Source organism: Saimiri boliviensis, chromosome 8 (genome assembly GCF_048565385.1).
Source record: "Saimiri boliviensis isolate mSaiBol1 chromosome 8, mSaiBol1.pri, whole genome shotgun sequence".
In the NCBI taxonomy this organism is placed as follows: domain Eukaryota; kingdom Metazoa; phylum Chordata; class Mammalia; order Primates; family Cebidae; genus Saimiri; species Saimiri boliviensis.
In genome coordinates this window covers 41,366,813-41,437,831 of record NC_133456.1, presented here as the reverse complement: position 1 = coordinate 41,437,831, position 71,019 = coordinate 41,366,813, and the positions used below count along the sequence as shown (strand labels likewise).

At 45.0% G+C, this 71,019-nt stretch overlaps 2 protein-coding genes across 4 annotated transcripts; both read right to left on the bottom strand.

The window, feature by feature from the left end:
- Positions 1-12,779: 12,779 nt before the first annotated feature.
- On the bottom strand, positions 12,780-44,686 carry DPPA2 (developmental pluripotency associated 2). 3 transcript variants are annotated; one of them, XM_074404405.1, is made up of 9 exons: positions 44,413-44,686; positions 44,191-44,236; positions 42,217-42,361; positions 37,199-37,359; positions 37,055-37,108; positions 35,297-35,558; positions 30,282-30,477; positions 23,974-24,038; positions 12,780-12,995 (listed from the first exon to the last, which is right to left on the bottom strand). In XM_074404405.1, the coding sequence occupies exons 1-8, from the start codon at positions 44,424-44,426 to the stop codon at positions 23,996-23,998; spliced, it is 921 nt and encodes a 306-aa protein (XP_074260506.1). In that variant the 5' UTR covers positions 44,427-44,686; the 3' UTR covers positions 12,780-12,995; positions 23,974-23,995. The 3 variants fall into 3 exon arrangements, with proteins under 3 accessions (XP_074260506.1, XP_039333430.2, XP_074260505.1); XM_039477496.2 differs by having other exon boundaries at positions 44,325-44,685; XM_074404404.1 differs by lacking the exon at positions 44,413-44,686 and having other exon boundaries at positions 44,191-44,316.
- A 9,321-nt stretch (positions 44,687-54,007) lies between these two features.
- On the bottom strand, positions 54,008-66,633 carry DPPA4 (developmental pluripotency associated 4). Its single transcript, XM_039477419.2, has 7 exons — positions 66,556-66,633; positions 62,704-62,830; positions 61,256-61,413; positions 61,118-61,168; positions 58,673-58,961; positions 55,858-56,056; positions 54,008-55,004 (listed from the first exon to the last, which is right to left on the bottom strand). Exons 1-7 carry the CDS (start codon positions 66,577-66,579, stop codon positions 54,968-54,970), a joined length of 885 nt encoding a protein of 294 aa, XP_039333353.1. The 5' UTR covers positions 66,580-66,633; the 3' UTR covers positions 54,008-54,967.
- Between the last annotated feature and the right edge of the window lie 4,386 nt (positions 66,634-71,019).

The window sequence follows — 71,019 nt, the reverse complement described above, 5'->3', positions numbered from 1 at the left end:
GTAATCCCAGCTCGGGAGGCTGAGGCAGGAGAATTGCTTGAACCCAGGAGGTGGAGGTTGCGGTGAGCCGAGATCACGCCATTGCACTCCAGCCTGGGTAACAAGAGTGAAACTCCGTCTCAGAAAAAAAAAAAAAAAAAAAATTAATAAACACGAAGTGTTTAGAGCATCCCCTAACTCAAAGCATAGGCCATACAAGGGTCTGCAGTTAGAAACAATAGTATTGGAGATGGAGGTGTTAGCAGCAGCAAGGTAGTAGTAACAGTAGTAGCAATCGCACCGGTAGTTAGTTGTCTACATCTATCTTAATCTTTTTAAATGGCTGCATGGTATTATCACGGTGTAATAGAATTTTTTTAACATTCCCCTACAGAAGGGACAATGAATAACAAAAAGCTCCTATAGTTACCATAGTCTCCTAAACTAATATAAAAGACAAATACGTAAATTAGATGTGTCAAAAACAAATTATCTATACAGCTCTGCATGCCCTAAATTAGAGCACTAAAGGGAGAAGTGGGAAGACTTGTGCTAATTTGATGTGGAGTGTGGAGGAGACGTGGGAGTCATATCATTATTCAGCCTCATCTAGTTAAGGGTAAGTACTAGAAACTTACACCTAACACAGTGTAGGATGGCATTTCAACTGGCATATCCGAATGTGTTTATTGGCAGAGATTTCACTGAGAGGGCCATCAACCAAACAGATTTCTAATTAAATCAGTTCCACAGATAACTACTGAAAGTCTCTCCTCAAAAGATGGGGCCGTGCCCATAGCCTCAATGTTACCTTTGTATAGCACACAGGAGGTTGCAGAGGTATCTGAATTTCAGCCACTTATCTCACACACAGATCTTCTCACTTTATAGCAGCATAGCGTTTAACAGAAATAACTCTGGGTCCACGTTGCCTGGGTGTTTGAATTGTGGGTCTGCCGTTTATAGCTGGGTGACCTGGGGTAAATTACTTAACTTTTTTGAGCTGAGTTTCCTCTTCCTTATCAGTAAGATAGAGGTTATAATAATACCTATATCATAGAGTTGTTGTGACTATCAAATGAGTTAACATATGTGAAGGACTGTATGTTTGTTACTATTAGCAATGGTGTATCTTTTTCATTACGTGTATCTCATTTTCAAACTTAACCTAGTTTTGGCACTGAACATTTTAATGCTCAGTTGTGATTTAAATAATTTCATTTGAAAGAAAACCATATCCAGATATTAAGTCTCTAGTGATTTATGAAACCGCGAGACAATCTAAAACCCAGTCATTCCATCAACAAGGAAATTTTTTAGCCTTGGCATATCTGACAACAGAGCTGAAGAATATGGCCCTAGGAAAGGCTTTTGTAGTACACCAGATAGGAGAAACCCTTGAAAGCAGTGCACAGCATTTCCCAGAGGAAATCAGACCACTGGTTCTTTAGAAATGATTAACAATGTTAATGAGCATTTAGCATTCTTGGAAGCATAGCTTAATTGACTACACGGTCCTAGAGGACTAAGAGAATGAAGCATAAGAATGGAATCTCGGCTTTTCTTGAGCCCATTTTTGAAGCCAAGAAAATTAAACAAGGATAGGAATCCATGTGTCTGAACAATTCTACTTAAAAAGTCATCAAGAGACATCAGGTCATAGTAGGATTAGCAGGGGAAAAAAACACAATTAATTTACACTGGGGTTGTACCATTGCTTTAAGTATCCTGTCTTTGCTTGTAGATGGAAATTTGGAACAGAAAAATTATGCTATCCCTAAATTTCAGGTAGCTTACATAACCTGAATGCTACTTGCCCTACTTTCAGAGGGTGTTCCTGAAATGGAATTATTTATGGTGGAGAAAATTGTACTTTAAGGTAGAAATAGCTGAGGGAACCACAGACCCGTGTGGTTTTTCGAAAAGAAAGCCCTAATTCCTTAGATGCATTATTAAAATTATCAGTGAAGGGGTAATTGGACCCACAGACTCCTTTTGTAGAATTCACTAAGGAACATGAATTAAAGATATTAGCATCTTGGTTGGATGCCAAGAAATATAACAGTATAAATACAGCCTTGAGGAAACACTTTTTTTTTTTTTTTTTTTTTTTTGAGACAGAGTCTCAGTCTTGTTCAGGCTGGAATGCAATGGCATGATCTCGGCTCACGGCAACCTCCACCTCCCGAGTTCAAGCAATTCTCCTGCCTCAGCCTCCCCAGTAGCTGGGATTACAGGCACCCACCACCAGGCCCAGCTAATTTTTGTATTTTTAGTACAGACAGGGTTTCACCATGTTGGCCAGGATGGTCTCGAACTCCTGACTTCAGGTGATCTGCCTGCCTCAGCCTCCCAAAGCGCTGGAATTACAGGCTGAGCCACCGCGCTTGTACATTCTTATTGAAATACTCTTATTGAAAAGACAAATCATACTTCTCATGTAAAATTAAATTACGACAAAAGGCAAATATACAATAATTCAGAAAACCAGAAGGGTAGCTCTCAACTCTTCTGTGGGAGGGCTTTGCTATTTGATCCTTTTATAAGATGTGGAGCAGGGAAAGGTGAGTGAGAGGACAGGGCAAGGTGAGAACAGCTGAACGTAAAGCCTAGATGTGAGTGAGAAAAGGTCACCAGTGTCAATAGGAGCAGAGATTTTGCACTGGGAAAGCTGAAAAAAAAAAGAATAGCATCACATTAAGAACAGACATGAACTTCCTATTGAGACATTGTCAGAAAGAGGTAAAGAGGTTTCAAGCAGGACAGTTAAACAAGATAAATACTCAAGATTATTTATTTGACAGTCAGGACATTTTGGAGGAAATTAGTAGCGGGGAGATGAGACAAAGTCTCAGTTCCTGCCCTCAGCCCTTCATAACCTTCTCCTGCCTTACACTGGTGCAGCTTGTCTTTCCTCTTCTACACATTCTACTGAGAACTACTGAGAATCACAGTAATAGCTACCATTTATTAAGGATCTGTTTTCTGCAAATTTTATAGACATTCTCTCACAAAACAGCAGCCCAATCTGATAAGAAACACCACTGTTCTTTAAGTGATGAGGAAACAGGGTGTGGGAGGGTGAGGAGTGCCCCTACTTTCTCATAGCTGGTAAGTGATAAAGCCAGGATCTGAGGATGGTTCTGTTTAACTGCAACATCAGTATTCTTTTCACTATGCCTTTACAATAAGCGAGGCTGAAGAAAAAGAGGAATAAGAGTATTTTCTTTCTGAAATTTAGTAACCAGTGGGAATTCTGTGATCCACTACATTTCATTGCTCAACTTCATCATGCCTCCTTCTTTCACTGTCAGTCATATCTGTGGGGGGAAAAAGAAGACTGAGAAATCTTGCCCCTCTTAAACACCACTTACGCTTTTTATGTGTAAGCTGTTTATACATTCATTGAAGAAATGTTGGTTGAATATCTACTATCTGCTAAGCATGCTTGATTTTTTTTTTTTTTTTTTTGAGACGGAGTTTCGCTCTTGTTACCCAGGCTGGAGTGCAATGGCGCGATTTCGGCTCACCACAACCTCCGCCTCCTGGGCTCAGGCAATTCTCCTGCCTCAGCCTCCTAAGTAGCTGGGATTACAGGCACACGCCACCATGCCCAGCTAATTTTTTGCACCTTTAGTAGAGACGGGGTTTCACCATGTTGACCAGGATGGTCTCGATCTCTCGACCTCGTGATCCACCCGCCTCGGCCTCCCAAAGTGCTGGGATTACAGGCTTGAGCCACCGCGCCCGGCCAGCATGCTTGATTTTAATCCAGTAGCAAAGCTGGAAAAGGCTCCTGAGAGGTCCTAATAAAACACATTTAAGCGCAGTGATAAAAATGAATAAAGAGATAAATGCAGCAAGTAGACAACTGTATGTTTCATGACCTCATATACCATTGTTCACTTGAAAGACAAGTCCAACTTTAAAATAGAGGAATAAACCTTAACTTAATGGAATAGTGGTTATAGTTAGAGATTCAGAAAATACGTTTTACTAACATAAAAGCATCTGGGGACTTTTAGAAAGCCTCCTCTAAAAAAAAAAATCTAAAGTCACTTTCAAAAAACGTTATACAATTTATGTCCAGGTGTGGTGGCCTGTAATCCCAGCACTTTGGGAGGCTGAGATGGGAGGATCACTTGAGGCCAAGAGTTTGAGACTAGCATGGTCAACATAGCAAGACCCCATCTCTAAAAAAAAAAAGAAAAAGAAAAGAAGGAAAGAAATGTTATACAATTTATAGTATTGGCCATATAGTCACTAATCTGCCTCCACACAATAGACAATTAATAGCAGAAGGTCACTATATTTCCAAGCTGTTAATCTCCTTCAATCTCCTCTGACTATGGCACGATTAGTTTTTTGTTTGTTTATTTGTGTGTGTGTTTTTTTTGTTTGTTTGTTTGTTTTTTGAGACAGTGTCTCGCTCTGACACCAGGCTGGAGCACAGTGGCGCAATCTTTGCTCGCTGCAACCTCTGCTTCTGGATTCAGGTGATTCTTCCGCCTCAACCTCCCGAGTAGCTGGGACTACCAGGGCGCACCACCACGCCCGGCTAATTTCTGTATTTTTTAGTAGAGACGGGATTTCACCATGTCGGTCAGGAGGGTCTCGATCTCTTGACCTCGTGATCTGCCTTCCTGGGCCTCCCAAAGTGCTGGGATTACAGGCATGAGCCACCGCGCCTAGGCTTTTTTTTTTTTTTTTTTTTTTTTTTTGAGCTGGAGTCTCGCTCTGTTGCCCAGGCTAGAGTGCAGTGGCACAATCTTGGCATGTTGGCTCACTGCAACCTCTGCCTCCCAGGTTCAAGCAATTCTCCTGCCTGCCTCAGCCTTCTGAGTAGCTGGGATTACAGGCACCCGCCACCACATACGGCTAATTTTTTGTATTTTTAGTAGAGACAGAGCTTTGTCATGTTGGCCAGGCTGCTCTCAAACTCCTGATCTCATGATCCACCCATGGGAGCCTCCCAAAGTGCTGGGATTACAGGCGTGAGCCACTCTAGCACCAGGCTGTCCAATTAGATCTTTCGTGGACTCATAGAATGAGAATTCACTCATTACTGCAAGAACGGCAACAAGCCCTTCATGAAGGATACGCCCCCGTGACCCAAACACCTCCTGCTAGGACCACCTCCAACCTTGGAATTCACATTCCAACATGAGATCTGGAGGGGAAAAAATCCAAACCATATCAAACAGGATTTGACTTCGGATAACAGTAGCTTGAACGTTCCTTTGTCTAGACTCAACAGTCTCTTTTTTTTTTTTTTTTTTTTTTTTTTTGAGACGGAGTTTCGCTCTTGTTACCCAGGCTGGAGTGCAGTGGCGCCACCTCAGCTCACCGCAACCTCCGCCTCCTGGGTTCAGGCAATTCTCCTGCCTCAGCCTCCTGAGTAGCTGGGATTACAGGCATGATGTGCCACCATGCCCAGCTAATTTTTTGTATTTTTAGTAGAGACGGGTTTTCACCATGTTGACCAGGATGGTCTCGATCTCTTGACCTCGTGATCCACCCGCCTCGGCCTCCCAAAGTGCTGGGATTACAGGCTTGAGCCACTGCGCCCGGCTAACAGTCTCATTTTGATTACACAAAATAATTGTAGCTTATGTAAGTCAATAAACATCCAGAGTTTAACCAATGAAAACAAAGACATGGACATTTTCAGCATTGTACTGGACATTAATGCACATGTGGTAGATTACAAAGATAAAGTCAATTTGTTCACACCTCTGTTAACTCCCTCCCTTGGGTAGCCACCTCCCTTTGTGACTCTGCTTGGCTGTGTGACTAGCCTTGGTCAGCTGGACAATACAAATTGTGACTTAAGTAGAGGGTTGAAAAGTGCATGTGCATTGAGACTTGCCTTCTGTTGCTGCAGGGAACTCTGACCACTGAGAGAAAGAGCTTGGGCTAGTCTGCTGGGTCAGGAAACTCATGTGGCCATTTGCCTAGCTGACATGGACCCAACCTTTGTACTTATAAATGAGGTTACCCCTTGACCACCTAGGCTATCATCTCCAGCATATGAGTGAGGCCATCCTGGATCACCCACCCCCATTCTAAACAGCCAACACTAAGAGAACTATTCAGTTCTCTGTTTTAAATAGCTCTGTTTTTGGGGTGGTTTATTAGGCAGCAAAGGCAAACTAATAAAGTCTGCAATGTGCGTAAAGGTTCATTTAGGATATACAGCTAAGTAAATCTTACAGATATTTTAGAAGTTTCTCTTTCATTCAATATATGCCAGATAGCTTTCATATCTGTAGAGTTATCTCAGTTTTTTGGTTTTTTTTTTTTTTTTTTTTTTGAGACGGAGTTTCGCTCTTGTTACCCAGGCTGGAGTGCAATGGCGCGATCTCGGCTCACTGCAACCTCCGCCTCCTGGGTTCAGGCAATTCTCCTGCCTCAGCCTCCTGAGTAGCTGGGATTATAGGCACGCACCACCATGCCCAGCTAATTTTTTGTATTTTTAGTAGACACGGGGTTTCACCATGTTGACCTGGTTGGTCTCGATCTCTCGACCTCGTGATCCACCCGCCTCGGCCTCCCAAAGTGCTGGGATTACAGGCTTGAGCCACCGCGCCCGGCCTATCTCAGTTTTTTAAATGGTCTCATTATATTCTGTGGTAACATGATTTAACATTCACTACTTGATGTATATTGGTTTTATAATTTCAGAGGAATTATACTGCATTAAATTTCCCTTAAACCACAAGCATCCTATATTAAGTTCCTTTCCAGGATAATAAGGAGCGTTAACAATGATTAGCTCACTGCCAGTTCCCCAGTAGGCTCAGCTATGTCTGAATTTCTGGATCACATTTGCAAGTAAGTAACAAATTCTCTATACTTCACCAAACCCCTATCTCTTAAGTTGACTTTTAAAGTTTATTTCCTCTTAGATCCTTATATTATGTGGGGCCTTTTTCACTCCAAAATTGCTCCCATAGTTTCCAAAATAGACATATATTCAAGATTCAACTTCAATCTTGAGGATTCAATCAAATAGCCACGTTTTGAGCACTGAGCCTTATGATAGCTATAGAACCTAAGAAAGCTATATCCACATAAAACATCCACCCACACCAACAGTGTCAATTTATTTCCTTGTTTGTTAAACAATAAAAAACAAGGCCGGGCTCGGTGGCTCAAGCCTGTAATCCCAGCACTTTGGGGGGCCGAGGCGGGTGGATCACGAGGTCGAGAGATCGAGACCATCCTGGTCAATATGGTGAAACCCCGTCTCTACTAAAAATACAAAAAATTAGCTGGGCATGGTGGCGCGTGCCTGTAATCCCAGCCACTCAGGAGGCTGAGGCAGGAGAATTGCCTGAGCCCAGGAGGCGGAGGTTGCGGTGAGCCAAGATCGCGCCATTGCACTCCAGCCTGGGTAGCAAGAGTGAAACTCCGTCTCAAAAAAAAAAAAAAAAAAAAAAAAAAGAACAGGTGATTCATCTACATGTCATTATTTCTTCAACTGAGGATGTATAGTTTATCACTTCTGAAAAGAATTTATAGGTTAAAGGAAAAAGAAATTTTCCTTTTTTTTTTTTTTTTTTTTTTTTTGAGACGGAGTTTCGCTCTTGTTACCCAGGCTGGAGTGCAATGGCGCGATCTCGGCTCACTGCAACCTCCGCCTCCTGGGCTCAGGCAATTCTCCTGTCTCAGCCTCCTGAGTAGCTGGGATTACAGGCACACGCCACCATGCCCAGCTAATTTTTTGTATTTTTCGTAGAGACGGGGTTTCACCATGTTGACCAGGATGGTCTCGATCTCTCGACCTCGTGATCCACCCACCTCGGCCTCCCAAAGTGCTGGGATTACAGGCTTGAGCCACCGTGTCCGGCCCGAGAAATTTTCCTTAATTCCAATCTTGCCTTATGTTAGAGACATATACCCTGTTTATTTGTAAGACAGTTAAACATTATGTCTTTTTTTAAATTAAATATTTCTTTCTTTCTTTTTTTTTTTTAAAGGCAGGGTTTCACCATGTTGGCCAAGCTGGTCTTGAACTCCGGACCTTAGGTGATCTGCCTGCCTCGGCCTCCCAAAGTGCTGAGATTACAGGCGTGAGACACCACGGCCGGCCCTTTTTTTGTTTTATGAGACAGTGTCTGGCTGTGTCGCTCAGGCTGGAATGTGATGGCACGATCTCAGCTCACTGCAACCTCCACCTCCCAGGGTCAAGCGATTCTCCTACCTCAGTCTCCTGAGTAGCTGGGATTACAGGCACATACCACCAGGCCTGGCTAATTTTTGCATTTTTAGTAAAGATGGAGTTTCACCATGTTGGCAGGCTGGTCGAACTTCTGACCTCATGATCTGCCTGTCTCGACCTCCCAAAGTGCTGGGATTACAGGTGTGAGCCACCACGCCCAGCCACATTATGTCTTATATCTTACATAAAACTAAATAAAGTGTAGCTGCCCAACTTAAAAGGGCCTGTTTCTTGGCCACTGAGAAATAGCTTAAACTTTACTCGATCAGATGGTGCCAGAAAATGAGTAAACGTAAATTTTTAGATTTTTTTTTCTCTTGTAACATGTTCCTTACTTCTAGAAATTCAGCTTTATTGTCATGAGGCCCTGTGTCACTTTGGAGGAGACAGCTCCTAAGTTCATCTCTCTTCTAAGAATAAAGGAAATGAAGCAGCACAGAAGGAAACTTCTGTTTGCCCCCTCATCTAACACTATGCGCAAGAAAATTTAATTTGAGGGACTGCTGATTTATTTTTGCTTCAGAGCCAAAAAGCACAGAGTTACATCTTTTTTTAATGGCATGTGGAAAAAAATCAAGCATTCTGAATCATTTTCTCTTCTGGAGACTTTAAACCAACCCTCAAAGTAGCAACACTTTCTGTTGGATCCTGAAGTTCAGAATCCTACAGAGATCACTGCTTTTCTCCTCTGGTCTCTGCACAGTGGAAGATTGTGAAGAGGAGTATGTGAGGACAAAGACATAGCCTTCACTGGAACCAACTGTGGTCAAACAGACCAGAGTTTATTTAATTGAAGGTTTACCAATCAGGGAATGCTCATGGCTGTTTATACCAATTCTGTTTCTTGCTTATCTGCTTGGAGGTTTTTCATCAACCTCAGGGGCCTATGAGACAATTTTGCTAAAAATTTTGCTAAAGAAGAGTAGAGTTGGCTAGGTGCGTTGGCTCACGCCTCTAATCCCAGCACTTTGGGAGGCTGAGTGGGGAGGGGTGGGGGTGGGGTGAATCACGAGGTCAGGAGTTCAAGACCAGCCTGACCAAGATAGTGAAATCCCGTCTCTACTAAAAATACAAAAATTAGCCAGGCATGATGGTGAGAGCCTGTAATCCCAGCTATTCAGAAGGCTGAGGCAGAGAAGTGCTTGAACCTGGGAGGCAGAGGTTGCAGTGAGTCGGGATCTTACCACTGCACTCCAGCCTGGGTGACAGAGTGAGACTCCATCTCAAAAAAAGAGTAGAATTAAAGAGGTTATTTCACGAAGGCCTTTTTCTTGAAAGTGGCAGGTAAATAAAGAAACCCTCTTGAGAGCTCTGAGCAGTGTAGCTTCACCTGAGAGTGGAGGAGGGGGAAGGAAGGGGTCAGTGTAACAAGGAAAGGAATCTCTCTGTTAGTCTTCACTCAGGCAGCTCATTCCACACTACCCTATAAATGATGCCCTTTTCTACATCTTCAACAACCTATATGGCCTGAAAGTTTGTGTCCCTCCAAAGTTCGTATGCTGAAAGCTAATCCCCAATGTGATGGAAGCCCTCCAGATCTAATCCTCAATCTGGAGGTGGGGCCTTGGGGGATAATTGGGTCATGAGGGTGAATGAAGCCCTCATGATTGGGATTAGCACTAGTTCACTCTGCTTCCACTATGTGAAAATAAAAGAAGTTTGCTGTCTGCAACCTAGAAAAGTGGCCTGACCCCATCCTAGGGCCTTGACCTCCAAATTCCAGCCTCTGGAACTATGAGAAATAAATTTCTCTTGTTTATAAGCCACCAAGATTACAGTACTTTGTTGTAGTTACTTGAGTAGATTAAGGCAAACCTGTTTTTTTTTTTTTTTTTTCTTTTTTTGAGACGGAGTTTCGCTCTTGTTACCCAGGCTGGAGGGCAGTGGTTCGATCTCGGCTCACCGCAACCTCCGCCTCCTGGGTTCAGGCAATTCTCCTGCCTCAGCCTCCCGAGTAGCTGGGATTACAGGCACGCGCCACCACGCCCAGCTAATTTTTTGTATTTTTAGTAGAGACGGGGTTTCACCATGTTGGCCAGGATGGTCTCGATCTCTTGACCTTGTGATCCACCCGCCTCGGCCTCCCAAAGTGCTGGGATTACAGGCATGAGCCACCGCGCCCGGCCGGCAAACCTATTTTCAATGGACCATAATTCCAACTTCTTATTTCTAAGTGATAATTTTCAGTCTCCTATGCTCACCTGCTTCTAAAATACAAGGATTTTTTTTTTTTTTTCTTTTTTAGTCTCACTCTGTTGTTCCCCAGGCTGGAGTACAGTGGCACAATCTCGGCTCACTGCAACCTCCGCCTCCTAGGTTCAAATGATTCTCCTTCCTCAGCCTCCCAAGTACTTGGGATTGCAGGCGTGCGCCACCATGCCCAGCTAATTTTTGTATTTTTAGTAGAGACAGGATTTGACAATGTTGGCCAGGCTGGTCTCCAACTCCTGACCTTGTGTACTGCCCACCTCAGCCTCCCAAAGTGCTAGGATTACAGGCATGAGCCACTGTGCCCAGCTAATATACAAGGACCTTTAAGACTTTTGTCTTCAAATAAAATCTTTTCTCTGTATGTTCCCTCTAAGCAAACTCATCCATTACAAAGGTGTTAGCCACCAGTACTTGCTGGGGTCTTGCAGAAGGTTCTCTATCAGAATTTTTCTCAAGTCCCAGACCAAATTACATCAAGTAGATCTGATCTTAAACCACTGATTTTCTCACCAAATCTGACTTTCTGCCTCTATTTCCTATCTCCTGAGTAGTAACGCCAACTACCTACATCACTTAAGCCAGAGAAGCCTAGAATAAGGCCATATTCACCTTCAACTACATAACCATATTTCAGAAGTCCAATGAATTTTTTAATCTTCTCAAGTTCTCGTTTATCGTATTTTTTTTTTTTTTTTTTTTTTTTTTTTTGAGACGGAGTTTCGCTCTTGTTACCCAGGCTGGAGTGCAATGGCGCGATATCGGCTCACCGCAACCTCCGCCTCCTGGGTTCAGGCAATTCTCCTGCCTCAGCCTCCTGAGTAGCTGGGATTACAGGCACGTGCCACCATGTCCAGCTAATTTTTTGTATTTTTAGTAGAGACGGGGTTTCACCATGTTGACCAGGATGGTCTCGATCTCTTGACCTTGTGATCCACCCACCTCGGCCTCCCAAAGTGCTGGGATTACAGGCTTGAGCCACCGCGCCCGGCCTTTTTTTTTTTTTTTGAGACGGAGTTTCGCTCTTGTTACCCAGGCTGGAGTGCAATGGCGCGATCTCGGCTCACCGCAACCTCCGCCTCCTGGGTTCAGGCAATTCTCCTGCCTCAGCCTCCTGAGTAGCTGGGATTACAGGCACGCGCCACCATGCCCAGCTAATTTTTTTTTTGTATTTTTAGTAGAGACGGGGTTTCACCATGTTGACCAGGTTGGTCTTGATCTCTCGACCTTGTGATCCACCCGCCTCGGCCTCCCAAAGTGCTGGGATTACAGGCTTGAGCCACCGCGCCCGGCCGTTTATCGTATTTTTATCTCCTCTACTACTGTCTTAGTTTAGTCCCTAAATTATTCCTCACTTGGATTTCTGACATAACCTCCTAAGCGATTTTTTAAAAATCTTCCACTAGTCTATCTATTGGATATAAGTCAAGTAAGTTCACTCCTTGTAATCACTGAACCCTGCAGTATTTGTGGCCAAATTTCATCATCATGCATACATGGCAGTTCTTTAAAAGCTCTATGGACCCCTGAAATTTTATTCAAGAGTATGTATTTGCATTTTTTTGGCAAGAGGATAAAGTTCATCAGATTTTCAAAATGGTTTAGGTCTCAGAAATAATTTAAAAATCAGCACACACATAAAAATTATGATATTTCTAACTCTTCCACTACCACTATATATCAGGTTCTAGTCTTTTAGAGTTGCTGAAATGAACTTAAATGAACACATTCATTTCTCTCTTTTTTTTTTTTTTTTTTTGCTCTGTTGCCCAGGCTGGAGTGCATGGTGCAATCTTCACTCACTGCAACCTCCACCTCCCAGGTTCAAGTGATTCTCCTGCCTCAGCCTCCTGAGTAGCTGGGATTACAGGCACGCACCACCATGCCCAGCTGATTTTTTGTATTTTTAGTAGAGACGGGGTTTCACCATGTTGACCAGGATGGTCTCGATCTCTTGACCTCGTGATCCACCTGCCTCCGCCTCCCAAAGTGCTGGGATTACAGCCTTGAGCCACCGCGCCCGGCCCAGTACCAGTCTTCTTTACCATACTTTACATTATATAAGGGCAGGGGACAGGTCTATTTTTTTTTTTTCCAGCAGAGTCCAACCAACTTCTAACTCAGCCCCTGGCACATAGAAACCATGAACAGATGTAGACCATTTTTGTTCTCACCCTGGCCTCTAGGGTTAAGTCCAGATGGACCCATTTATTCTTGTGCCTTCCTTGCTTGAGTCAGGCACCTCTCCCTTATCTGTCCTCTCCGCAGTGCTTCTCATTTGTCTGTGGCCCCAACCACAGTCAGTTTGTAACACCAGAGACAGTCTGATTTCTTGATGGATCCTTAACACACACTGAATGAACAAATATAAGGCCAACTGCAGTGACTTTATTTTAATGGGTTTTCAAGCATACAGAAAGGGGCTCTCTAGATGGGGCTGTGTCACCAGTCAACCATCTTCACTGGGGAGTCCTAGTCACTATGACTGTTTTGTAGATCAGGACGATTCATTCAAATTGTCTCCTCTTCCATTCCTTCATAATAGGGTACATGGTCTGAAAGTACATCCCACCTTCTCTAGTACCTAGAAGCAAATTTGAAATGGTGTATTTAAGAGCAGCTTTGAGCTATACACACTGAGTTTGTGGTCAAGAGAGTTAGGGTGTTTTGTGGCACTACAATAGGAAAAGAAATGGAATAAATGTACCTTTTTTTTAAGAGATGGGGTTTCACCATGTTGGCCAGGCTGGTCTCAAACCCCTGACCTCAAGCAATCTACCCACCTTGGCCTCCCAAAGTGAGTGCAGGGATTACAGGCATGGGCCACCACGCCCGGCCCCAAACTTAACTTTTAATGAAGAAAGAATGGCAGGCAGAAATACTAGACAATAAATACAGTATAGCCAGAATTGGTTTTCACTGGGTTACTAAATTAGACCATTATTTATTTCAAAGACTAATGATATCATGTTTTTCAATCCTGTGTTGGTCTTCAAGCCGGTCTTTAGGCAAGACATGTTTATACTAGAAGACCATTGATTACTGATACTTTCAGAAGACAAATGTTATACTACTTTGCTCTAACTCGATTCTGTCCTGAGAGCCCAACTAAGCACTCCACTGGCATAGCTTCCATGTGACATACGATGTGGAAATTCCTATTCTATTGTCCCTGTAAGTTTGGGCTCACTCTAAACAGTCTGCCTATTGGACAACTGTGCCATTAGCCATCAATAGGCTGAATTCAAGACTGCCTTGTTTTAATTCCACAGAATATACTGCAGGTCACAAGCACACATATTCTCAAGCTTGCAGAGTTCTAAATGTGAGCAGTGAAGTGTAACGGATGAGCCTAAGTGCTTACTTGGACCGTAACACCTTCCTTATCTGCCCTTCTTTCCTTTCTGCACAGAGCTGAGAACTACGAGGATAACTTATAGGCAGCTGGGTTTAAAAACAACATAGGTATGAAACAGAAATCTTCGGAAAGAGTACAAAAACTGAAGCTATTTATTTTGTGGGAGGATTAGACATACTTTTTTTTTTTTTTTTTTTTTTGAGACGGAGTTTCGCTCTTGTTACCCAGGCTGGAGTGCAATGGCGTGATCTCAGCTCACCGCAACCTCCGCCTCCTGGGGTCAGGCAATTCTCCTGCCTCAGCCTCCTGAGTAGCTGGGATTACAGGCACGTGCCACCATGCCCAGCTAATTTTTTGCAGTTTTAGTAGAGACGGGGTTTCACCATGTTGACCAGGATGGTCTCGATCTCTCGACCTCGTGATCCACCCGCCTCGGCCTCCCAAAGTGCTGGGATTACAGGCTTGAGCCACCGCACCCGGCTGGATTAGACATACTTTAACAGAAAAGAAGAGCAAAGTGGTTTAGAGACCATCATTCAGACAGAGGAATGACAGTCTATACTGTCTTTTTTTCACCTTTGGGTGATCCTGGAGCTGGTGGGAATCCTGCTGGCTTGCTGAGGAGCAGAGTTACTGTGTTTTGTGGTAGCCTAAGTTTATTTTGGGCATTTACCTGTTTTGTCTGACAGAAGAGAGGGAAGAACCTAGGAACTCCTTGTTCAGGACTCCTCCTATCTGGCAGATGCCTTGCTATTTCCAATCTGCCAAACCCAAACCCAAGATAAAATTATGAAAGAAATGCAAGAGCTGGCCGAGTGCGGTGCTTCTTATGAAGAAACTTCTGTTAAAGTAGTTCTTACGAAGAAACTTCTAGCTTTAAAAATATTGATCAAGGCCGGGCGCGGTGGCTCAAGCCTGTAATCCCAGCACTTTGGGAGGCCAAGGCGGGTGGATCACAAGGTCAAGAGATCGAGACCATCCTGGTCAACATGGTGAAACCCCGTCTCTACTAAAAATACAAAAAATAATTAGCTGGGCATGGTGGCGTGTGCCTGTAATCCCAGCTACTCAGGAGGCTGAAGCAGGAGAATTGCCTGAACCCAGGAGGCGGAGGTTGAGGTGAGCCGAGATTGCGCCATTGCACTCCAGCCTGGGTAACAAGAGCGAAACTCCGTCTCAAAAAAAAAAAAAAAAGCCGGGCGCGGTGGCTCAAGCCTGCAATCCCAGCACTTTGGGAGGCTGAGGCGGGCGGATCACGAGGTCAAGAGATCGAGACCATCCTGGTCAACATGGTGAAACCCCGTCTCTACTAAAAATACAAAAAATTAGCTGGGCATGGTGGTGCGTGCCTGTAATCCCAGCTACTCAGGAGGCTGAGGCAGGAGAATTGCCTGAACCCAGGAGGCGGAGGTTGCGGTAAGCCGAGATCGCGCCATTGCACTCCAGCCTGGGTAACGAGAGCGAAACTCCGAAAAAAAAAAAAAAAAAAATATTGATCAGAGAATATGAAAAACTAATCTAACAGGCCAAAACACTAGGAAAAGAACAACTGAATAAATTCAATGAACCAAAGAGGAAGGAAAACAATGACAGAAATGAAGGAGATAGAAGACAAAAGAGCAAGGCAAAGAATGATCAAAACCAGAAACTGGTCTTCATGGACTTGGACCCAAGTGTCGTCAGGAGATAGCTTCCAGCTATGGGCCCCTGAGACATCCCCGCATTTACAAGAGCGCCCTTGCCCAAGGTCATGGCCTTTTCTACAACCAGTGACTGACCAGGCTAGGGTATACGGCATGGCCATTTGCCCAGAGATGAGTCAACTCTTATGTTATAGACCCAGAACTTTCCTAGTAGCTGGCCAAGGCTTTGATTTCGGCTTGCATTGCAAACTGACTTCTCCCTCTCCCTAACCTTGTCTTCTTCCCTCCAAGTGTCAATCCCAAAGGCACTCCCTAACCACCTGTACTCCACAGCAGCGGTTCCCAACCTTTTTGGTACCAGGAACCAGTGCTGGTTTCATGCAAGGTGATTTTTCCATAGATGGTGGGGCTGGTTTCTAGATAATTCAAGTGCATTACACTTATTGTGCATTTTATTTCCATTATTATTACATTGTATGAAATAATTTTACAACTCACCATAACGAAGAATCAGTGGGAGCCCTGAGCATGTTTTCCTACAACCAGACAGTCCCATTGGGGGTAATGGGAGACAATGACTGATCACCAAGCATTAGATTCTCATAATCATGAGTGCGCACCAAGATCCCTGGTGTGTGCAATTTATAATACAGTTCGAGCTCCTATGAGAATCCAATGCCACCACTGATCTGACAGGAGATGGAGTTCAGGTGGTAGCGTAAGCGATGGAGAGTGGTTGTAAATACAGATGAAGCTTTGCTCGCTTGCCCGCTGCCCACTTTCTGTTGTATGCCCACTTCCTAACAGGGCTGCACAGCAGGAAGCGAGCAGCCAGTCAGCCAGCAAAGCGGACTTCGGGACCCATATCGTTGCCTGTGGTTTGGGGACTCTGCTCCATACTCTGTCTTAAAGCCAGCTTCCTGAAGAACCCTTCCTGGACATTGTACTTTGGAAAGATTAATAAGATGAATAAATCTCTAATAAGACTGAGCAGGTAAACAAGAGGAAAGTCAAATAAATAAAATATGGAATCTAAAAAGGGAAAATATGGAATCTAAAAAGGGAAAATACTGACACAGCAGAGGAAAAATATGGTGATAACTTTGAAAACTTGGAAGGAATACACAAAATTCTGGAAAAATGTAAAATGAAACAAGTAGCATAAAAAGAAATAGAAAACTTGAATAAAATAATAAGAAACAAAATAACAGTCACATACTTCCTCCTCTCAATATAAATCCATGCCTAAATGTCTTTACATGTAAATGTCAGACCTTTCTAGCACTGAATCATCTTCTTATACAACTTGTTCCAGAAAATAGAAACAAGATAACATTTCCAAACTCTCTTAATGAGACCAGTATAGTCTTTATACAATCAGATAAAGCAATATGTGAAATATAAGCTAATTATTCATGTAACAATTTTAAATAAAGCATGAACTAACTGAACCCAATAGTATTTTAAATGCATAATAACTGGTCATAGCCATAGATAAAAGGTAAATTTAAAAACAGGCCAAACGTCATGGTTCAGGCGGGTAATCCCACCACTTTGGGAAGCCAAGGCAGGAGGATGGCTTGAATCTGGAGTTGAAGATCAGCCTGGGCAAAATGGCAACCCATCTCTACAAAAAATACAAAAAAAAAAAAAAAAATTAACCAAGCATGGTGGTGAATGCCTGTAGTCCCAGCAACTCAGGAAGCTGAGGTGGGAGGATCACCTGAGCCCAGGAGGCAAAGGGTGCACTGAACCAAGATCACGCCACTGCACTCCAGCCTAGGCAACACAGTAAGACTCTGTAAAAAAACAAAACCAAATCAAAAAACTTAAATTTAAAAGCAATTTTTCCAGCCCAGCCAACACGGTGAAACCCCATCTCTACCAAAAAGTATAAAACTTAGTTGGGTGTCGTGGTGCACACTTGCAGTCCCAGCTACTAGGGAGGCTGACGTAGGAGGCAGAGGACGCAGTAAGCCAAGGTCACACCACCCTAAACTCCAGCCTGGGAAACAGAGTGAGACCCTGTCTCAAGAGAAAAAAATTAAAATTAAAACAATTTTTTAAATTAAAAGATAAATTAACTTTACAATATTTTTAATTTATGAGGCCACAATGATACTCAAAGGAAAAAGGAAAGTTGTGTTTTTTTTTTAATTGTGGAGTAATAGCTAATGAATAAGAACTTATAATATTTTGGGGTGAGGTGTGGTAGCTCACAACTGTAATCCCAACACTTTGGGAGGCTGAGGCAGATGGATCACCTAAGGTCAGGAGTTCAAGACCAACATGGCCAACATGGTAAAACCCCATCTCTACTAAAAATACAAAAATTAGCTGGATGTAGTGGCACATGACGGTAATCCTGGCTACTTGGGAGGCTGAGGCAGGAGAATGACTTGAACCCAGGAGTTGGAGGTTGCAGTGAGCCGAGATTCCACCACTGCACTCCAGACTGGGCAACAGAGTGAAACTTTGTCTCTTTTAAAAAAAATTTTTTTTTTTACAAAATTTTGGGTAATATTTTGATAATAATAGATTCAAACATAGATAACCATTGGATGCTAAAATCTTCCAATGAGGAGTGGTCAGGAAGGAGCAAGATAGTCACATGGTATCAAAGTATCACTCAACAAAAAAAAAAAAAAAAAAAAAAAAAGTATCACACTACAGAGTACTTACAAGTTCCAACCTGAGACCTGAGACCTGAGCCCTAAGACCTACACCTACAAACCATTAAGAAATCTGGTGTTTCGCTGCTCGTGGTGGCTCATGCCTATAATCCCAGCACTTTGGGAGGCCAAGGAAGGTGGATCACAAGATCAAGAGATCAAGCCCAACCTGGCCAACACGGTGAAGCCCCATCTCCACTAAAAAATAAAAAAATTAACTGGGGTTGGTGGTGAGTGCCTGTAGTCCTAGCTACTTGGGGGGCTGAGGCAGGAGCATTGCTTGAACTTAGGCATTTATATATAACTCACTAAATTAGCTTTAATTGAGATAGTTCTGTAAAATACTGTTTATTGGCCAGGTGCGGTGGATCACACCTATAATGTTAGCACTTTGGGAGGCCGAAGTGGGTAGATTGCGAGGTCAGGAGTTTGAGAGCAGCCTGGGCAATATGGTGAAACCCCATCTCTACTAAAAATACAAAAGCCGGGCATGGCGGCATATGTCTGTAATCCCAAATACTCCGGAGTCTGAGGCAGGAGAATCACTTGAACCCAGGAGACAGAGAATGCAGTGAGCTGAGATCGTGCCACTGCACTCCAGCCTGGGTGACAGAGAGAGACTTCTCAAAAAAAAAAAAAAAAAAAAAAAAAAAAAATGTTTCCATTTGGTATTTGCATAAGCTTCGTTTTGGAATAAGAACAAATTATTATTTCTCATCTAGCAATAAAACAGCTGACCAAACTGGGAAAGAACTCTTTTTAAATCCAACAGAGAACTGAGGTCACAGGACAAACTGCTGTTCCAATGTTGGAGAGATAAACAGGCAGATATTAATCACAACTTAATGTAGTAGAAGCCCAAAAGAAGAAACCTCCACAAAACAAGATCCTGGTTTCCTTTTATTTACTTATTTTTATCATTTGTTTGAGACAGAGTCTTGCTTTGTCGCCTAGGCTGAAGTTCAGTGGCAGGATCTCAGCTCACTGCAACCTCTACCTCCTGGGTTCAAGCAATTCTCCTATCTCAGCCTCTAGAGTAGCTGGAACTACAGTTGCTCGCAACACCACGCCCTGCTAATTTTTGCATTTTTAGTAGATGTGGGTTTCACCATGTTGGCCAGGCTGGTCTCGAACTCCTGACCTCAAACAATCCACCCACCTCAGCCTCTCAGAGTGCTGAGATTACAGGTGTGAGCCACCGCACCTGCTCATGGCTTTCTTTCTTTCTTTTTTTTTTTTTTTTTGAGACGGAGTTTCGCTCTTGTTACCAGGCTGGAGTGCGATGGCGCGATCTCGGCTCACCGCAACCTCCGCCTCCTGGGTTCAGGCAATTCTCCTGCCTCAGCCTCCTGAGTGGCTGGGATTACAGGCACACGCCACCATGCCCAGCTAATTTTTAGTATTTTTAGTAGAGACGGGGTTTCACCATGTTGACCAGGATGGTCTCGATCTCTTGACCTCGTGATCCGCCCGCCTCGGCTTCCCAAAGTGCTGGGATTACAGGCTTGAGCCACCGCGCCCGGCCTCTTTCTTTTTTTTTTTTAAAGGTGGGGTTTCACCATGATGGCCAGGCTGGTCTTGAACTCTTAACTCCTGACCTCAGGTGATCCACCCACCTCGGCCTTCATGGCTTTCTTTTATACAAGTTTGGTTTATAAATACACAGACACACACACACACACATATATATACACACACATAAATTTTTGTCTTTCGGCCGGGCGCGGTGGCTCAAGCCTGTAATCCCAGCACTTTGGGAGGCCGAGGCGGGTGGATTGCAAGGTCAAGAGATCGAGACCATCCTGGTCAACTTGGTGAAACCCCGTCTCTACTAAAATACAAAAAATTAGGTGGGCATGGTAGCACGTGCCTGTAATCCCAGCTACTCAGGAGGCTGAGGCAGGAGAATTGCCTGAACCCAGGAGGCGGAGGTTGCGGTGAGCCGAGATCGTGCCATTGCACTCCAGCCTGGGTAACAAGAGCGAAACTCCGTCTCAAAAAAAAAAAAAAAAAAAAAAAAAAAATTTTGTCTTTCCTCTGCCACCTCTCTCTCACTCTCTCTATATATATATGTTTATATTTATAAAAATAAATATTTATTTTTATAAATATAAACATATAGTTATATATATATGTATATATATATGGAGAGAGAGAGAGGTGGGAGGAGAGACAAAATATATATTTATTTTTATAAATATAAATGAGGCGGGTGGATCATTTGAAGACCCAGCAAGCATCAGATCCAGACTAAAATATGGCAGAGACGTTGGAATTATCAGACCAGGAATTTACAACGGTGTTGATTAATACGCTAAGGGCTCTAACAGGAAAAGTGGACAAGATACAAAACAAATGAGTAATGCAAGTGGGAAGACAGAAACTGTAAGAATCAAAATAAAGTGACAGAAATTAGAAGAAAATACTAACAGAAATGAAAAGTGCTGGCCGGGCGTGGTGGCTCACACCTGTAATCCCAGCACTTTGTGAGGCCAAGGCAGGTGGATCAGAAGGTTAGGAGTTCAAGACCAGCCTGGGCAAGATGGTGAAACCCCATCTCTACTAAAAATACAAAAATTAGCTGGGCATGATGGCAGGTGCCTGTAATCCCAGCCACGCAGGAGGCTGAGGCAGAGAACTGCTTGAACCCAGGAGGTGGAGGTTGCAGTGAGCCGAGATCGAGCCACTGCACTCCAGCCTGGGTGACAGAGGGATACTCCAGCTCAAAAAAAAAAAAAAAAGACAGAACTAAATATCCAAGAATTGTGAGGGAATTACAAAAAAGTTTCATATATGTAATGAAAATACCAGAAAAGAGAAAGGAGTAGAAATATGTGAAGACATGACTGAAAATATCCCAAAATTAATGGCATATACAAAACCACAGATCCAAGAAGCTCAGAGACAGGAAGCAGGATAAAAACCAAAAATTCAACACCTAGGCATGTCATACTCAAACTGCAGAAAAACAAAGACAAATAGAAGATCTCGAAGTAAGAGAAAAAAACACCCTAACTATAAAGGAACAAAGATAAGAATTACGTTGGGCTTCTCTTTGGAAACCTTACAAACAAGAATAAAGTGACATTTAAAAAGAAGGAAAGAAAAATGAGAAAATTATCTGCAAAAGATATATCTGATAGATATGTTATTCAAAATATACAAAGAGCTCTTAAAACTCAGAAGGATTAAAAATAAAATAAAATAAAATAAAATAAAATAAAAAAACTCAGAAGGAAGACAACCCAATTAAAAAACGTGCACAAAGGCCAGTCAACGTTCTAGCATTTTGGGAGGCTAAAGCTGGTGGATCATTTGAGCCCAGGAGTCTGAGATCAATCAGCCTGGACAACACAGCAAAACCTCGTCTCTACCAAAAAAAAAAAAGAAAGAAAGAAAGAAAAATTAGCCAGGGATGGTAATGTGTGCCTGTGGTCCTAACTACTCAGGAGACTGAGGTGGGAGGAGCCAGGTCGAGGCTGCAGTGAGCCATGATCACGTCGCAGCACTCCAGCCTGAGTTAAAGAGCAAGACCTTCTCTCAATAAAAAAGAAAGAATAAGTTAAAAAATAAAAATTGTGCAAAAGACCTGACTAGACAGCGCACCAAAGGAGATATAGAGATGGCAAATAAACATATAAAAAGATGCTCTACTTCATATCATTAGGGAATTTTAAATTAAAACAATGAGATGCTGACTGTGCACAGTGGCTCACACCTGTAATCCCAGCCCTTTGTGAGGCAGAGGCAGGCAAATCACCTGAGGTCAAGAGTTTGAGACCAGCCCGGCCAACATGGTGAGATCCCGTCTCTATTAAAAATACAAAAATTAGCCAGGCATGGTAGCACGTGCCTGTGGTCCCAGAAAATCTGGAGGCTTAGGCACGAGAATCACTTGAACCTAGGAGGCAAAGGTTGCAGTGAGCCGAGATCACACCACTGCACTCCAGCCTGGGTGATGGGGTGAGACTCTGTCTCAAAAAAAAAAAAAAAAAAAATTAGATACTTAGCACTTGTCGGCCTTTTGGCTAAGATCAAGTGTGGAAAAACAATGAGATAATATGACACACCTATTAGAATGGCTAAAATCCAAAACAATACCAAATACTAACAAGGATATGGTGCCACAAGAAGTCTCATTCATTACTGATGGGAATACACAATGCTACAGCCACTTTTAAAAACACTTTGGCAGCAATGAGCTACCAGGCCATGACAACACATGGAGGAATCTTCACTACATATTGCTACATGAAAGCCAATATGTAAAGGCTGCACACTGTTACAGGTCCACTGTACAATACCAAGTATATACAACATTCCGGAAATGGCAAAGCTATGATGGGCCAGGCACGCTGGCTCATGCCTGTAATCCCAGCACTCAGGGAGCCTGAGGTGGGAGGATGGCTTGCGTCCAGAAGTTTGACCAGCCTGGGAAACATGGTGAGATCGCATCTCTATAAAAAAATAAAAAAATAAGGCCAGGTGCAGTGGCTCGCACCTGTAATCCCAACACTCTGGGAGGCCAAGGCAGGTGATCACTTGAAGTTAGGAGTTCAAGACCAGCCTGACCCACGTGGAAGAACTCCATCTGTACTCAAAATACAAAATTAGCTGAGTATGGTGGTGCATGCCTGTAATCCCAGCTACCCGGAAGGGTGAGGCAGGAGAATCACTTTAACCCGGGCACAGAGGTTGAATTGAGCCAAGATTGTGCTATTACACTAAAGCATGGGCAGCAAGAGCAAAACTCCATCTCAAAAATAATAATAATAATAAAATAGCCAGGCACTGTGGCTCACACCTACAATCCCTGCACTTTGGAAGGCTGAGGTGGGTGGACTGTTTGAGCTCAGGAGTTCAATCGTTTTGAACCAGGCTGGTCGCCTGAGCAACATGGTGAAACCCTGTCTCCACTGAAATTTTTTTTTAAATTAGCCAGGCGCGGAGGTGTGTGCCTGTAGTCCCAGCCACTTAGGAGGCTGAGATGAGAGGATGGTTTGAACCCGGGAGGCAGAGATTGCAGTGAGCTGAGGTCATGCCACTGTACTCCAGCCTGAGTGACAGAGCCAGACCCTGTCTCTAATATAAACTAATTTTTAAAAAAGAAAAAGAGGCCAGACACAGTGGCTCACACCTGTAATCCCAGTGCTTTGGGAGGCCAAGGCGGGTGAACAACCTGAGGTCAGGAGTTCAAGACCAATCTGGCCAACATAGGAAAACCCCATCTTTATCTAAAAAAAAATGAAAAAAAAAAAAAAAAGAGAGAGAGAATCACTTGAACATGGGAGGTGGAGGTTGCAGTGAGCCGAAATCCTGCTGTTGCACTCCAGCCTGGGTGACAAGAGCGAGACTTCATCTCAAAAAATAATAATAACGTATCAATATTGACTCATATTTTTTTTTAAGAGACTATGCTGCGCAGGCTGGAAAGCAGTGGCAATTTACAGGTGTGATCATACAGCACTACAACCTGGAACTCCTCCTGGGCGCAAGTGATCCTCCTGACTTAGCCTCCAAGGTAGCTGGGGCTGCAGGTGAACACCACCACACCCAACTCTGCCTCATCGATTGTAAAAAATGTAGCATGCTGATGCAAGTTAATAACAGAGGAAACTGGAGGGGGAGTACAGCACTGTGTACATGGGAATACACGGAAACTCTACACTTTTCACTTAAGTTTTCAGTTTCAAAAAAGAGTCTATTAATTAAAACAAAACCAAACTGTATTCTGTACAGCTAAATATTTAGTAAGTCAGTACTCAAGGCATCAGGAGACGGTGGACGCTGCATGGCAATGATTGGGATGCAAGTCATCTACAGGCTCGCCACCATTTGTCCTTCCTGATAGAGAACAGACAAGAGACTTTTATAAATCCGGTCTCTTACATTGTATGCAAGCAGGTCGTTGCTACTTCTCTACTGTCATTAATCTTCTCATCATCTTCTTATTCCTGTAAGGCAAGCAGAAAAGAACTGTGAAAAATTGCTACCATATGATAAACCATTCCATACCACTCCCTTTAAAATGACCAATAAAGAGAGATCCAAGATGGCTGATCACTAGCATCTCGGGATTGTAGCTCCCAGTGAAAGTGCAAAGAACGAGAGGACGCCACACCTTCACATGAATTCTTGTTGCTCACGCACCAGGAGATTCCCAGCAGAGGAGCCCCACAGGTCGCCAGTGCAACTCTTGTGACCGGCGAGGCGGTTTTGCCGGCGCCTCGGAGCGTCGGTTCTTGGTGCAGAGTCAGAAAAGCACCATCAATCTTAACGCCGCTGATTTAGTCGGCACAGTGGGTTGCTCAGATTTCGGCGCTGAGAATCAGTAAGTTGGATGTCCACTCAGAAACCCAATTACAAAGACGGTAAATACAAAGACCACAGATGGATAAAATTATAACGAAGGGAAGAAAACAGCCAAAAAAGGCTGAGAATACCCAAGATCAGAACGCCTCTCCCTCAGCAGGGGATCCCAGTTCCTCATCAGCAACGGAACAAGGCTTGATGGAGAACGAGTGTGTTCCAATTACAGAAGCAGGCTTCAAAACGTGGATAATGAGAAACTTCTGTGAATTAAAAGAACTTGTTTTGGGCCGGGCGCGGTGGCTCACGCCTGTAATCCCAGCACTTTGGGAGGCCGAGGCGGGTGGATCACGAGGTCGAGAGATCGAGACCATCCTGGTCAACATGGTGAAACCCCGTCTCTTCTAAAAATACAAAAAATTAGCTGGGCATGGTGGCGCGTGCCTGTAATCCCAGCTACTCAGGAGGCTGAGGCAGGAGAATTGCCTGAACCCAGGAGGCGGAGGTTGCGGTGAGCCGAGATCGCGCCATTGCACTCCAGCCTGGGTAACAAGAGCGAAACTCGGTCTCAAAAAAAACAAACAAACAAAAGAACTTGTTTTAACCCAATCCAAAGAAACTAAGAACTTTGAAAAAAGATTTGACGAAATGTTAACAAGAATACACAATTTAGAGAGGAATATAAGTGAATTGATGGAGCTGAAAAACACAATACGAGAACTTCGTGAAATATGCACAAGTTTTAACAGCCAAATTGATCAAGCAGAAGAAAGGATATTAGAGGTCGAAGACCAACTCAGTGAAATAAAACAAGAAGATAAGATTAGAGAAAAAAGGATAAAAAGGAACGAGCAAAGTCTCCAAGAAATATGGGACTATGTGAAAAGACCTAATCTATGCTTGGTAGGTGTACCTGAATGTGACGAAGAGAATGAATCCAAGCTGGAAAATACGCTTCAGGATATTATTCAGGAAAATTTTCCGAACCTAGTAAGGCAGGGTAATATTCAACTCCAGGTAATACAGAGACCACCACAGAGATATTCCTCAAGAAGAGCAACTCCAAGGCACATAATCATCAGATTCACCAGGGTTAAAATGAAAGAGAAAATACTAAGGGCAGCCAGAGAGAAAGGTCGGGTTACCCACAAAGGGAAGCCTATCAGACTTACAGCAGATCTCTCAGCAGAAACCCTACAAGCCAGAAGAGAGCGGGGACCAATATTCAACATCTTAAAGAAAAGAACTTTCAACCCAGAATTTCACATCCAGCCAAACTAAGCTTCACAAGTGAAGGAAAAATAAAGTTTTTTTGTGAATAAGCAAGCACTCAGATTTCATCACTACCAGGCCTGCTTTACCAGAGCTTCTGAAAGAACCACTACACATAGAAAGGAACAGTATCAGCCTTTCTAAAAAAATACCAAAAAGAGCATCAATATAATGAAGAATTTACATCAACTAATGGGCAAAATAGCCAGCTAATATTAAATGGCAGTATTAAACTCACATATATTATTATTAATTCTAAATTTAAATTGACTAAATCCCCCAATCCAAAGACAGACAGGCAATGTGAATAAAAAACTAAAACCCATCAGTATGCTGCATCCAGACCCATCTCACTATTCAAGGATACACAAAGACTCAAAACAAGGGATGGAGAAGGATTTACCAACCAAACAGAGAGCTAAAATAAATAAATAAAAAGCAGAAGTTACAATTAAGCAACAAACATCAAAAGAAGCAAAGAAGGACATTATATAATGATAAAAGGATCAATGCAACAACAAGAAGAGCTAAAGAGCCTAAATATATACGCACCCAATACAGGAATACGCAGACATACAAGATTTATAAAATGAGACTTAGACTCCCACATAATAATAGTGGGAGACTTCAACATTAATATTAGACAGATCAATGAGACAGAAAATTAACAACGATATGCAGGACTTGAACTCAGATCTGGAACAAGTAAATGTAATTAACATTTATAGAACTCTCCACTTTAAATATACAAAATATACACTCTTATCAGTACCACATCCTATCAACTTAGAAGTTTAAACGAAATGTTGGTTGGCTCCTTGTTTGTTATTCTCTTCCCTCATTTTCTTTTATATCTCCATTATTAAGGACAATTATAGGCATACCCATATTTAGATTGCATTCTAGCCCGGGCAATAAAGCAATACCCCCATCCTCTCTCCCTCTTCCTCTTTCTCTTTCTTCATCTTCTTTATTCTTTTTCTTAAAATAAATAAATAATACAAAAATGACCAATAAAATAAAGAATGCACTTCTGGAGTTCCTGAGTTGTTTGCCCTAAAACCTAGGAATGGTGCAAAAAAAGACTTTATGTAGTAAAGAAAGGAAAAGCGTTGTTCACTTATTCTCAGAACTCACATTCCACATACTGCAATGGATCTCACTTCCTTTTTTTTTTTTTTTTTTTTTTTGAGACAGGTTCTCATTCTGCCATCCAGGCTGGAGTGCAGTGGCATGACTTCCCGGGCTCAGGCGATCCTCCCACCTCAGCCTCAGCCTCCCTAGTAGCTAAGACCACAGGTGCCTGAAACCACACCCAGATTTTTTTCTTTTTTTTTTCTAGAGACACAGTTTCACCATGTTTCCCAGACTAGTCCCAAATTCCTGAGCTCAAGTAATCCACCTGCCTTGGCCCAGCTAAGTACCGGGATTGCAGGCGTAAGCCACCATGCCCAGCTTCCTTCATCTTTATACTGTCCGTTCGCATCTTCATGCAGCTCCTTCCCACTCACATACACTTACCGATTTTCATTTTTAAAAAATTTTAAAAGAAGGCTGGGCACGGTGGCTCAAGCCTGTAATCCCAGCACTTTGGGAGGCCGAGGCGGATGGATCACAAGGTCAAGAGATCAAGACCATCCTGGTCAACATGGTGAAACCCCGTCTCTACTAAAAATACAAAAATTAGCTGCGCATGGTGGCGCGTGCCTGTAATCCCAGCTACTCAGGAGGCTGAGGCAGGAGAATTGCCTGAACCCAGGAGGCGGAGGTTGCGGTGAGCCGAGATCGTGCCATTGCACTCCAGCCTGGGTAACGAGAGCGAAACTCCGTCTCAAAAAAAAACAAAAAAAAAAAAAAAGGAAGAGAGAAAGTAGAAAGAAAAAAGGGAAGGAGGGAAGATGAGTAGAGTTAATGATGGGGGAAAAGAGAGAAAGCACAGAAAGGAACCTCCCTTGAGCTCACTGCCTTAACTAACTGTTCTCTCTTCCTACCAAGCTCACTAATGAAGACGATCAGTATGTCCTGCTTCTAGTTCTGAACATGTTCTACTCCAAGTTACCCATCCTCTCAATCTGCTCTCAAAAACGCCATCATCGGTCTCTTTCTTTTTTTTGAGACGGAGTTTCGCACATTACCCAGGCTGGAGTGCAATGGCGCGATCTCGGCTCACCGCAATCTCTGCCTCCTGGGTTCAGGCAATTCTCCTGCCTCAGCCTCCTGAGTAGCTCGGATTACAGGCACGCGCCACCATGCCCAGCTAACTTTTTGTATTTTTAGTAGAGACGGGGTTTCACCATGTTGACCAGGATGGTCTCGATCTCTTGACCACGTGATCCGCCTGCCTCGGCCTCCCAAAGTGCTGGGATTACAGGCTTGAGCCACCGCGCCCGGCCTTCATACACACTCTTATCCACAATGTTATGTGCTGATGACTGCCAAAGATGTTTAGCTCTAATGCATACTTCTCTCAGAACTCTAGAACATGTCCCAAGTACCATAGATTCTTCTCCACTGAATTGGAATTCTGTTTCCTCCACTTCTAAAATAGCGTCTTAGAGCATCTTATTCTCTTTACTCCTACATCTTACATTTGTCTTATTCCTCATTAAATGCTTTGTCAGTGTAATGAATTATCTCTTTCCTGAGTTACTAATCTCTTATTTATGCTCCCATCTAGTCTGCTACAAGATTTAACCCACGTTCTAAAAAAAGCCCTTAATTTCTCTCCGCACCTCTCTCATATCACTTCTGACTAATTTTATCACCAAAAACTGAAATTTTTATATTCATGGCTGGACATCAGGAATTCTAGTCAAAAGCCGTGTTTATGTGTATATATATTTTCCTGAGAGTATGTAGTTATTGTTATATTCTCACACAAATCTGTGTCCCAAATATTACTGAGAGATAATTATCTACAGGATAATGTAGATATAAAAAACTCATTTGCCGGCCGGGCGCGGTGGCTCAAGCCTGTAATCCCAGCACTTTGGGAGGCCGAGGCGGGTGGATCACGAGGTCAAGAGATCGAGACCATCCTGGTTAACATAGTGAAACCCCGTCTCTACTAAAAATACAAAAAATTAGCTGGGCATGGTGGCGCGTGCCTGTAATCCCAGCTACTCAGGAGGCCGAGACAGGAGAATTGCCTGAGCCCAGGAGGCGGAGGTTGCGGTGAGCCGAGATCGCGCCATTGCACTCCAGCCTGGGTAACAAGAGCGAAACTCCGTCTCAAAAAAATAAATAAATAAATAAATAAAGAATTAGCTAGGCATGGTGGTGCGTGCCTGTAATCCCAGCTACTCAGGAGGCTGAGGCAGGAGAATTGCCTGAACCCAGGCGGCGGAGGCTGCGGTGAGCCAAGATCGTGCCATTGCACTCCAGCCTGGGTAACAAGAGCGAAACTCCGTCTCAAAAAAAAGAAAAAACAAAAACTCATTTGTCAATATAAGCTTCAATTACACTGACTTATTGACAGTTTCTAAGTATGCCATATTCTTTTTTTTTTTTTTTGAGATGGAGTTTCGCTCTTGTTACCCAGGCTGGAGTGCAATGGCACGATCTCGGCTCACCGCAACCTCCGCCTCCTGAGTTCACTCAATTGTCCTACCTCAGCCTCCCGAGTACCTGGGACTACAGGCGCGTGCCACCATGCCTAGCTAATTTTCGTATTTTTAGTAGAGACGGGATTTCACCTTGTTGACCAGGATGGTCTCAATCTCTTGACCTCGTGATCCACCCGCCTTGGCCTCCCAAAGTGCTGGGATTACAGACGTGAGCCACCGCGCCCGGCCAGTATGTCATATTCTTTTATTTATTTTATTTTTTCATTTTCGGTAGAGACGGTGTTTCACCATGTTGGCCAGGCTGGTCTCAAACTCCTGACCTCAGATGATCTGCCTGCCTTGGCTTCCCAAAGTGCTGGGATTGCAGGTGTGAGCCACCGCGCCCGGCCCCGTTACTCATTTTTAGTTGAGAATGCTAAATGGATTTTGGTTTTGCCTTCCAAGGTGAGTATCAGACATGTAGTAAGAACTCTAATGTTTGTTTTTTTCCTTTAGAACAAGTCTCTAAAACTGAGGCAGAAATCAGGTACTGACTTGTCAGATGCTTTGTTAAGGCCACCAGCCAGATTGAGGCGGGGTGCGGTGGCTCACATCTGTAATCCTAGCACTTTTGGAGGCTAAGGCAGGCAGATCACCTGAGGTCAGAAGTTCAAGACCAGCCTGGCCAATATGGTGAAACCCCCCACTCTATTAAAAATACAAAAATTAGCCAGGTGTGATGGCTGGCACCTGTAATCCCAGCTACTCGGGAGCCTGAGGCAGGAGAATCATTTGAACCTAGGAGGCAGAGTTGCAGTGAACAGAGATCACGCATTGCACTCCAGCCTGGATGACAAGAGCAAAACCCCATTCAAAAAAAAAAAAAAAGCCACATTTATTGAGTTGTAATCCACTAGTGAGTTCTTTTTGCGTCTTATTTTTGCCTGATATATGCGGCAAATTAAGAAAACAGCATGTTTGCCCTCTGCTTTCTACTGCTAAATTATTTAGAAATCCATCTATACATCTACTTTTCTGTGTGCCATGCTTAACAAGATACTTAAGGATTACCTCTTAGCACAGTCAGGGCATAACATATTATCTTCTATGCCTGGGGATGGGAAAATGCAGGCAGGTAACAAGAAGAGAGAAATCATCCTCCTGCGAGTGGAAGGCACCCAGGCCTGACCTGCATGAAACTGCAGGCGTACCCAACCCTTTGTGTCTGCCGAGAGAAGCTGACCATGGACCACACACCACCTGACACCTGGAAAGGAAAAACAAATATAGACAGCAAAAATCAAGATAGCACCCTACCACAACCTCTCAGCAAGTCACACTTGATTTTCTTCTTACATTCTGCTCACAAATCAATTGAATGAAATGCACAAAAACATAGACTACAAGACACTATGATCTAATTTTACAAATTATAACACAACGAATGAGGATGGTTGCCATTTTGAAATGCATGATTTGTGTCCAAGATTTTGCTAGGTGGTTTACATATATTAATACATTTACTCTTAAGTGCACTATTAATGTTTACCTTCCATTTGCTTTTCTTATTCACAGGCGAGATAACTGAAGCTTATGGGGTTAAATATCGTAACTTACCCACAGCCAAGTCATGGACCCAGGTATTCTGACTGACTTACAGCCCATTTACCTAACCACCACATTGTACTGCCTCGGCTATAGGAAACAGACAAGCGTCTGTTTAAAAGTGTAAGGAACAATTTAGTTAGGGAGCTGGTATATTTGCAGTAAAACAAGTTGTACATTTATGGAGCGTCTAACATTGAGAGAAAGGAGCAGTCACAGTGGACTTACATATCTGTAAATAAGCAGTGTATGTGGTGTGATCGCTCCAATTGGACTGTAAAACGAGAATATGTGTGTGTTTAGCACAGTATACACAGCAGCTAGACATATCTCGGGATCACAGCAGATGCTTAATAAGTACAGAATGAAGAGAAATATAAACTGATAAGTCACTGTGAGATGATATTAGCCCATACGGCATATTAGCAAAAATTAGAAAGAGGTGTCATCTTTAGGGAGGCAGTACCCCCAGGCACACAACTTTATGGCTGGACAATCCCTTTGCACAAATTATTAAAAGGTACCCACTGTCCCTACAGAAAGAAATAAATGTAGCTTGAGGGCCAGGTACAGTGGCTCATACTTGTAATCCCAGCACTTTGAGAGGCTGCGGCGGGTGGATCGCAAGGTCAGGAGATCAAGACCATCCTGGCTAGCATGGTGAACTCTGGTCTCTACTAAAAATACAAAAAATTAGCCAGGCATGGTGGCACATGCCTTTAGTCCCAGCTATTTGGGAGGCTGAGGCAGGAGACTTGCTTGAACCCAGGAGGCGGAGGTTGCAGTGAGCCGAGATTGCACCACTGCACTCAAGCCTGGGCTACAAAGCAAGACTGTCTCAAAAAAAAAAAAAAAAGGCCGGGTGCGGTGGCTCAAGCCTGTAATCCCAGCACTTTGGGAGGCCGAGGCGGGTGGATCATGAGGTCAAGAGATCGAGACCATCCTGGTCAACATGGTGAAACCCTGTCTCTACTAAAACTACTAAAAATTAGGCCGGGCGCGGTGGCTCAAGCCTGTGATCCCAGCACTTTGGGAGGCCGAGGCGGGTGGATCAGGAGGTCGAAAGATCGAGACCATCCTGGTCAACCTGGTGAAACCCCATCTCTACTAAAAATACAATAAAACTAGTTGGGCATGGTGGCGCGTGCCTGTAATCCCAGCTATTTAGGAGGCTGAGGCAGGAGAATTGCCTGAGACCAGGAGGCGGAGGTTGCAGTGAGCCGAGATTGTGCCATTGCACTCCAGCCTGGGTAACAAGAGCAAAACTCCGTCTCAAAAAAAAAAAAAAAATACTAAAAATTAGCCGGGCATGGTGGTGCGTGCCTGTAATCCCAGCTACTCAGGAGGCTGAGGCAGGAGAATTGCCTGAACCCGGGAGGCGGAGGTTGCGGTGAGCCGAGATGGCGCCATTGCACTCCAGCCTGGGCAACAAGAGCGAAACTCCGTCTCAAAAAAAAAAAAAAAATGTAGCTTGAAGAGCAGAGGATATGCCAATTTCAGTTTCAGGTCTACCTTCTGGCTGGTTTCCCTGTATGATGAATGATGCGCCCTACCATACCAGTTAGCCGGAATAAAATAGGATCTAGAGCCGGGCGCGGTGGCTCAAGCCTGTAATCCCAGCACTTTGGGAGGCCGAGGCGGGTGGATCACAAGGTCAAGAGATCGAGACCATCCTGGTCAACAGGGTGACACCCCGTCTCTACTAAAAATACAAAAAAGTAGCTGGGCATGGTGGCATATGCCTGTAATCCAAGCTACTCAGGCGGCTGAGGCAGGAGAATTGCCTGAACCCAGGAGGCGGAGGTTGCGGTGAGCCGAGATCGCGCCATTGCACTCCAGCCTGGGTAACAAGAGCGAAACTCCGTCTCAAAAAAAAAAAAAAAAAAAAAAAATAGGATCTAGAATACTTCTGGAAATGGGAAGATGGGGGAGGAAGAAAAGAATTCAAGCCAAAAAGGAAGGTGACTTGTGATAGCAGACACTGGAGATAAAAGCAAAAACAGCAAGCTAAGAAGAGCAGGAGTTGGAGAAAAGCGGAATTAAGTTATCCTCAAGATTTTTTAGAGGGATAAGTGCAGTGACTTGTGCCTGTTATTTCAGCACTTTGGGAGGCTGAGATGGGTGAATCACTTGAGTTCAGGAGTTCGAGACCAGCCTGGCCAACATGGTGAAACCCAATCTCTGCTAATAATACAAAAATTACCTGGGTGTGATGGTGCATGCTCATAATCCCAGCTACTCAGGAAGCTAAGGCATGAGAATCACTTGAGCCCAGGAGGCGGCAGCTGCAGTGAGCCGAGTGCCATTGTACTCCAGCCTGGGCACAGTGAAACTGCGTCTCAAGAATAAATAAATAAATAAATTTCTTACAGGACAAGGACTCCAAACCTTTTAATTATTATTGCCTACTTTCTACATGCCAAGTTCTGTGTCTCGTGCGTCACACTTTTTTTTTTTTTTTTGAGACAGACTTTCACTCTTGTTGAGCAGGCTGGAGTGCAGTGGCATGAGCTTGGCTCACTGCAACCTCCATCTCCCGGGTTCAAGTGATTCTCCTGCCTCAACCTCCCAAGTAGCTGAGATTATAGGCACCTGCCCGCCACGCCCAGCTAATTTTTGTATTTTTAGTAGAGAAGGGGTTTCACCTTGATGGCCAGGCCGATCTTGAACTCCTGACCTCAGGTGATTCACCTGCCTCAGCCTCCCAAAGTGCCGGTATTACAAGTGTGAGCCAGTGAGCCTGGCCAACTTTTTTTTTAAATTGTTTTTTAAAACAGGGTCTGGGCTAGGCGCGGTGGTTCAAGCCTGTAATCCCAGTACTTTGGGAGGCCAAGGTGAGCGGATGACGAGGTCAAAAGATCAAGACCATCCTGGCCAACATGGTGAAGCCACGCCTCTACTAGAAATACAAAAAAATTAGCTGGGTGTGGTGGTGCACACCTGTAGCACAAACTACCCGAGAGGCTGAGGCAGGAGAATTGCTTGAACCCGGTGGCAGAGGTTGCAGTGAGCCAAGATCGTGCCACTACACTCCAGCCTGGCACCCAGAGACAGAGCAAGACTCTGTCTTAAAAAAAAAAAAAAAAAAAGGCAGGGTCTGGATCCATCTGTGCCAGATCCATCTGGCACAACCTCAGCTCACTGCAACCTCCACCTTCTGGGCTCAAGCCACCCTTCTACCCCAGCATCCTGAGTAGCTGGGACTACAGGCACACACCACCATGCCCAGCTAACTTTTTCTTGGTACTTTTCGTAGACAGGGCTTTCGCCACGTTGCCCAGGTCCTCAAAATCATCAACTCAAGCAATCTTCCCGCCTCAGCCTCCCAAAGGGCTGGGAGTACAAGCATGAGCCACCACACTCAGAAACTACTATTCTATGAAACAGGTAAATCTTCGGCCAGGCGCGGTGGCTGAAGCCTGTAATCCCAGCACTTTGGGAGGCCGAGGTGGGTGGATCACTAGGTCAAGAGATCGAGACCATCCTGGTCAACAGGGTGAAACCCCGTCTCTACTAAAGAAAATACAAAAAAAAAAAAAAATTAGCTGGGCATGGTGGTGCGTGCCTGTAATCCCAGCTAATCAGGAGGCTGAGGCAGGAGAATTGCCTGAGCCCAGGAGGCGGAGGTTGCGGTGAGCCGAGATCGCACCATTGCGCTCCAGCCTGGGTAACAAGAGCGAAACTCCGTCTCAAAAAAAAAAAAAAGAAAAGAAATAGGTAAATCTTCATTTTACAGAAGAAGATACCAATGCTTAAACTAAGTAAGTTGCGGCCGGGCGCGGTGGCTCAAGCCTGTAATCCCAGCACTTTGGGAGGCCGAGGCGGGTGGATCACAAGGTCGAGAGATCGAGACCATCCTGGTCAACATGGTGAAACCCCGTCTCTACTAAAAATACAAAAAAATTAGCTGGGCATGGTGGCACGTGCCTGTAATCCCAGCTACTCAGGAGGCTGAGGCAGGAGAATTGCCTGAACCCAGGAGGCGGAGGTTGCGGTGAGCCGAGATCGCGCCATTGCACTCCAGCCTGGGTAACAAGAGCGAAACTCCGTCTCAAATAAAAAAAAAAAAAAAAAAACAAACAAACTAAGTAAGTTGCATACCTAGGAAATGGTAAAGCAAGAATTTGACCAGCACATTCCTCTTATTCACTATGTCATAAATGCCTTAAGGAAGAGAGAAAGAGAAGGGGAAGACTCAGACTGTGGTCCAAGATGACTAGATTATGCTTTCTTCCCACCTTGGAATTCTGCTTAGTGATAGAAAGTGGCCACCACTCAGTCATCTGTCTTAGGGATCCACCCAGACAAAACATGACTAGCCATTAACATGACAGATGGAAGAGAGATGTCCTATGTGAATCCAATTTCTAATCTACAGATATTTTAGCAAATTCCTTCCCTTTGACTACCTTTCATTTTTGGACTAATAAAGGTTAACCTTGTCCTCTGGAGTGGGACTCACACTTTAAGGTTGATCTTACCAGAAGCTTGCATCAAAAAGGCCTCAACAGAAACGCGAATGGAACACAAATTCACAGCCTTAGGCTGAACAGCTCTTGCAGCAATTCTTGCCCACGATGCCATCATGGCTTCCTGCGCTGAAGTTATCACTTCAATTGTATTAGTCTCTTCTGCTCTCTCATTCATCTCAAAACTTTCCTGAAGCCTTGCTGTCTTGGTCACTGCCTTGCTTTTCCTTGAACACCGCTGTACTCTGGTCTCTCGTAACGTTTCAGGCATATCCTGCAAACAAAATCCATGGTGGGTATTCAGTAAACTGCTACTGCTGTGAAAACTTTTGGGTAAATGTTGTTATTCTTTTTTTTTATTTATTTGATATGGAGTTTCACTGATCGCCGAGACTGGACTGCAATGGCACGATCTTGGCTCACTGCAACGCCCACCTCCTGGGTTCAAGCGATTCTTCTGCCTCAGCCTCCTGAGTAGCTGGGACTACAAACACGCACCACCAAGCCCAGCTAATTTTTGTATTTTTAGTAGAGATGGGGTTTTACCACGTTAGCCAGGCTGGTCTTGAACTCCTGACCTCAGGTGATCCACCCGCCTCGTCCTCCCAAAGGGCTGGGATTTTAAGTGTGAGCCACCTCACCCAGCCCCAATGTTATTATTCTTTTTTTTTTTTTTTTTGAGACAGAGTTTTGCTCTTGTTACCAAGGCTGGAGTGCAATGGCGCGATCTCGGCTCACCTCAACCTCCACCTCCTGGGGTCAGGCAATTCTCCTGCCTCAGCCTCCCGAGTAGCTGGGATTACAGGCACATGCCACCATGCCCAGCTAATTTTTTGTATTTTTAGTAGAGACGGGGTTTCACTATGTTGACCGGGATGGTCTCGATCTCTTGACCTCGTGATCCACCCGCCTCGGCCTCCCAAAGTGCTGGGATTACAGGCTTGAGCCACCATGCCTGGCTGTTGTTATTCTTTTTTTTGAGACGGAGTTTCGCTCGTTACCCAGGCTGGAGTGCAATGGCGCGATCTCGGTTCACCGCAGCCTCGGCCTCCTGGGTTCAGGCAATTATCCTGCCTCAGCCTCCCGAGTAGCTGGGATTACAGGCACGTGCCACCATGCCCAGCTAATTTTTTTGTATTTTTAGTAGAGACGGGGTTTCACCATGTTGACCAGGATGGTCTCGATCTCTTGACCTCGTGATCCACTTGCCTCGGCCTCCCAAAGTGCTGGGATTACAGGCTTGAGCCACCGCGCCCGGCCTAATGTAATTATTCTTTATATTGACCTGAACATGTATATCAATGTGGAAAGGGTTTGGGGATATCAGTTCCCATAAACCGTAAATTCTTCATTGGGAGAAATTTTTGGTTGTTCAAACTGTGCAGGGGGAGGAAAGGCTGCTACTGACATCTAGTTGGTAGAGGCTGGGGGATGCTGCTAAACATTCTACAATGTACAGGGCAGTCCCCCTAAACAAATAAAAAGTTATTTGTTCTGAAATATCAATAATGCCAGTTAAGAAACCCTGCTAACTGGGCACTGTGGCTCATGTCTGTAATCCCAGCACTTTCGGAGGCCGAGGTAGGCAGATCACCTGAGGTCAGGAGTTCGAGACCAGCCTGGCCAACATGGTGAAACCCTGTCTCTAAAAAAATAAAATTTAAAAAGAGGTACAACATACAGAAATGGTGGGAGTGGGAGGATAGGTAGCAGAGAAATCATGATCAGAGCAGATCCCACCATCAAACCATCAACATGCTCATTACTCACTTGCTGTTGTTCAGGGTAAGCATGCCCATGGAGCCTCAGATAAAGTTCTATTTTCTTAAGAAATGAAGAGAGAAATAAAGTTAGAAGTTGACAAAGATTCCCATAATTATTCCTAGCAGCAGATATTCACCCAAACGTACTAACCTTGCCCTTCGTATTCAAACCAAGTTCTTGACACCAGTACCGCAAAGTGTCCCGACACACCTTATTAATAGGAGGCAAAATGGTCGGCAACGGAGGGGCTGGTATTTTGCATCTAGCTTTTCGTGGAGCTGTAAATTGTTCATTTGTTTGAAGTAGATTACCTAAGAAAAGAATGGAACCAAAGTAGTAATAATTTAAAGTCGGCAAGATTCTTTTAAGATTTTTAAGAGGTCGGGCGCGGTGGCTCAAGCCTGTAATCCCAGCACTTTGGGAGGCCGAGGCGGGTGGATCACGAGGTCAAGAGATCGAGACCATCCTGGTCCACATGGTGAAACCCCGTCTCTACCAAAAATACAAAAAATTAGCTGGGCATGGTGGTGCGTGCCTGTAATCCCAGCTACTCATAAGGCTGAGACAGGAGAATTGCCTGAACCCAGGAGGTGGAGGTCGCGGTGAGCTGAGATCACGCCATTGCATTCCAGCCTGGGTAACAAGAGCGAAACTCCGTCTCAAAATAAAATAAAATAAAATAAAATAAAATTTTAAAAAGATCATGGCCAGGCGCGGCGGCTCAAGCCTGTAATCTCAGCACTTTGGGAGACCGAGGCGGGCGGATCACGAGGTCAGGAGTTCAAATCCAGCCTGATCAACATGGTGAAACCCCGTCTCTACTAAAAATACCAAAAAAATTAGCCAGGCGTAGTGACGCACGTCTGTAGTCCCAGCTACTCCAGAGGCCGAGGCAGGAGAATTGCTTGAACCCAGGAGGCAGAGGTTGCAGTGAGCCAAGAGCGAGCCACTGGACTCCAGCCTGGGTGACAGAGCAAGACTCTGTCTCAAAAAAAAAATTTTTTTACAAAGATCTTTTCACGCCGGGCGCGGTGGCTCAAGCCTGTAATCCCAGCACTTTGGGAGGCCAAGGCGGGTGGATCACGAGGTCGAGAAATTGAGACCATCCTGGTCAACATGGTGAAACCCCGTCTCTACTAAAAATACAAAAAATCAGCTGGGCATGGTGGCACGTGCCTGTAATCCCAGCTACTCAGGAGGCTGAGGCAGGAGAATTGCCTGAACCCAGGAGGCGGAGGTTGCGGTGAGCCAAGATCGCGCCATTGCACTCCAGCCTGGGTAACAAGAGTGAAACTCCGTCTTGGAAAAAAAAAAAAAAAAAAAAGAATACCAACATGCTAGGCCGGGCACAGTGGCTGACGCCTGTAATCCCAGCACTTTGGGAGGCCGAGGCGGGTGGATCACGAGGTCAAGAGATCGAGACCATCCTGGTCAACATGGTGAAACCCCGTCTCTAATAAAATATGAAAATTAGCTGGGCGCACGTCTGTAGTCCCCGCTACTCGGGAGGCTGAGGCAGGAGAATTGCTTGAACCCAGGAGGCAGAGGTTGCAGTGAGCCAAGATTGTGCCACTGTACTCCAGCCTGGCACCTGGCAACAGAGTGAGACTCTGTCTCAAAAAAAAAAAAAAAAGATCTTTTCACATTTCTCACAACCAAATTTGCATATATACGTATCAATTTTTATTTCTCACATTAGAAATGAGGTAACAAGGTTGGGCGCAGTGACTCACACCTGTAATCAGCAGAACTTTGCAAAGCTGAGGTGAATCATTTGAGGTCAGGACATCGAGACCAGCCTGGTCAACATGGTAAAACCCCATCTCTACTAAAAATACAAAAATTAGGCCAGGCGAGGTAGCTCATGCCTGTAATCCCAGCACTTTGGGAGGCCAAGGTGGATGTATTTGCCTGAGATTGGGAGTTTGAGACCATTCTGGGAAACAGGGTAAAACCCCGTCTTGACTAAAAATACCAAAATTAGCCGGGCTTGGCAGCATGCACCTGTAATCCCAGCTACTCGGGAAGTTGAGACAGGAGAATTGCTTGAACCCAGGAGGTGGAGGTCGCAGTGAGCCACTCCGGTCTGGGCCACAAAGCAAGACTTCAACTCAAAAAAAAAAAGAAAGAAAAAATTACCCAGGCATGGTGATACATACCTGCAATCCCAGCTACTCAGGAAGCTGAGGAATGAGATCGCTTGAACCCAGGAGCGGGAGGCTGCAGTGAGCTGAGACTGTGCCACTGCACTCCAGCCAGGGCAACACCAGCTGGAGTGACTCTGTCTCAAAAAAAAAAAAAGATGAGATAACAGATTCAAGTAAGTAAAGACTTATCCAAGATTACACTGCTATTAAAATAGCAGAACTGGGACTCAAACCTATGTTGCTTTTGTTTTTGTTTTGTTTCGAGACAGGGTCTCACTCTGTGACCCAGGCTGGAGTGAAGTGGTGCAAGGGCTCATTGCAACCTCCACCTCCCGGATTCAAGTGATTCTCATGCCTCAGCCTCCTGAGTAACCAGGACTACAGGCATGTACCACCATGCCTGGATAATGTTTGTATTTTTGGTAGAGACAGGGTTTCTCCATATTGACCAGGTTGGTCTTGAACTCCTGGCCTCAAGTGATCAGCTCTCCTCAGCCTCCCAAAGCACTGGGATTATGGGTGTAAGCCATCACTCCCAGCCTCAAATCTATGTTTGGATTCTAAATTGCATGGTTTTTTATGTTACATATAACAGCCCTCAACAACGAAGTAAAAAAAAAAAAAAAAAAAAAAAAGAGGGCCGGGCGCGGTGGCTCAAGCCTGTAATCCCAGCACTTTGGGAGGCCAAGGCAGGTGGATCACGAGGTCGAGAGATCGAGACCATCCTGGTCAATATGGTGAAACCCCGTCTCTACTAAAAATACAAAAAAAACAAGGCGGGTGGATCACGAGGTCAAGAGATCGAGACCATCCTGGTCAACATGGTGAAACCCTGTCTCTACTAAAAATACAAAAAATTAGCTGGGCATGGTGGTGCGTGCCTGTAATCCCAGCTACTCAGGAGGCTGAGGCAGGAGAATTGCCTGAGCCCAGGAGGCGGAGGTTGCGGTGAGCCGAGATCGCGCCATTGCACTCCAGCCTGGGTAACAAGAGCGAAACTCCGTCTCAAAAAAAAAAAAAAGAAAAAAAAGCAGCAAACCAAATGAATACAATATTATGTTGGATTTCTCCTCCAAAATGTCTAGATTTTGGACCACAAAATACCAGGTCTCCCTATAGAAATCAAAGAAACCACCACAGTCTATCCCCAGTCAACAATAGTCCACTGTCATTCTGTCAGCCTGCCTCATTTTCTCTAAAGCTTCCCATCTCACCTGACTCTGCTTAGCTCTAACCCATCATTATTTACTTCATCTTGAAGTCCTCATTATTGGCCCAGGAGATAAAATCCTTCTGAAAATACTTACCTGGGCCCAGCACGGTGGCTCACACCTGTAATCCTAGCACTGCGGTAGGCCGAGGCAGGAGATCACCTGAGATCAGGAGTTCGAGACCAGCCTGGCCAACATAGTGAAACCCTGTCTCTACTAAAAATATAAAAATTAGCCAGGTATGGTACAGGCATCTGTAATTCCAGCTTCTAGGGAGGCTGAGACAGGAGAATCCCTTGAACCCAGGAGGCAGAGGTTGCAGTGAGCTGAAACCACGTCATTGCACTTCAGCCTGGGCAACAAGAGTGGAACTCCATCTCAAAAAAAGAAAAAGAAATAGTTACTTGATGCTTTTATAGGAAGCACTGAGAATAGATACAAAGGGTTATGATTTTAAGAGCTGCTATATATATTTGATTTGTAATTACTTGCCAAGCAAATACCGATGTTTTTCAAAATTATTTAATCGTCATAAAAGGAAAATATGTACTAATCTCATTTTAATAGAAGAGGAGCCGGGCGCGGTGGCTCAAGCCTGTAATCCCAGCACTTTGGGAGGCCGAGGCGGGTGGATCACGAGGTCGAGAGATCGAGACCATCCTGGTCAACGTGGTGAAACCCCGTCTCTACTAAAAATACAAAAAAATAGAGGCCGGGCGCGGTGGCTCAAGCCTGTAATCCCAGCACTTTGGGAGGCCGAGGCGGGTGGATCACGAGGTCGAGAGATCGAGACCATCCTGGTCAACATGGTGAAACCCCGTCTCTACTAAAAATACAAAAAATTAGCTGGGCATGTTGTCGCGTGCCTGTAATCCCAGCTACTCAGGAGGCTGAGGCAGGAGAATTGCCTGAACCCAGGAGGCGGAGGTTGCAGTGAGCCGAGATCGCGCCATTGCACTCCAGCCTGGGTAACAAGAGCGAAACTCTGTCTCAAAAAAAAAAAAAAAAAAAAAAAAAAATACAAAAAAATTAGCTGGGCATGGTGGCACGTGCCTGTAATCCCAGCTACTCAGGAGGCTGAGGCAGGAGAATTGCCTGAACCCGGGCGGCGGAGGTTGCGGTGAGCCAAGATCGCGCCATTGCACTCCAGCCTGCGTAACAAGAGTGAAACTCCGTCTCAAAAAAAAAATAAAAAATAAAAAAAAAATAGAAGAGTAGATTAAGCTTCATGTGTTAGGAATTTGAAATCATGTTGAGCTGGCCCAGAAGAGCACTCTCTGTCCAACGTGCTCAACATGCTTATTTTGTGTCTTAAAAGTAAGGCAGTACAGGCCGGGCGTGGTAGCTCATGCCTGTAATCCCAGCACTTTGGGAGGCTGAGGTGGGCGGATCACTTGGGGTCAGGAGTTTGAGACCAGCCTGGCCAACATGGTAAAACCTTGTCTCTATAAAAAATACAAAAATTAGCCGGACGTGGTGATGCATGCCTGTAATCCCAGTGATTTAGGAGGCTGAGGCAGGAGAATCACTTGAATTCGGGAGGTGGAGGTTGCAGTGAGCCAAGATCGCACGACTGCACTCCAACCTAGATGATAGAGCAAGACTCTCTCCCCACCAAAAACAGTAAGGCAGTTCATCAGACTTAGGAAGCGAGAAGTATGGGAGTTTGCAAAATCTCTTAACACAGATCAACAAGGTGAGATTTAAGCTCAGTGTTGGTCAGTCAAAAGATAGGAAAGACAAACCTTACTTCTTCCTGGGCTTCCCAGGGTTGTAGGAGTAGCTAACTGAGCAATCCCTGTCCTCATACCTTGATTGTATTTCTTAGGCTTCTTCAGTTTGACATCAGAATTTGAAACACTTGGTTCCATTTGTTCCATATTTGGTTCATCTTTAACTGGCACCAATGTCAAAATCACACTTTCCTCATCATCTACTTCCCCCTCAAAGAAATTCTGGAAAGAGAAGAGTCAGTCACTGATTCTCATTTGATGCTGTACAACTAAACTGCTTGCTTTCAAGGCACAACTAATGAATAAGGAACTTAGAATACAATAGGTAGATGGAGAAAAGAATTACTGAGATTCCTTGAATGTGATGTTGATTAGCAGACCCTTCATTAAATAAGGGAAACAGGGAAAAAATGGGCAAAAGGCAATTCACATGTAGGTGTTAATGAAAGAGAAAATAAAAGGGTAGGGCTTGGGTTTAGAGACCTATTTCCCTCCAGGCCTTCCTCTTCTTCAGCCAAAATGCAAAATACTTTCATTATGCCTCCTAAATCTGTACGGAATGTGTGCCTGCCTTTCCACCTTCTACCACATGACTCCCAAGATTCCCAAGATTCCCATATCAAATTTCACAGCACAAGCAATAACCTCCTGTTATCCCCAAATCCATTCTAACTCTGCTATTTCTGCACCGATTGTTCCATGCTTGTTGAAAATTCTTCAGTGGCTTGTCATTGTTATTCTGGTTAATGACAAAACTCAAAATTAGCTCACAGAGCTGTGTAGCTTACAAATTTTCCCACAGTCTGGTCCCTGCCTGCCTCTCCAGCTCAAAACCTCTGAGCTGTCTGAGCTCCAGCCACGCTGGGCTCATTTTGGCTCCAACACCTGAGGGGAGGGTATCTGTTTTACTCTCTGTTGCTTTCACAGAAACACAGCACCCAGCACACAGTAGGCATTCAATGCTGTTTTTATGATCTGATAAATGAAAGATAAAGTAGGACAGCAGGTAGGTAGAAAGAAACTAACATTTACTGGTTCTGTACAGTACATAGGCACTCTGCTAGGTGCTTTCTGTATTTCTCAAATTCAATTCTCGCAGTATACTTGCAGTAATTTATTATTTTCCTGTTTTCCAAATGAGGAAACTAAATGAGCAGTGCCATAAAGTAACACAGGCTTGAGTACGGTTCTGAAGGTTAGCTTTTCCTCTCAAATTCAAGGGTGAATAAACTCCATTCCTGTCCTATTCCAATATTCTCTTCTAGTGCTGATGCCACACCCCTCCAAGTCTTCTATTTAATATCTTCAATGGGTTCCCATTTACTCTTACTCTTAGTTTACTTCAAAATAACATTGACGTTATTTAGGAAATATTATTCTCTTAGGGAGAAAAGTAGGGGCTCAAAGCAGCATGTGACTTCCCCATAATCATATAGCTAATGTTGACCAGTTCAGTCCTTTAGCCACAGGACTGGTACAGTGGCACCTGTAAGTGCACTATGACACCTTCTCTATTTAGTTTCTCAGAGGGCCAGGACCACCCCAGCCTAATCTGGAAACTCATTTGGTACCAAGGCCACAGGGAGTAGAGATTTTCTACTCCTAGAGAAAGCACTAATTGGTCACTTTATGACTTTATTCACATTACTCTTTTCACTTTCTTTTTACCTTAGCTTTAAAACATATATATATATTTTTTTATTTTTTCCCTATTACTATTGTTCTCCATTCCATTTTTTTAATTTTTTATTTATGTATTTTTACCATTTTTATCATGTCCAGCTATAGCACTTCTTGTCTTTTCTAAAGAAAGAAATATTTTCCTTTAGACTATGAGAAAACATTTTTACTTCTTTTTACTCTCATCCAAATGCACATGAAAGCACAATCTCGTGAAAGAAAACTAACAATCTATTTGCAAAGAGGAGGAGGTTTCAAGATGGAGGTTTCCAGAAACGAAGATTTGTGGCAAAAGGGAAACATAAGAGAGACCTAGAAAGCTTTGAAAAGCGACTGTGTGAGAAAAGTAGTTCTGTTAGAACCAAACTTACCTTCTTACTGTTATCCACATTTGAGTCTGACATTTTCAGCAACACCCTGGGGAAGGCAAGGACAGCAATGTTAAGCATATGTTAGTTTTCTTCTCTTAACCTGATTTCTCCTTTTATAAGCAAATGTCTCCTACTTCCTGTTACCCAGATGGGCTCTGTTTCGTTTTTTTCTCCTCTTTTTCCTCCTTTTCTGACAGTGGGATAATTTCATCAATTTAATACCCTGTCTTGTCCATTCGATGATACTTTTTTTAAAAACTAGGCCCCCGCGCGATGGCTCATGCCTATAATCCCAGCACTCTGGGAGGCCCGGGTGGGCAGATGCTTGAGTCCAGGAGTTCGAGATCAGCCTGGGAAACATGGCGAGACCCCAGTCTCTTCCAAAATACACAAAAATTAGGCAGGCGCTGTGGCGTGAGCCTGTAATCCCTCCTACTCGGGAGGGGGGAGGAGAACTCCTGAGCCCGGGAGGCGCAGGCTGCAGCGACCCGAGATCGCGCCACCGCGCTCCAGCCCCGCGAGACTCTGTCTCAAAAAACGAAAGGGAGAAAAACAAAATGGGTGAAACTTGAAAGAAAACTGAAAATGACAAACACCTGTTGACAAGTTCCAATGGAATGAACAGAATATTTTAGAACAGTTACAGGGCAATATTGGTATAAATTACTTATTACGGTAATTGGTATAAAATATTGGTATAAATTACTTCATAATAAATTACTTATTATGAAGGGAATGGAAAAAAGATTCAGAGATTTTTCGGCAGGTATTTGATACCTGATTTGTGCATATGGGTATGTCACTCACTGAAAGACCCCAGATTTAAATCGTGGGAGTCGGATAATCTCTCTTCGATCTAGTTTTAAATACAAATATTAAGCCTGCAATAATATTGAGCTGATTAGAGAAGGATTTGGCTGTTGAGAACTGCAGCAAGAGCCAAAACACCAAGCCAAGAGGTGAAGTAAGGGAGGAGAAAGAACCGATGCATTTGGGAACTGCTGGAGCCCAATGCTGGGTGCAGAACGTGGTAAAACATGAAACGAGTGTTCTCATAGGTCACTCTGAGAAGCCAGAGCAACTCAAGAAAATTTCATTCGCAAATAATATACAGCACTGACAACTAAGCGCCTTTACAACGGGCTTTCTCTGTCCCTGGGTAAATGATTTGGTCCATTAATCTCAGGACCCAGGGCGACCACGGCCCCTTTTAAATTAGTAGTATGACACATTCAAAGTGTAGTCTGGACCTGGCGCGGTGGCTCACGCCTCTAATCCCAGCACTTTGGGAGGCCGAGGCGGGTGGATCATGAGGTCAAGAGATCGAGACCATCCTGGTCAACATGGTGAAACCCCGTCTCTACTGAATATACAAAAAAAAAGTAAGTAATTTTTAAAAAGAAAAAAGTGTACTCTGAAACGGCTCAGCTTCAGTTTATTGAGGAACTGACTGGAAAAATAAATTATGAGCCCTCCACGCCCCGACCCCAGACACCCTGAATCAGTTCCTAGAGGGTGGGCTTAGGGGTTGAGGAATTTGTGCTTCCTGCAAGTAATTTTTTATTTTTTTACGTCTCAGACAGGCTCTGTCACCCGGGCTGGAGTGCGGTGACTGCGCGATCATACCGCAGCCTGGACCTCCTGGGCTCAAGGATCTGTCCGCCTCAGCCCACGCCGCCCCACCCCCGCCACGCCACGCCCCTCCCCAGCCCCCACACTCCTCCCCTCTCCACCCCCCAAGCCCCTCCCCTCCCCACCCCCAACACCCCGGTAGTTGGGATTACAGGCCCGCGCCAGCACGCCCAACTAATACCTAAAATTTTGGGGGAGATGAGACCTGGGGCGGACGAGGATTGGAGGGACGGAAGGCACAGGGGTGGGGGTCTCACTGTGGTGCCCAGGCTGGTCTTGAATTCTTGGCTGAGCTCCCGGACTCAAGAGGTCTCCCTCCGCAGCCTTCGCAGTAGGTGGAGCACACGAGGCCTGCGCCGCCACGCCCAGGCCTCGGGGTAATTCTTCAAGCTCTGGAAGTGTGGAAGCATCAGCTAGATCAGAGTATAACCCAAGGGCTTTGGAGACAAGCAGTCAACGGCAGACAATGGTTGGAATTCGGTTCCTCCCTTCCAGGATGGAAACTGCATGCAGCCCTCTAAAACGCAGCAATTAAAGCACCCCACCTACCCGCTCGGGTGTGGCCCCTGGGGCTTTCAACCGGCAATTTAGAGGAAAGCTGACCTAATGGCCTGAGTTGATCCTCATGCCCTAAGGAGGGACAGGATTTCAAAAGGAAAGACCATTTCCTTACCACATTTTCTTTTCTTCGTTGCATTTTTTTTTTTTTACAAGAAAATAATCTTATTTGTTTTCTTAGGTTTTTTTGTCCAGCTTTTTGAGAATGTTTTATTATGGAAAGCTCAAACATGTCCAGTCTGGTTCCAGCTAAATTGCCATTCATTCCTCCTCCCTGGGTTACTTTGAAACAAATACCCGACCTCCTTGATTTCATTCATAAATTCAGGGGAAAGGCCGGGTGCCTTGGCTCGCACCTGTAATCCCAGCACTTCAGGAGGCCGAGGTGGGAGGAACACTTGAGCCCAAGAGTGTGAAACCAGCCTGGGCAACATAGAGCTCGTTACCAAAAAATAAAATAACCGGGCGCGTGGGTGTGGTGGGGCATGCCTGTGGTCCTATCTACTCAGGGGGCTGAGGTCAGAGGATCCCTTTCCTCCAAGAGCCCCAGGCTGCAGTGAAGCTGTCTCAACAAATAAATGAGTAAATCCAGAGGGGTGGAAAACACTTTGTTCTTAGTATAACTGCAATATCCTTTTTACATGTAAACGTAATTTAAAATAATTATTTAATATTTTCAAAATATTTAAATTTATGTTCAAATATCCAGCAATATTCAAAACTCCAATTTTCTGGCCAGTTCATGCCTGTAATCCCAGCACTTTGGGAGGCCGAAGCGGTTGGGTCACCAGAGGTCAGGAGTTTGAGACCAGCCTGGCCAACATGGCAAAACCTCCTCTGTACTGAAAATAAAAAATTAGCCGGACGTGGTAGTGGGTGCTTGTAATCCCAGCTACTGGTGAAGGCTGAGGCAGGAAAATTGGTTGAACCCAGCAGGTGGAGTTTGCAATGAGCCAAGTTCATGTTCCTGCACTCCAGGCTCGGCAACAAAGCAAGACTCCATCTCAAAAAAAAAAAAAAAAAAAAAAAAAAAAAAAAACCTCCAGTTATCTTATGTATTTTTCTTTTCTTTCATTTCTTTTTTTTTTTTTTTTTATGAGTAGAATCTCTTAATCTTTTTTTTTGGTTTTTTTTTTGAGACGGAGTTTTGCTCTTGTTACCCAGGCTGGAGTGCAATGGCACGATCTCCGCTCACCGCAACCTCCACCTCCTGGATTCGGGCAATTCTCCTGCCTCAGCCTCCTGAGTAGCTGAGATTGCAGGCACGCGCCACCATGCCCAGCTAATTTTTAGTATTTTTAGTAGAGACGGGGTTTCACCATGTTGACCAGGATGGTCTCGATCTCTTGACCTCATGATCCACCTGCCTTGGCCTCCCAGAGTGCTGGGATTACAGGTTTGAGCCACCACACCCGGCTCAATCATTTTTTTTTTTTTAACAATCTGTTTGAATCAAAATCCAAACGAGATCTTTAATAAATTGAAATGTGCCTTAAGTTTTTCTTTAATCTGCAAGTTACCGCATCTGTTTTTATTTATTTATTTTATGGAGACAGTCTCACTATGTTGCACAGGCTGGGCTTGAACTCCAGGCTCAAACAATCCTCCTGCCTCAGCCTCCTGAGTAGCTGGGATTACAGGCACATGCCACCATACGTGGCTTCTACTTCTTCTTACATTTTGTTGTTATTGTCAAAACAATTGTGTGAATTTCCTGTAGTTTCCTATTTAAATTTTCGCAGTTTTGTTTTACCCTTTACTTTGTTCTCCTAGCTTCTGTTGCCCAGGCTGGAGTACAGTGGTATGATCACAGCTCACTGCAGCCTCTACCTGCTGGGCTCAAGAAATCCTCCCACCTCAGCCTCCTGAGTAGCCGTGGCTACAGGCATGTGCCACCACACTGGTTTAAATTAATTTCGTTGTAGAGACAGGGTCTCACTATGTTGCCCAACCTGGCCTTGAATTACTGGGCTCAAGGTCTCCCACATTATGTCTCCCAAAGTGCTAGGATTACAGGTGTGAGCCACCACACCGAGCCTGCTATTTTAAGGTTTATTTTTATTTTTATTTATTTTTGAGACAGAGTCTTGCTCTGTTGCCCAGGCTGGAGTGCAGTGGCACAATCTTGGCTCACAGCAACCTCTGCCTCCTGGATTAAGCGATTCTCTTGCCTCAGCCTCCTGGGTAGCTAGAATTACAGGCGCGAGCTACCACGCCTGACCAATTTTTTATTTTAGTGGAGATGGGGGTTTCACTATTTTGGCCAGGACCTCTTGAACTCCCGGCCTCAGGTGATCCACCCACCTGAGCCTCCCAAAGTGCTGGGATCACAGGCATGAGCCATCACGCCTGGCCAGTTTATTTGTTTGAGACGGAGTTTCGCTCTTGTTGCCCAGGCTGGAGTGCCATGGTGCAATCTCGGCTCACCGCAACCTCTGCCTCCCAATTCAAGCAATTCTCCTGCCTCAGCCTCCTGAGTAGCTGGGACTACAGGCGCTTGCCACCATGCCCAGCTAATTTTTGTATTTTTAGTAGAAACGGGGTTTCACCGTTTTGACCAGGATGGTCTCGCTCTCTTGACCTCGTGATCCGACCACCTCGGCCTCCCAATGTGCTCGGATTATAGGCGTGAGCCACCGCACCCTGCCTTTTCTTTGTTGTTCTTTGAGACGGAGTCTCTGTCACCTAGGCAGTGTAGTCGCTTGATCTCAGCTCACTGCAACCTCCGCCTCCTGATTCAAGTGATCTGCTTACCTCAGCCTCCTGAGTAGCTAGGACGGGAGTAGCTAGGACTACCGTCGTGTGCTGTCACACTGGGCGCCTGGCTAGTTTTTGTATTTTAGTAGAGACAGGTTCTCTCCATGTTGGCCAGGCTGGTCTTGAACTCCTGATCTCAAGTGATCCACCCGCCTCGGCCTCCCAAAGTGCTGGGATTACAGGTGAGAGCCACCATGCTGACTTGAAACAGGAGTTTGAGGGAAGAGCAGAATGTGGAGTTCACCTTTGCATTCCAGTTAGACCCACATGAGTTCTGGAATGCTGAGAATTCTCATCTAGTCTGTGTACCTCTTTAGAACCCTTCTTGGTGTTATAAACCCCCTGATGTAGTGTGGTCCTCCTCTTTGTCATCGACCATGGAGATAAACAAGGCTTCTTTCAATCTCTACCTCTGACATCTACAGAAATACTGGGGGTAGAGTCATGTGACACAAACCATTACCTCTTTGATTTCCAAACTAACCTTTTTTTCTCCTTTGAGATAAAATTGAGTGAAATACACAAATGTTGAATGTACACTGTTACGAGCTTTTAAAAAAAGAGTAGCCAATTCCCCCAATCAAGATAGAAAATATTTCTATCTCCAGAAAAATCCCTTTGGGGCCCTTCCAGTCAGTTCTTATTACTTCTGCCCTTTGGAAAACCCATTTTACTTTTTATCAGCAAGATCGGTGGTTCTTACACTTTTCTGCAGGACTTTTAAAAACACATTGTTCAACCTCAACCTGTGTTATTCAGTAGGTCTAAGATAAAATAATTTTCATTTCACCCAGGCGTGGTGGCTCACGCCTATAATCCCAGCACTTTGGGAGGCCAAAGGGGGCGGATCATGAGGTCAGGAGTTTCACACCAGCCAGACCAATATGGTGAAACCCCGTCTCTACTAAAAACACAAAAATGAGGTAAGCATGATGGCACGCACCTGTAGTCCCAGCTACTTGGGGTACGCTGAGGCAGAACTGCTTGAACCCGGGAGGTGGAGGTTGCAGTGAATTTGCATTTCAAAGTTTCAGGCTAATATGGATGCTCCTGGTTTGGGGACTAAATGAGAATCACTGACATATTTTATGGAAAACTTAACGTTTTGTGAGATGAAGTTTCAATCTTTTTGCCCAGACTGGAGTGCTATGGCCCAATCTTGGGCTCACTGCAATCTCCGCCTCCTAGATTCAAGCGATTCTCCTGCCTCAGCCTCCCAAGTAGCTGGGATTACAGGTGCCTGCCACCACAAATGCCTTATTTTGTATTTTTAGTAGAGACAGGGTTTCACCATGTTGGCCAGGCAGGTCTCAAACTCAAACCTCAAGTAATCCACCGGCCTCAGCCATCCAAAGTGCTGAGATCATTGGCATGAGCCACCGCACTAGATCAACTTTATTTGAATGGATTGTCCTCTTGTTAATTACCTTACTTCCTGGATCTTTTTTGAGGGTCTTGTTCTGTTGCCCAGGTTGAAAGGCAATGGTGCGATCACGGCTCACTGCAGCCTTGAACTCTGCAGCCTCCTGAGTAGCTGGGACTACAGGCCACAGGCCACCCCAGCTGGCTGATTTTTTTTATTTTGGTGAAAGGTTTTCAGCACGTTGCCCAGGTTGGTCTTGAACTCCTGGGTTCAAGTCACCTGCCAGCCTGTCTCCCATGTTGGGATTACAGGCGTGAGCCCCGACCTTGGCCTCTGTCACTCTTCACATATGGCTATGTCTAAGTAACTGTTTTGTTTCTTTTTTTTTTTTTTTTGAGACGGAGTTTCACTCTTGTTACCCAGGCTGGAATGCAATGGCGCGATCTCGGCTCACTGCAATCTCCGCCTCCTGGGTTCAGGCAATTCTCCTGCCTCAGCCTCCTGAGTAGCTGGGATTACAGGCACGTGCCACCATGCCCAGCTAGTTTTTTGTATTTTTAGTAGAGACAGGGTTTCACCATGTTGATCAGGATGGTCTCGATCTCTTGACCTCGTGATCCACCCGCCTCGGCCTCCCAAAGTGCTGGGATTACAGGCGTGAGCCACCACGCCCGGCGTCTAAGTAACTGTCATCCAAAGCAGGATGTACTCACTTAATCAGCCTGAGACAACAGGTATAATCAGGACTGATTGCTTCCTCATGATTAGATTTACATTTTTTCTGGCAATGATACTGTGTACTTTCCATTGTTGATTGGAAAAGACATTTCAGTTTGTAACATTCCTGGTGGTGCTAAATTGGAATACTTGGATAAGGTGGCTGTCACCAAATTCCAATTTTTATGTCCATAAACCTCATCATGCCAAACTGCAGAAATTTTATTTCTATCAGCAATGAGTTCAGAGGCCCTGACCAACATTCTCCCTTGGGAGCTGCCATGTTCCTTTGGAGACAAGAAAAATTTGGAGGGCTAGTTCCAGGTTTTCCACACCACATACAATGTGGGCACAGACCTATTTGTGCAAATGTCACCTTTACATCCAGATGGGAAATTAGGAATATAAACCTCTTCTCTCAGCTCCCCGCAAAACAAAGTATCATACCATGTCATGCCTCTGCCAAGGAACTGAGACCCAGAAATTATAGCTCCAGCAGTCTTCCTCTTTATATTCTCGGAGTATGGGAGGGAAACAGGGAGTGGGGGACTGAACGTGGTGATAGGAACTTGGGGGAGGCTTGTGGAAATCAGGGTGATTTAGAGCAGGCATCCCCAAACTGCGGCCCCCTGAGGCCATTTATCCAGCCTGCCCCACTTCCGCCGCACTTCAGGAAGGGGCACCTCTTTCATCGGTGGTCAGTGAGAGGAGCAGAGTATGTGGCGGCCCTCCAACGGTCTGAGGGACAGTGAACTGGACCCCTGTGTAAAAAGTTTGGGGACACCTGATTTAGAGAGTATGTAACTTTAAGGTTTTATCTTCCCAGGGAAGGAAGGATGAGTAAATAAACGGTCTTACTGGTAGAATGCAATTAAGCAAAGGAAATTTCCAAATTAATAGAATGGAAGAAAACAGAATAGAAGCCAGGCGCGGTGGCTCATGCCTGTAATCCAAGCACTTTGGAAGCCAAGGCGGGCGGATCACCTGAGGTCCGGAGTTCAAGACCAGCCTGACCAACATGGAGAAGCCCCGCCGTTATTTTAAAAAAAAATTAATTTAAAAAAAAAAAGAGCCAGGCGCAGTGGCTCAAGCCTGTAATCCCAGCACTTCGGGAGGCCGAGGCGGGTGGATCACAAGGTCGAGAGATCGAGACCAACCTGGTCAACACGGTGAAACCCCGTCTCTACTAAAACTACAAAAAAAATTAGATGGGCATGGTGGCGCGTGCCTGTAATCCCAGCTACTCAGGAGGCTGAGGCAGGAGAATTGCCTGAACCCAGGAGGCGGAGGTTGCGGTGAGCCGAGATCGCGCCATTGCACTCCAGCCTGGGTAACAAGAGCGAAACTCCGTCTCAAAAAAAAAAAAAAAAAAAAAGAAAGAAACTTGACCCATCCGAAGAAAGCAGGGGAGAAGTTTTAAAAAAGAAACAAAATTAAAACAAACAATATGCATAGTATTAAGAAACAAATGTCTATTATTTATTACACTGAACAACTAACCACCAGAGACGAATAGCAGGAGAGAAGAACATCTTGCTTCTCAACAAACTTTCCTTCCTTGTTTTAACAATTTTGAGGATTCTTTCCTAACCTATTACATCTATATTATAATGGTTACAAATTTTCCAACTCTGCCACTCCTTCCAGTGCATTATTTTTATTATCTTCATTGAAGGTGAAAAAAAAAATAGATCCCTATTTGTAGTAACAAAACAATGTTGGAAACTGTCATTAAATCAGAACAAGTGAAAAACAGATCTGTTCGCAGACTCACAGGATTATAAATTTAGGAAGTACACACACACAAAAATAAAAATTAATTATACTCAATAAGAAACATTAAATATGTACAGCTTTTTGTACGTCAATTACACCTAAGTAAGTAGTTTTAAAAAAAGTATGATCCAACCCACACCACCAACTAATAAAGAAAAAACAAATGAGTAATGCAAAAGAAAAATCACACGTTTCGGTTTCCTCCTACTTTAAGAACACTAACAATAATTTGCATGCAGTGAATACGGTTCCCTAAATACAACAGATGAATTATTTTCTATACATATTTATTTACGGAGAATTGGTTAATAAACACATTTTAAGTTCAATATATTACGTATTTCTGAGTGGGGAAGCAATCTTAAACATTTTAAACACCAGATATATACAAAACTTAAAGTGAAATAATACAAAGTGCCTTGTGTTTTGATTCTGTAGTCATACCATAAAAATCTCAGATTAAGAGAACTCTGAAAAACATTGTTTTGAATATTAAGAATCATGTTTTGGACGGGCGCAGTGGCTCAAGCCTATAATCCCAGCACTTTGGGAGGCCAAGGCGGGTGGATCACGAGGTCGAGAGATCAAGACCATCCTGGTCAACATGGTGAAACCCCGTCTCTACTAAAAATACTAAAAATTAGCTGGGCATGGTGGCGCGTGCCTGTAATCCCAGCTACTCAGGAGGCTGAGGCAGGAGAATTGCCTGAACCCAGGAGGCGGAGGTTGCGGTGAGCCAAGATGGCACACCATTGCACTCCAGCCTGGGTAACAAGAGCGAAACTCCGTCTCAAAAACAAACAAACAAACAAACAAAAAAAGAATCACGTTTTGGGGGAGGGAGAGAATTAACAGGCTTTCTTTGCCTTAAAATACTTTTTATGAAATGTTTTATGAGGCTGGGCGCGGTGGCTCAAGCCTGTAATCCCAGCACTTTGGGAGGCCGAGGCGGGTGGATCACAAGGTCAAGAGATCGAGACCATCCTGGTCAACATGGTGAAACCCCATCTCTACTAAAAATACAAAAAAAAGTAGCTGGGCATGGTGGCATATGCCTGTAATCCAAGCTACTCAGGAGGCTGAGGCAGGAGAATTGCCTGAACCCAGGAGGCGGAGGTTGCGGTGAGCCGAGATCGCGCCATTGCACTCCAGCCTGGGTAACAAGAGCGAAACTCCGTCTCCAAAAAAAAAAAAAAAAAAAAAAAAATGTTTTATGAAATTGCAATTGGAATGAAGCAGCTCCTGAAGTCATCAGTGTCCAGAGGAGGAAAAAAATTGAGCACAGGAGCAAACTACCGTTTTACTCAACTCCTTCCAATGCTCAGCTGAAGAAGTTCTCACTTAAAAGAGCTGCTGAAAGCAGGCACAGTGGCTCATGCCCGTAATCCGAGCACTTTGGGAGGCTGAGATGGGTGGATCATTGGAGGCCAGGGGTTTGAAACCAGCCTGGCCAACAAGGTGAAACGCCATCTCTACTAAAAATTAAAAAATAGCTGGGTATGGCGGCAGGTGCCTGTAACCCCAGCTACCCGGGAGGCTGAGGCAGGAGAATCACTTGAGCCCAGGAGGCAGAGTTTGCACCGAACTGAGATCGCACCACTGCACACCAGCCTGGACAACAGAGCGAGATAGTGTCTCAAAAAAATAAAATAAAACTGAACAGAACAAAACAAAACAGCTGCTGAAGTCTATTTTAGAAAGGTAGTATGAATACGTTTTTGTACATATTAACTACAATTTATGGCAATTTGTGAAATGATTTTCCGTTTTCAAATGCAAGAGTCTATCATATCTCTACTCACAAAGCAACAGGACCTGCTGGGGTCTTAGGCTAAGATATGCCACCCCAGCAGTCTGCGCGGACCGTAAGCAGGTGTGAAGAGGACGAAGTTCACCTGTCAGCAGCACCACGGAATCCAACTCTCCAGCCTTTGTGCCATTAATTACCATAGATACGGCCTTTTTCCTGATACTCTATTCCCATTGGAGGCTTTTTATTAAGACCTTGTTCCTATAAAGCAAATTAAATGTTTGTTTTTAAAAAGATAAGAATCAAGACGTATCAAGCTTCGTCCTGGAAAATAGCCCAGAACCCCGCTGCTGGAATTGCCCTTACACCTTTAGGATCATAAGGTAAGCAAGCCTGTGACCATGTCATTAAAGAATGACAACCATCAGCCAAGTTATCACACCTCTGTAATATGTTCCCTGACTTGTGCCAGCCATGGGCACAAGGCCTCGGAGTGGCTCTTCTCATCCCTTTCCCAAAAACCGAAGTATGTTATTAAAGAACTATCCAAAGTGACCTGTTCTATTCAGCTGCTTGGCGCAGAGAGATTATCAAAATACAGCAAAAAGCAGGATATCTCAAAGAAGCAAAAATCACACATTCACACACTTCTTCCTGTCAGAGACGGTCTCGCTTTATTTCCTAGGCTGAGAAATGACCTGATCCCCACTTTCCATACGGTCAGTTCTATCCTTAAGGAACCTCTTCTTTGATATTTGTCATGCTATTCAGGTGCTTATGGGCCCACCATCCCTATTAAACTGTACACTACTTAAAGAGGTTTTTTGCTAGTCGTTATTTCTGTGTAGGACATATACTCTGAATATAGTAATTATACAACGTTTGTTGTTGCCAGAATTCTGTGTCTCAGGTTAGAAGCATTAAACCCTGATACATAAATGCTTTCTTTTTCCTGGGGATAAACTTGAGTGATAATTTTGTTGAAACTCTTTACTGACAATTTGGGCTTGAAAATACATGGCTATTTAAGATTAATGTGTATCTTATCTTGACTTTCTGCAGTCGAAAAATCAGGCACCCACTCTTAGTTTGTAGAAAAGCACCAGGTAATTACCTGTGAACACATTTGGGGCACAACATATTGTCTTCGAGGTGCGGGGGTGGAAAACTGGAGGCAGGAAGCAGGAAGAGAGCACTCACTCTCCCTTCTTGCTTTTCTGGAACCCAGGCTTGACCAGCATGAAACTGCAGGTGCACCCAACCATCTGTGTCTGCAGGGAGACTTTTCCCATGGACCACACACCACCTGACACCTGGCGAAACAAAGACAGAGAGGTACCCACGCCAACAGGATGACATACTCACCTAAGACTGCATTATGGCCCATCACCCTTGATTCCTTCTTAACCCAACACCAAGACATGAACCCTGAAATCCTAACTTAACCTCTACACTATCCTGTACTTTTAGAAAGGCATACAAGACAGTTCCTGTTAAAGCTTCATCTAGTTGGAAGCAGTATAGTCGTAGGTGGACAGACGGTATTAAGACTAACCCAGAGGCCGGACGCGGTGGATCAAGCCTGTAATCCCAGCACTTTGGGAGGCCGAGGCGGGTGGATCACGAGGTCAAGAGATCGAGACCATCCTGGTCAACATGGTGGAACCCCATCTCGACTAAAAATACTAAAAATTAGCTGGGCATGGTGGCGCGTGCCTGTAATCCCAGCTACTCAGGAGGCTGAGGCAGGAGAATTGCTTGAATCCAGGAGGCGGAGGTTGCAGTGAGCTGAGATTGTGCCATTGCACTCCAGCCTGGGTAACAAGAGCAAAACTCCGTCTCCAAAAAAAAAAAAAGACTAACCCAGAGTGTCTAGAAAGGGCTTCATGAAATAAGTTCGGGGGTCTCAACTCTTAACACAGATTGGATTGAGCTAAGCAGTTTACTATCTTCTTTTCTTGCATTTCCTGTAATTCTTACAACATATGAGGTCGGTATTACTAACTCATTTTACAATGAAAAAAACTGTCCAAGCACAGTGGTGCCTGTAGTTCTGGCTACTTGGGATGCTGAGGCTGGAGGACCACTTGAGTCTACGAGTTCTGGGCTGTAGTGCACTATGCTGATTGGGTGTGCGCATGGGGACCACCAGGTTGCCTAAGGAGGGGTGAACCCACTCAGGTCAGAAACGGGGCAAGTTAAAATTCCTGTGCTAGGCCGGGCGCAGTGGTTCAAGCCTGTAATCCCAGCACTTTGGGAGGCCGAGACGGGTGGATCACGAGGTCAAGAGTTCGAGACCATCCTGGTCAACAAGGTGAAACCCCGTCTCTACTAAAAATACAAAAAAATTAGCTGGGCATGGTGGCGCATGCCTGTAATCCCAGCTACTCAGGAGGCTGAGGCAGGAGAATTGCCTGAACCCGGGAGGCGGAGGTTGCGGTGAGCCGAGATCGCACCATTGCACTCCAGCCTGGGTAACAAGAGCGAAACTCCGTCACAAAAAAAAAAAAAAAAAAAACTCCTGTGCTGATCAGTAGTGGGATCGCGCCTGTGAATAGCCACTGCACTCCAGCCTGGGCAACATAGCGAGACCCTACCTTTAAAAAAAAAAAAAAAAAAGCGCCGGGCACAGTGGCTCAAGCCTGTAATCCCAGCACTTTGGGAGGCCGAGGTGGGTGGATCACAAGGTCGAGAGATCAAAACCAACCTGGTCGACATGGTGAAACCCCGTCTCTACTAAAAATACAAAAAAATTAGCTGGACATGGTGGTGTGTGCCTGTAATCCCAGCTACTCAGGAGGCTGAGGCAGAATTGCCTGAACCCAGGAGGCGGAGGTTGCGGTGAGCCGGGATCGCGCCATTGCACTCCAGCCTGGGTAACAAGAGCGAAACTCTGTCACAAAAAAAAAAAAAAAAAAAAAAAAAAAGAGGGAGAGGGAGAGGCTCGGTGGCTCAAGCTTGTAATCCCAGCGCTTTTTTTTTTTTGAGACGGAGTTTCGCTCTTGTTACCCAGGCTGGAGTGCAATGGCGCGATCTCGGCTCACCGCAACCTCCGCCTCCTGGGTTCAAGCAATTCTCCTGCCTCAGCCTCCTGAGTAGCTGGGATTACAGGCACGCGCCACCACGCCCAGCTAATTTTTTTATTTTTAGTAGAGACGGGGTTTCACTGTTGACCAGGATGGTCTCGATCTCTCGACCTTGTGATCCACCCGCCTCGGCCTCCCAAAGTGCTGGGATTACAGGCTTGAGCCACCGCACCCGGCGTAATCCCAGCACTTTGGGAGGCCAAGGTGGGTGTATCACCAGGTCAAGAGATCGAGACCATCCTGGTCAACATGGTGAAACCCCGTCTCTACTAAAAATACAAAAAATTAGCTGGGCATGGTGGCGCGTGCCTGTAATCCCAGCTACTCAGGAGGCTGAGGCAGGAGAATTGCCTGAACCCAGGAGGCGGAGGTTGCGGTGAGCCGAGATCGCGCCATTGCACTACAGCCTGGGTAACAAGAGTGAAACTCCATCTCAAAAAAAAAAAAAAAAGGAAAAAAACTGGAAAATATTTAAATAACTTATTAATGCAATTCTGGCATTCAGCAGCAGGAATCCATTTTAGATCGTTTTTAATTTAAATTGCTTAAAGCCGGTGGGGGGGGGGACGGGACCCAGACTGTTATCCTCCTCTGATGCCACTAATAATTTAGAGTAGTGGTTCTCAAACTCTGGTCCCCAGACCAGCATCCTTCCAGTATTGCCCAGGAAATTATTAGAACTCTCAGGTTCTGCCCTAGACCTAAAACAGAAACTCTGTGGGCAGGGTCCAAGAATAGCAACCCTTCATGGGTTTTTCATATACCCTAAAATGTATCAAGCATTAATATCTACTAAGCTTATTTCCTCACTGGACAAGAATAAGCTTTTCATGTTGGGCTTACCACTGGCTTCTTGTGGAGATTCCACTGCCTCTGGCGTCCTTGCCCTGGCTGAAATTCTTGCCCAGGAGGCCAGCACAGCCTCTGGGGCAGAAGTTGTCACCACAACTGTATTAACTCCCTCAAGGAGAGCAGTGGGCCCTTCCAGAGCAGGCAGCCCCTCTGCAGGGGGAAGGGCCACTTGAGGAGGCTGTGTCCCAGAACTCTGCAGGCACGCTTTCCCTTTTTCCACCTTTAATTTATTTTGCAATGACTTCCGGATTTTGGCCTCTTTTGCTGTGCTAGGGAAATCCTACATAAAGGGTTAAATAATAAAGATAATAATAAAGGTTAAAATGGCCTCAGAGTTAACAAGGTATGGATCAAATACAAAGTTTCACTTAGACAGGAGGACTAGGTTCAAAAGATTTATTGTGCAACCTGCTGACTATAGTTAATCTTGAAAATTGCTCTAAAGTTAGGCTGGGTGCGGTGGCTCACACTCGTAATCCCAGCACTTTGGGAGGCCGAGGCAGGCGGATCATGAGGTCAGGAATTCAAGCCCAGCCTGGCCAGGATGGTGAAACCCTGTCTCTTATGCAAAAATTATCCTGCGTGGTGGCAGGTGCCTATAATCCCAGCTACTGGGGAAGCTGAGGCAGAGAATTGCTTCAACCCAGGAGGCAGAGGTTGCAGTGAGCCAAGATGCTGCCACTGCACTCCAGCCTGGGCAACAGAGCAAGACTCTGTCTCCAAAAAAAAAAAAAAAAAAAAAAAAAAAAATTGCTGAGGCCGGGCGCAGTGGCTCAAGCCTGTAATCCCAGCACTTTGGGAGGCCGAGGCGGGTGGATCACAAGGTCGAGAGATCGAGACCAACCTGGTCAACATGGTGAAACCCCGTCTCTACTAAAAATACAAAAAACTAGCTGGGCATGGTGGTGCGTGCCTGTAATCCCAGCTACTCAGGAGGCTGAGGCAGGAGAATTGCCTGAACCCAGGAGGCGGAGGTTGCGGTGAGCCGAGATCGCGCCATTGCACTCCAGCCTGGGCAACTAGAGCGAAACTCTGTCTCAAAAAAAAAAAAAAAAAAGAGTGAAACTCTGTCTCAAAAAAAAAAAAGAAAAAGTTGCTGAGATGATTTTGATTTTGAATATTTTCACCACAAAAATAAGTATGTAAAGTGATGTATTAATTAGCTTTTGAGTTAGCCATTCCACAGTGTATACATATTTCAAAACCATATGCTGTACATGAAAAAAGTACAGTTTTTTCCAATTAAAAAAATTTATCTGGCCGGGCGCGGTGGCTCAAGCCTGTAATCCCAGCACTTTGGGAGGCCGAGGCGGGTGGATCACGAGGTCGGGAGATCGAGACCATCCTGGTCAACATGGTGAAACCCCGTCTCTACTAAAGGTGCAAAACATTAGCTGGGCATGGTGGCGTGTGCCTGTAATCCCAGCTACTTAGGAGGCTGAGGCAGGAGAATTGCCTGAGCCCAGGAGGCGGAGGTTGCGGTGAGCCGAGATCGCGCCATTGCACTCCAGCCTGGGTAACAAGAGCGAAACTCCGTCTCAAAAAAAAAAAAAAAAAAAAAAAAAAAAAATTTAAGTGATGTCCTGCATTTTTTTTTTTTTTTTTTTTTTTGAGACAGTTTCACTCATTGCCCTAGCTGGAGTGCAGTGGCACGATCTCAGCTCACAGCAACCTCTGCCTCCCAGGTTCAGGACATTCTCCTGCGTCAGCCTCCCAAATAGCTGGGATCACATGCATGCTCCACCACACCCCACTAGTATTTCTATTTTTTTTAAAAGATGGGGTTTGGGGCCGGGCGCGGTGGCTCACGCCTGTAGTCCCAGCACTTTGGGAGTCCGAGGCAGGTGGATCACGAGGTCAAGAGATCGAGACCATCTTGGCCAACATGGTGAAACCCCGTCTCTACTAAAAATACAAAAAAAATATTAGCCGGACGTGGTGGCACATGCCTGTAATCCCAGCTACTTGGGAGGCTGAGACAGGAGAATTGCTTGAACGCAGGATGCGGAGGTTGCGGTGAGCCGAGAATGTGCCATTGCACTCCAGCCTGGGCAACAAGAGCGAAACTCCGTCTCAAAAAAAAAAAAAAAAAAAAAAAAAAGATGGGGTTTCACCATGTTGGCCAGGGTGGTCTCTAACTCCTAACCTCAGGCAATCTGCACACCTTGGCTTCCCAAAATTCTGGGATTACATAATCCCAGCCTAATATTTGTATTTTTAGTAGAGACAGGGTTGTACCATGTTGACCAGACTGGGCTGCCTCATTTTTATTACTCTTTGCAGACATGGTGAAAAAGTAGAGTTGGAAAATACTGTTCTTTCTTAGAACTAGGGGTGGAGGGACAAGGGGAGGCTAAGACAGTTCCTTTACTCTCTTTTGAGGTTACAACAGGTAATTAGGATGAACATTGAAGCGTCCATCCTTAAAAAAGTTACCTTTTGGTTTGGGTAAGCAAAGGCACACAGGCGCTTATATGCATCCAGTTTCTAAAACAACAGAAAACTGCATTAGTAAGACAAGTAAGGCTCCTACCCCTTCCTCCCAGCCGCACGGTCCCCAGCCTAGGGCCTCACCTGGCCTCTGGTGCTCAGCTTTAATTGCTGACACCAGGCCCGAACAATGTCCCGGTGAATCAGATTAACAGGTGGCAGTTTAGAGGGTAAGGGAGGGATTGGTATCTTCTTCTGAGGTCTGGGGTTATCATAGTCTGCCTTCTTCTTGGGGCAGAGCACTGAAGGAGAACAGAATAAAGTTAGTAGTAATTAACTTGTAGTTTTTCAGAATTTCACAAGTAAAATCACTTTTAGTTATGAATAGTTCAATTCCTCTCAAACCTAGGACTTACCACTTCTAGATCCAGTTTTAATTCCTAAATCTCCCCACTACTCAGGTACACTTGTGCCTTTGTGAGCCCCTTAATCCACAGAATCCAGGTGGTGGCACTAGAGATGGCACTTCTTGAGATCATAAATACTCAGCGGTGGTGTCCTCTTCCCACAGAGCAAAATCAACACCTGGGAGTGCTACACAGGCAACCACTAATACCCCAAATTCTGCCAGCCCCCCAGTCAGAGGAGCACTCTGATCTCATTGCAGGCACGCCTCCTTAGCCCTCCTGTGTTCTTGTTCATCCAGCTTCTGCACCTCACATACACTGTCTTCATTCATTAAAGATTTCTGGCCAGGCGCGGTGGGCTCATGCCTGTAATCCCAACACTTTGGGGGTCCAAGGCAAACAGATCACTTGAGGCCAGGTGTTTGCAACCAGCATGGCCAGTATGGTGAAATCTCATCTCTACTAAAAATACAAAAATTGCAGCACATGCCTGCAATCCCAGCTACTTGAGAGGCTGAGGCAGGAGCCTCACTTGAACTGGGAGGCAGAGGCTGCAGAGAGCTCAGATCATGTTGACAGAGCGACACCCTATCTCTGTGTCTCAAAAAAAAAAGACTTCCAGAGTTCTCAGGTATTTAAAAAAAAAAAAAAAAAAAAAAAAGACTTCCAGAACACACCTCCAGGACAGACACAGCCTGTAAGGCACTAACAGTTACTAGGGTTTACTAGGTACACATCACTTCTCAGGCACAGTGTAAGCGCTTCACCTAATTATTCAACATCAATTTTCACACTCAAAACCCAAGCCTGAATAAAGATAGGTATTGTCCTAACTTACTTTTAGGATAGTAAGTACGGTTTCAAGAATGAGTTTCAAACTTATAGTTGTCTGTTCCCAGATGATTGCACATGGAAATCCTTAACTCCCAGTAGCAAGTGAAGCAAAAAATGATCAACAGAACCAAATATGCTGTGGAAGTCTGAAGACAGGAAGGGATCAGTGACAGCAAAGGTGACCAAAAGATGCTTCAGGGAGGTGCAGTTTCAGGTAGGCTTCCAAGAAGTGTAGGATTTGCACAATAGATGGTGGAAATTTCTTCCCTGGTTTTTCCTTTTCCATTAGAAAAGTTCTTCAGGCTTCTAAGACCTGAGAAAGTGGGATTTGAGGATTTGTAGACCTCTTACCTTTGTCACCTTTGACAGATACTTTCCCTTTGGTTCCCCCCTTCGCTGATGTTCCCGGCAATGCAATCGTGTTTGGTTGATTAGAAGCCTGCTGATCCTCTTCCCTCGCCTTCTCTGTGGGGGTCCACTGGGGAACAGAGGAGCTCATCAGTCATTCCTCTAGTGTCCAAACCGCACATACACTACCTGCCTCAAGATAACTCACTTCTAAGGCACCAAGACAGTCCTGCACTCCACTGGTAATGTGGATTCTCCTCTGGGGTATCCTCTTAATACTCAGTTTCATTTACAAGACTGGGAAGCAATGATGGAAAAAATGGGAAGAAGTCAGTCTGAAAGCACATGAAAACACAGAAACAAACAAGAGTAGAAGAGAACAGGATCTGCCTTAGGGGAAGAAGTGCTTAGGCAGACCAGGAGTGGTGGCTCAGGCCTGTAATCCCAGTGCTTTAGGAGGCCACGGCTTGAGTCCAGTAATTGGAGATCAGCCTGAGCAACAAAGTGAAACCCTGCCTCTACAGAAAGGAAACAAAATTAGCTGAGAATGATGGTGCATGCCTGTAGTCCCAGCTATTCAAGTAGGAGGACTGCTTGAGCCAGGAAGGTAGGTAGAGCTTGTAGCAAGGTGAGGCTGCACCACTGCACTCCAGCCTGGGTGACAGAACGAGAATCTGTCTTAGAAAAAAAAACAAAAAACATTGCATAACATCAAAAGGTCAAATTGCACAAAAAAAAAAAAAAAAAAAAAAAGGGGGTAAAAAAAAACAAAAAGCCCTTCCCTAACTTACTATATTTTATCATCTCTTATCAGGAATACTTTTTTTTTTCCTCCCAGTCCTTCACTCTTGACCCCTTACAAATAGTTTTCCTTTCTTTTCTTTTTTTTTTTTTTTGAGACGGAGTTTCGCTCGTTACCCAGGCTGGAGTGCAATGGCGCGATCTCGGCTCACCGCAACCTCCTGGGTTCAGGCAATTCTCCTGCCTCAGCCTCCGGAGTAGCTGGGATTACAGGCACGCGCCACAATGCCCAGCTAATTTTTTGCACCTTTAGTAGAGACAGGGTTTCACCATGTTGACCAGGATGGTCTCGAGCTCTTGATCCACCTGACTCGGCCTCCCAAAGTGCTGGGATTACAGGCTTGAGCCACCGCGCCAGGCAATAAATTCTTTTCTAACACTGTTGGCAGAGTTACACTATGAAAACTTTACATCCTTTCAGCGGTTTATCGCTCTTAGAATGAAAATAGTTGTCTCTGGCTGGGCGCAGTGGCTCATGCCTGTAATCCCAGGACTTTGGGAGGCTGAGGCGGGTGGATGACGAGGTCAAGAGATTGAGACCATCCTGGTCAACATGGTGAAACCCCGTCTCTACTAAAAATACAAAAAATTAGCTGGGCATGGTGGCGCGTGCCTGTAATCCCAGCTACTCAGGAAGCTGAGGCAGGAGAATTGCTTGAACCCAGGAGGCGGAGGTTGCGGTGAGCTGAGATCGCACCATTGCACTCCAGCCTGGGTAACGAGTGAAACTCTGTCTCAAAAAAAAAAAAAAAAAAGTTCGAGACCAGCCTGACCAACATGGTGAAATACCATCGCTATTAAAAATACAAAAATTAGCCGGGCGCAGTGGCTCAAGCCTGTAATCCCAGCACTTTGGGAGGCTGAGTGAGGCGGGTGGATCACGAGGTCAAGAGATGGAGACCATCCTGGTCAACATGGTGAAACCCCGTCTCTACTAAGGATACAAAAAATTAACTGGGCATGGTGGCGTGTGCCTGTAATCCCAGCTACTCAGGAGGCTGAGGCAGGAGAATTGCCTGAGCCCAGGAGGCGGAGGTTGCGGTGAGCCGAGATCACGCCATTGCACTCCAGCCTGGGTAACAAGAGCGAAACTCCGTCTCAAAAAATAAAAATACAAAAATACAAAAATTAGCCGGGCGTCGTGGCAGGCACCTGTAATCCCAGCTACTCCAGAGGCTGAAGCAGGAAAATTACTTGAACCCGGAGACAGGGGTTGCAGTGAGCCCAGATCGCGCCATTGCACTCCAGCCTGGGCGACAGAGCGTGACTCCTTCTCAACAAAACAACAACAAAAATTAGCTGAGCATGGTGCTGCGTGCCTGTAATCCCAGGTAATCGATAGGCTGAGTCAGGAGAATCCCTTGAACCCGGGAGGCAGAGGGTGCAGTGAGCCGAGATCAGCCACTGTACTTCAGCTTGGGAGACAGAAGGAAACTCGTCTCATTTAAAAAAAAAAAAAAAAAAAAAATGTTTAGGCCGGGTGCGGTGGCTTAAAGTTGTAATCCCAGCACTTTGGGGCGCCGAAGCAGGCAGATCACAAGGTCAGGAGTTCGAAACCAGCCTGACCAACAAGGTAAAACCGCGTCTCTACCAAAAATACAAAAAAACTAGTCAGGTGGTCTAAGCTAAAACTAGTTGGTAATCCTAGCTACTGAGGAGGCTGAGGCAGAAGAATTGCTTGAACCCGGGAGGCGGAGGTTGCAGTCAGCCGAGATCACGCCACTGCACTCTAGCCTAGAAGACAGAGCGAGACTCCTTCTCTAAAATTAAAAAAAAAAAAAAAAAAAAAAAAAATGTAATCTAAAACTTCCCCGAAATCTAAATCTTTTTCTTCACTTTCAGGGTGGATTACTGCACAAATTAACATTTGTGTGGCATTTTTACATCGCTATACCAGGTCTGCATTTGGATTTGAAATTTACATTTGCATAACCCTTACAAGAAGTACGCACTTTGGACCTCACAAAGTCTTAAAACTGAGAGAATTAAAAATGACCCAGTTCAAGTAAAGAGGTTCAAATACGGCCGTTCAGTGCCCGTGCAACACGTCTCAAAGTTTCTGTCTGCCCGGCTGCTAATGTGTGGCTCCGGTTACTCCTAAGTCCTAAGGACACTGGGAAAAGGAGAATTCATACCCAGCACCTTTGGTTTAGGATCTGTGTCCATCTAAAGGAAATTAAGGAGTTTCACTCTTTTCCAACCTCAGCTCAATGACCTCTTCCTAAAATCTTCCCTCACCACCGTTTTTCTCCTGTAACCATTTCCCTCTAGCCCCGATATTCAGTTAATTCTCTGACAGAACAAAGCACTTCTTCAAAACAGAAAACCCGGGCCGGGAGCAGCGGCGTGTGTCCAAAAGCACTTTGGAAGGCCGAGGCGGAGAGACCGCTTGAGCCTGGGAGGTCAAGGTGGCAGTGAGCAGTGATGGTACCACTGCACTCCAGCCTGGGAGACAAAGTGAGACCCTGTTCCAAAAACAAACACCTAATTTCTTTCTTTTTCCCTATATTTTGGCACCCTCAACCTCCTCAGCTGAACCTCATTTCTTACTTCAATATACCAGGTTGCATTCACGTTCTTGGGGTTTACTCTAAAATAGAGTCAAGAGAAGAAAATTCGAAGGCACACTGTTTTCTCCTTAAAAGAAAAATCCGGGCCGAGCGCGGTGGCTCACGACTGTAATCCTAAGCACTTGGGAAGGCCAAGGCAGATCACCTTAAGTCAAAGAGTTTGAGACTAGCCTGACCAACATGGTGAAATCCCATCTCTACTAAAAATACAAAAATTAGCTGGGCGTGGTAGCGGGCGCCTGTAATCCCAGCTACTGAGGAGGCTGAGGCAGGAGAATGGCTTGAACCCGGGAGGCGGAGGTTGCAGTGAGCCGAGATCGGGCCATTGCACTCCAGCCTGGGCGACGGAGCAAGGCTCCATCTCAAAATGATAACAATAGTAATAATAATAATAATAATAATAATAATCAGGAGTGCTCAGGGACAACAGAAACACAAGGAGACAAAGACAGACAGAAAATAAATTCACTAAAACTGTACTGACCTCCTTGCCTTTTACCTTCTCCATATTCCGATAGGAAGCGGAGCTTGGCCAGAGACTTCCAAAATGGCCCCTGGCCCAAGACTGTTGTTTGCAAAGTCTCCTCCCACTTCCTGCCTCTCAAAGACCCTTTTTCTCCCCACCTCTTCTTTTCTTCTCCCCTTCTGTTCCCTCCCCCACAATTTGTAAATGCTAAAATTGTATCCTTTCTTATTCAGGAGGTGACTTTTGTATGGGTTGAATTACTAATACGATTCCTCGCCCTTTTCTGTGCACTTTTAATGTAATTATCCATAGCATGGTTCCGGAGACCTTGCGGGGCGGGAACAGTTGCCGGAGACTTGAGCAGGATGTGGGAAGGAATTTAGTAATGAAACGTGGAAACAGCATACTTCAGGTACCAGACTGGTGGCTTGAAGAAGGCTAAACTATTTTCTCCTACCAAATACATTACATTTCCTAAGCAAGTTACTCAACCAACTAAAACTCCAGGTTTCTCTCTGTACTAATACCCAGCATCTTTTTCATCTGCCAACGATCTAGTAATCATAGCTTTTAAAGTCTACAGAGTAGGACGGGCGTGGTGGCTCAAGCCTGTAATCCCAGCACTTTGGGAGGCCCAGGTGGGCAGATCACAAGGTGAAGAGATCGAGACCAATTTGGCCAAGATGGTGAGACCCCATCTCTACTAAAAATACAAAAATTAGCTGGCCGTGGTGGCGCGCTCCGGTAATCTCAGCTACTGAAGACGCTGAGGCAGGAGAATCACTTGAACCCAGGAGGCGGAGGTTGCAGTGGCCGAGATCTTTCCATTGCACTCCAGCCTGGCAACAGAGGGAGACTCCGTCTCAAAAAAAAAAAAAAAAAAAAAAAAAAAACAAAGTCTATAGAGTATGTTATTTGTTGTGTGTGTGTTGGGGGTGGGGGTAGGGGGGGTCCTCTCTACTTTGACCAGGCTAGTTTCGAACTCCTTGCCTCCAGTGATTCTCCAGCCTTCTCCTCCCAAAGTGTTGGCATTACAGGCGTGAGCCACCACTCCGAGCCCAAGTATTCTTTATATAAAATTGTAAGTTTAAAACTCAGTCATGCCGGGCGTGGTGGTTCATGCCTGTAATCCCAGCACTTTGGGAGACTGAAGTGGGCGGATCACCTGAGGTTAGGAGTTTGAGACCAGCCTGGCCAACATGGTGAAACCCCATCTCTACTAAAAATACAAAAATTAGCCGGGCATGGTGGCAGGTGCCTGTAATCCCAGCTACTACAGGAGCTGAGGTAGGATCTCTTGAAACTGGGAGGCGGAGGTTGCAGTGAGCCGAGATCGCGCCACTGCACTCCAGCCTGGGCAACAGACCGAGACTGTCTCAAAAATAAAATAAAATAAAATAACTCAGTCATTATTGTCCCCCATTTTATATATGACAGAAGTTTGTATAAAATTTTATTGGTAACTTTTCCTACCATAGCACAGTAAGTGAACTCATAACCTACTGACTCCCGAAGAAGTTCAAGTTTTTCTCCTTAAAATAATTTGAAAAATCCTTCCACAGATCACTGCTCCCTGTCAGGTTGTCAAGAGACGTGAAGTGAAGGAAGTAGCAACTGTGGGACTGAAACCCCCCTTGTCAGGGTCCAAAGTCTCCTTTTTTCTTTGGTTGATTTTGTTGTTTTTTTTTTTTTTCCTATATTTCATTGTTTGCCCTAAAATGATAAATAAGAGATGATCTTTATCCAAATGGTATTAGTAATCTGCTCACAGGCTAGAAATACACAGAGGAAGTAAGTAAACGCAACCAGGAATAGAGAAGAAAGTGCCCGTTGTGTACTGGGCAACCCTCAGGCAGCAAACAGGAAACCAGGTGAGCGGAGGTCATCTGGGAGATCATATTAGGGCTCTGATTTCGCTCTTGTTACCCAGGCTGGAGTGCAATGGCGCGATCTTGCTCACCGCAACCTCCACCTCCTGGGTTCAGGCAATTCTCCTGCCTCAGCCTCCTGTGTAACTGGGATTACAGGCACACGCCACCATGCCCAGCTAATTTTTTGTATTTTTAGTTGAGATGGGGTTTCACCGTGTTGACCAGGATGGTCTCGATCTCTTGACCTCGTGATCCACCCGCCTCAGCCTCCCAAAGTGCTGGGATTACAGGCGTGAGCCACCGCGCCCGGCAATTTAACAATTCTTTACCACAGCCTTTCATAACAACCAGTAGGACTTCCTGGCTCAGGTTTGTGAATAATTTAATCATCTTTCTTTTCTCAGTGTAATCCAACGTAACATTCAGAATAATTGGGAGTTCTGGGCTGGGCGTGGTGGCTCACTCCTGTATTCCCAGCACTTCAGGAGGCCGAGGTGGGAAGATCACTTGAATTCAGGAGTTTGAGACCAGCTGGCCGACAATGCAAACCCCCGTCTCTACTAAAAATACAAAGATTAGCCCCGCTTGGTGCCACCTGCCTGTAATCCCAACTACTGAGGAGGCTGAGGCAGGAGCACCGCTTGAGCCTGAGAGGCGGAGGTTGCAGTGAGTTGCGATGGCACCACTGCACTCCAGCCTGGGTGACAAAACGACACTCCATCTCAAAACCAACACACAAGCAGAATAATTGGAGTTCTGAATTAAATGTGAACTGAGGCATTGAAACATCTAATTCTGGGCAAGGTACAAACTAATTTGTATATGAACAGTTACAGTGTATTTTGGGATTAATCATTTATAAATCCTTGGATCCACTACTATTTCTGGGAACACAATTCTAAAAGAATTGCACCAACCATTTAAAACATGTGGGTTAGCTGACATCCTATACGTAAAACGGATTGGTACAAGTTAATTTAAAATGTTGAGAAATAACTGGAAATAATATGACTGAGTTCTAGAACTAGCAAAAAGCCAGATATGGGCTGCAGGAGTGGTGGCTCCTGCCTGTAATCTCAGCATTTGGCGGGGGCCGACGCAGGATTGCTGGAACCCAGGTGTTTGAGACCAGCCCGGGCAATGTAGTGAAATCCTGTCTCGGCTGGGCGCAGTGGCTCACGCCTGTAATCCCAGCACTTTGGGAGGCCGAGGCGGGTGGATCACAAGGTCAAGAGATCGAGACCATCCTGGTCAACATGGTGAAACCCCGTCTCTACTAAAAATACAAAACATTAGCTGGGCATGGTGGCGGGTGCCTGTAGTCCCAGCTACTCAGGAGGCTGAGGCAGGAGCATTGCCTGAACCCAGGAGGCGGAGGTTGCTGTGAGCCGAGATCGCGCCATTGCACTCCAGCCTGGGTAACAAGATCAAAACTCCGTCTCGAAAAAAAAAAAAAGGCCGGGCGCGGTGGCTCAAGCCTGTAATCCCAGCAATTTGGGAGGCCGAGGCGGGTGGATCACGAGGTCAAGGGATCGAGACCATCCTGGTCAACATGGTGAAACCCCGTCTCTACTAAAAATACAAAAAAATATCGCCGGGCGCGGTGGCTCAAGCCTGTAATCCCAGCACTTTGGGAGGCCGAGGTGGGTGGATCACAAGGTCGAGAGATCGAGACCAACCTGGTCAACATGGTGAAACCCCATCTCTACTAAAAATACAAAAAACTAGCTGGGCACGGTGGCGCATGCCTGTAATCCCAGCTACTCAGGAGGCTGAGGCAGGAGAATTGCCCGAACCCGGGGGGCGGAGGTTGCGGTGAGCCGAGATCGCGCCATTGCACTCCATCCTGGGTAACAAGAGCGAAACTCCGTCTCAAAAAAAAAAAAAAAAAAAAAAAAAAAAAAAAATACAAAAAAATTAGCTGGGCATGGTGGCGCGTGCCTGTAATCCCAGCTACTCAGGAGGCTGAGGCAGGAGAATTGCTTGAACCCAGCAGGCGGAGGTTGCGGTGAGCCGAGATCGTGCCATTGCACTCCAGCCTGGGTAACAAGAGCGAAACTCCGTCTCAAAAAAAAAAAAAAAGAAAGAAAAAAAAAAAGAAAAAGAAATCCTCTCTCTACAAAAAATAAAAAAAGAAATTAGCTTGGAGTGGTGGCATGTGCCTGTAGTCCCAGCTACTTGGGAGGCTGAGGTAGGAGGATCACTTGAGCACAGGAATTTGAGACTGCAGTAAGCTGTGATCATGCCACTGGACCCCAGCCTGGGCAACAGAGTAAGACCCTGTCCCCTCTTTCCCTAAAAAATAGAAAAAAAAAAAAAAAGTCAGCCGGGCGCGGTGGCTCAAGCCTGTAATCCCAGCACTTTGGGAGGCCGAGGCGGGTGGATCACAAGGTCGAGAGATCGAGACCATCCTGGTCAACATGGTGAAACCCCGTCTCTACTAAAGGTGCAAAAAATTAGCTGGGCATGGTGGCGCGTGCCTGTAATCCCAGCTACTCAGGAGGCTGAGGCAGGAGATTGCCTGAACCCAGGAGGCGGAGGTTGCAGTGAGCCGAGATCGCGCCATTGCACTCCAGCCTGGGTAACAAGAGCGAAACTCTGTCTCAAAAAA

Coding starts and splice junctions, on each gene's coding strand:
- DPPA2 (XM_039477496.2), bottom strand. CDS start 44,551: ATGTTTCCCAGGCTGATCTCGAACTCCTGGACTCAAGCATCTGCCCAC. Junction 35,559..37,054: donor CTTACCCTGAACAACAGCAA/GTGAGTAATGAG, acceptor TTTTGTTTGCAG/GATATGCCTGAAACGTTACG. Junction 30,478..35,296: donor CTTTTTGATGCAAGCTTCTG/GTAAGATCAACC, acceptor TTTCCTTTCCAG/GTGTCAGGTGGTGTGTGGTC.
- DPPA4 (XM_039477419.2), bottom strand. CDS start 66,579: ATGGAGAAGGTAAAAGGCAAGGAG. Junction 62,831..66,555: donor AGAAGGTAAAAGGCAAGGAG/GTCAGTACAGTT, acceptor TCTGTTCCCCAG/TGGACCCCCACAGAGAAGGC. Junction 56,057..58,672: donor ATCTCCACAAGAAGCCAGTG/GTAAGCCCAACA, acceptor TTGTTTCGCCAG/GTGTCAGGTGGTGTGTGGTC.